The sequence below is a fragment of the Dioscorea cayenensis genome, chromosome 11 (assembly GCF_009730915.1).
Source record: "Dioscorea cayenensis subsp. rotundata cultivar TDr96_F1 chromosome 11, TDr96_F1_v2_PseudoChromosome.rev07_lg8_w22 25.fasta, whole genome shotgun sequence".
Taxonomy (NCBI): Eukaryota; Viridiplantae; Streptophyta; class Magnoliopsida; order Dioscoreales; family Dioscoreaceae; genus Dioscorea; species Dioscorea cayenensis.
Window position 1 is genome coordinate 14,654,489 of NC_052481.1, and position 72,089 is coordinate 14,726,577.

At 37.6% G+C, this 72,089-nt stretch overlaps 1 protein-coding gene and 2 non-coding genes across 3 annotated transcripts; 2 read left to right on the forward strand and 1 right to left on the reverse strand.

Annotated features, from left to right (window-relative positions):
• The first annotated feature begins 2,421 nt into the window (after nt 1–2,421).
• Nucleotides 2,422–2,528, forward strand: LOC120272861. Its single transcript, XR_005540395.1, has one exon. It is a non-coding gene; the product is annotated as a small nucleolar RNA R71 (small nucleolar RNA).
• Nucleotides 2,529–7,740: 5,212 nt separating this feature from the next.
• Nucleotides 7,741–7,847, forward strand: LOC120272869. Its single transcript, XR_005540403.1, has one exon. It is a non-coding gene; the product is annotated as a small nucleolar RNA R71 (small nucleolar RNA).
• Nucleotides 7,848–42,483: 34,636 nt separating this feature from the next.
• LOC120272651 (protein SAWADEE HOMEODOMAIN HOMOLOG 2-like) lies at nt 42,484–47,234 on the reverse strand. The gene is made up of 9 exons (XM_039279525.1): nt 47,155–47,234; nt 46,876–46,961; nt 46,758–46,803; nt 46,529–46,685; nt 44,524–44,587; nt 44,259–44,310; nt 43,678–43,821; nt 43,189–43,308; nt 42,484–43,063 (listed from the first exon to the last, which is right to left on the reverse strand). Exons 1-9 carry the CDS (start codon nt 47,206–47,208, stop codon nt 42,737–42,739), a joined length of 1,050 nt encoding a protein of 349 aa, XP_039135459.1. The 5' UTR covers nt 47,209–47,234; the 3' UTR covers nt 42,484–42,736.
• Between the last annotated feature and the right edge of the window lie 24,855 nt (nt 47,235–72,089).

Here is a 72,089-nt window from a genome sequence, read left to right on the forward strand (position 1 = left end):
TTTCTAAGTCTCTGCAGGAAGACATACGCCCATGCGGAAATTACCCACGGGCGTGCGGGTATCACAAGGTCATTCATAGGCGCGCGTCCACGCCCCTGTGTCTTCTCTGGATGAGCTCGCAATGTAAATCCATGGGCGTGCGGAATTTTCACAGGCCCGTGTGTTTTCCCTGGTTTCCTTAGAAAACTGTGGAGGCTCTGCAGAAATTTTTTGAACATGTATACACACTCAGAGCCTGCCTTATTATGCAATATACGCCAGCGAAAAACATGAGAAACTAGCTCAAGCGACCAAAACTTCACCAAATCCACATGAAAACAAACGATGACATTAAGAGTGCACAATAAAATCACAGCAAAAGCAACTAAAAATCTAGACACCAACACTCAACACTTTATTCATGCAACCACTATACTAACAACTAAGAAAACAGTAAACACTTGGGTTGCCTCAAAAGAAGTGCTTGTTTAACGTCACTAAGCTTGACGTACCTTGCCTTACCTCACGAGGGTTCATAGATGAAGGTTGCCCTCTTACCTATAGCTTGAAAGCATGATGAGCAAAATCTCTTGAAGGTAGAGGGGGAATTATCGGGCTTGGTACCACCTACCAGAGGTTTATCCAACTTGTTCAGTTCACGCACCTCCCCAATAGCCTTAGGGCATTTCCGGTGGTGTCTCCTTGCCCTCTTTATCTTTCAGAGCACCCTCTTTATGATCCCCTGAGTAGATGGCATTTCTTCCGTTGGACCAAGCATCATTACTTCTTCATTGTCTACCTCTTGATCGAACAAACCTTCATATGGGTCCTGGTTGAACATTTCCTACATGTATTCATCAACAATCTCATCAGTACTGTCAAGAAAGTAAAGAGTATCATCAAAGTCAAGAGAATGTTGCATGGCTTCGGCGAGGCGGTATGTAAGCTTATCATCTCCAACCCTCAGTGTCCACTCCCCGCCGTCCATGTCAATCAATGCCTTGGAAGTGCGCAAGAATGGCCTCTCAAGTATCAAGGGTACATACCCATCCTCATCGACGTCCAACACTACAAAGTCTACAGAAAATATGTACTTGTCCACCTTGACAAGCACGTCTTCAATGATGCCCCTCAGATGTCTCACTGTTCGGTCTGCCAATTGCAATGTCATCCGAATAAGCCTAGGCTCTCCCAAGACTAGCTTTTGAAAGAAAGAATATGGCATGACGTTGATACTGACCCCTGAGTCTGCCAATGCCATTTCTTCACCCAAATTGCCAATGTTGCACGAAATGATGAAACTTCCCGGGTCTTTCTTCTTGTTCGGGATAATCTTTTGCAAGATCGCCGAGCAAGAAGCATCTAGAATCACAGAGGCACTCTCTCCCAATTTCCTTTTGTTGGTCAACAAGTCTTTCAAGAACTTTGCATACTTAGGCATTTGGGATAATGCCTCAACAAAGGGAATGTTGATGTGGAGTTGCTTGAACAAACTCAGGAACATTTTGTATTGTTCATCCGCTTGGTCATTCTTCAATCTAGAGGGATAAGGGATTTTTGGCTTGAAAGGTGGGGATGCCACCTCCTTCTCTTTGCTTGCTCCATCCTCAACCTCTATGACCTCGGGTGCTTCTACATTGGGCTTCTCACTCGGAAGCTTACCCTTAACCTCACGACCACTTCTCAAAGTGATCTCCTTCACATGCTCTATAGCATTAGTCTCGGTATTACTCAGCAAGCTTCCTTGTGGTCTCTCCGATAGAGACTTCACAATTTGTCACACTTGATTCTCAAGATTGTGCAAAGAAGCAGTGTGGTTTCGAAGTATAGTCTCGACTGATTGAAACCTTGTATCTGACGATTGTACAAATCTAATCAAGGCCTTCTCTAAATCGGTCATTTAGGTTTCCAAGCCTGAAACTCGATTCTCCATGTTTGGGGCTTGTTGTTGTTGGAAACCCATTGGTGCCATGGCTTTTGTAGTCATTGGTTGCTCCATAAAAAATTGGGATGACTCTTCCAACTTAGATTGTAGGTGTTGCTATATGGATTCCTTGGTTCCTCATTTCATTACCCACAAAATCGACTTTCTCCACTGAACATGCTTCACGAATAGAGATCGGGCAATAGGAGGGAGCATGTCCTCCACCACACCCAGTGCAAGTAGTCATGGTCGCCACTCTATTAGAAGTTAGAATGTCTAACTTCTTACTCAATGATTCCACTTGAGCTGCCAATGAAGTTACTGTATCTATTCCATGGAGCCTGGCCACATCTTTCCTTTATCGTGCATTCCACTCATAACTATTCATGGACATGTCTTCCACTAACTGTCAGGATTCTTCTGGGGTTTTACTCCCCATTGTACCTCTGGCATCTAACAACTGCCTTGTACTCGAATTCAACCCATTGTAGAAATTCTGAATAATCATCCATTCGGGAAATCTGTGCTATGGGCACCTCCGCAAAAGATCCTTGAAGCACTCCCATGTCTCAAATAATGACTCTAACTCCATCTGCACAAACAATGATATCTCATTGCGAAGCTTAGCCGACTTCCCCAGAGGAAAGTATCTAGTAAGAAAAGCTTTGACCATCTCATTGCAAGTCATGATGGAGGTCTTGGGCAACAAATGTAGCCACTGCTTGGCTCTTCCCTTGAGAGAGAATGGGAAAGCCCTCAATCTAATAGCATCATCCGATACACCGTTAATCTTTAGCATATCACAAACTTCCAAGAAGTTCTCTATATGGTTGTTTTGATCCTCATCAGCCAAACGAGTGAACTGCACTGATTGCTGAATCATTTAGATGACTTCAACTCGAAATTCGGAGCTATAATCGGGAGTCGCACAATACTCGATTGTGTTTCCAAAACTGAGGGTCTAGCATAATCAGAAAGTGTCCTCTGCTGCTCATTCTATTATGCCATATTATCTGGCCCTTCAACTTCTATTTCAGCTTGATTGGATAGTTCTTGTGCAGGTTCTTATCCCTTCTTCTGAGTGTATATTCAAGTTCAGGGTCTTCCTTCTATTAATATCGAAAGGTTCCCTCGGGTTATAACCTGGAGCAGCACAAAAGAAAGAAAAACAAATCAGAATGATGATAGAAAAAAAGATGTGAAGTAGAATGAATGAATAAATAGCTAAGAAAACAAAGTGCAAAGTATCTATAAATGGCCACACCCCGGCAACGGCGCCAAAAACTTGACAACATCGCTTGCGTATGTCCCGCTAGTGCACAGGTTTGTCGAAGTAAAAAATCCCAGATAACTAGGTATCATATCTACAGGGAGTAAAGAATAAAAACATTTAAATTGTTTCTTAAATAAGCAAAAAGTGAATAATAGTTGCGAGACAAGATGTAATGTAACAAAAGTAAAAGAGACAAGAAAAAGAGCACAAGTAAAGAGGAGGTAAGGCATCGATGTAAATGGGGTGCCCAGATATTGTTCTGCCTGGGACAATCTTTTCAAGTGCTAAACCCTCTATTATGCTTTCTAACTAATGCATTAATGAGTCATGGAGATCCTTTCATACATGGTCCCAAATCTAAGGTCAACCATGCCTAACTCTATACATGTCCCGGAGGAGAAATTCAACAATCTCTCAACATCGCACTCGTATATAATCGCAATGAGTTCTAAGGATTCCAAGTAATAAATCCTCTTCCTAAATGTAGACCTAACCTTTTGGTCCAGGTGGAAGGTCCCTACTCACAATTAAGCCCTAGGTGCTAAAATCACTTCAACACCTCACTCCATTGCCTCTGTAACTAAGCCAAAGTGGAAGGTCATCCCTTAGCCCATTCACTCTACTATGACTGCAAAGAACTCAAGGAAATGGAGATAGGATAGATCATCCTAGAGGGGAAAGGGGACACTCCGCTACCTATTGACTCACCCTCTCAACCCTCTCCAATCTAGCTTTGTCTAACTCTCATGGTGAGTCACTCACTCACTCACAAGGGTTACCAAGGTAAACTCTCAACCCTAGTGTCACTCTAGGGAGCATTCAATCAATCAAGCACTCAAAATTGGAACTCAAATAAAACATCAATTAATAAAACCATAATAACAAGGTTTAATGAAACAAATACATCCTAGGGTTCACAAATCAAAGTACCTACTATGGGGTTTAGCTCTCCATGGAGCTAGTTAAAATCAATGAAATCAAATGTAAAAACAAGTAATCCATAGAAAACCCCCTCGATAGTCGTGATGATGGTCTTGTAGAGAAGACTCTACTCTTCTAAGGGTTCCTTTGTTCGGCCTAGGATACACCTCACCGGATCGGTGCCGACAAAAGCTCTCCCACTAACCTTCTTCCAAACGGAGCGTGATGTCGGAGCCGTAGAACCTCTCCCAATCCCTAGATGATACCTATCAAAACCCTAGACGCCGCCCTCTCTCAAGTTGAGGAAAAGATGGAGAAAAGAATGCTGAAATGGGGGCTGAAATCGGCCTTAAATAGAGCTGGAATCAGGAATCCACATGTCCCTGTAGATTCACCACACGGGCCTGTGGAATTAACGCACTGGCGTGTGGAATTTCTACACGCCAGTGTGGATTCTTTGGAAATCACTTTTCTCGGCCGGTTGTGAACAATACATGCTACAATGAATTGCTACAATATTTGCTGCAGTACCAGCCCAAAATACTCCCGTATCCATATTCTCATCGAGGTAACGTAAACAGGCACATGTTTACTTCATAAATCACTTTGCTTCATCAACAAATGGCTACATTGGTGGAGATCTTGCTATACATGCACAAGCCAGAATACTTGAATGAGATTGCCTTTGTGCCTCTCCAAATCATTGTGCTAACGTGAATACGAGGAGGTTGGCACACATTCTCGCATCTTGAACCTGACTTATGTCTTCGTGTTTGATCATTCTCAAGATTTCCTGCAAATGGTGCATTCACGATCTACATTGGCTTCTTTCTCTAACATTCGGCTTCACAACCCTATGTGCATGAAAGTAAGATAAATACACACATATTAGTGCTCAAACCTGATAAAAGTAATGCTCATCATAAGGAAAGAACACTTCGCATTTTTATCAAACAAGCACTTCTCAGTGGCTCCACAGGGGAGCTCACAGGGGTATCCCCATGCACCTGTGTGCTCTCAGTATGGCCACTTTGGCCTCTGAACACATTCACATGGGCGTGTGGAAATTACCCATGCCCGTGTGCCCAACCTAGCCAAGAACAAGGCTAGCTAGAGGGGCACCCACATGCTCCTATGGCTTTTGTAACTTCCTCAAAAAATTTCCTTAGTGTTCCACACGCCCCTGTTGAAATTCCACACACTCGTGCGGATTCACATGGGAACTCAGAAGGGCAGCCACATGCCCCTGTGTCTTCTCGGGATGGAAAATTTTCTGTCTGCAGGATTCACACACCCCTGTGGAAATTCCATAAGGGCGTGTGGAGTCACAAGGTTGCTCACAAGGGTACTCACACGCCCCTGTGTCTTCTTAGGATGGAGAAGATGAACTCTGAATGGAAACACACACCCTTGTGAAAATTCCACACGGTCATGTGTCTTCTTTGGATTGCTCAAAAAATTTACAGTTTCTGCAGAAGAATACTGCAACGCTAATACACTATATAGAAACTATGATTACAGTGAATAACTGACCTGAGACTTGTGGAAACATACTCAAATAACCTAAAACTTTACCAATCACATTAAAGCACGATAGAACACCAATGATACATGAGAAAAACACAGCAATAGCAAATTAAAATAAAAAATTCAACACTAAAGCTCTTATCATGCAAATACTAAACTAAGACCTAGAAAAGCAATTAAAACCTGGGTTACCTCCCAAGGAGTGTTTGTTTAATGTCAATAAGCTTGACGTATCAGCACTTACCTCATAGGGGTACATGAAGAAAAGTTTCCCTCTTACCTGCAACTGGAAAGCATGATGAGCACAATTTTTGCAACTTATAGGGGGAATGATAAAGTTTGTTACCACACAAGGGTTTATCACCCTTACTTCATGAACGTTATCCCCACTAGCTTTGGGGCACTTTTTGTCGTGTCTCCTTGTCCCCTTGAACTTTTGGATCATTCTCTTCATTATTCCCGGAGTTGGTTGCACTTTGTCCACTAAACCAAGTGATGAAATTTCTTCATTCTATGCTTCTTGATCTAGCCACCCATCTAATGGGTCTAGACATAGCATTTCCTGCACATAGTCATCAATCAACTCATCAGTGGTGTGAAGGAAATATAGAGTATCATCAAAATCAAGAGAATGTCGCCTGGCTTTGGCGAGGCAATATGTCAACTTGTCATCTCCAAGTCTTAGTGTCAATTCCCCACCGTCTATGCCAATGAGAGTTTTGGAAGTAAGCAAGAACGACCTCCCAAGTATCAACGGAACCTCAATATCCTCATCCATATCTACCACCACAAAGTCTGCAGGAAAGATATACTTGTCAACTTTCACAAGTACATCCTCAAAGATGCCCCTTGGACGTCTAACTGATCGGTCAGCCAATTGAAGTGTCATTCGAGTGGATCTTGGTTCTCCCAAACCTAGCTTTTGGAAAAAAGTGTAAGGCATGACATTGATGCTAGCTCATGAATCTGCCAATGCCTTCTCTTCACCCAAATTGCCAATGTTGCATGGAATGATGAAGCTACCAGGGTCTTTCTTCTTATTTGGCATATTCTTTTGCAACACCGCAGAGAATGAAGCATCTAGGATCATAGCTGCACTCTCCTCCAACTTCCTCTTGTTGGTCAAAAGGTCTTTAAGGAACTTTGGATAGCGAAGCATTTGTCACAACGCCTCCATAAATGGGATGTTGATGTGCAATTGCTTGAATAGACCCAGAAATTTCTTATACTGCTCATCATTTTGGTCGTTTTTCAACCTTGAAGGATGAGGAATTCTTGGTTTGTAAGGTGGGGGTGCCACCTCCTTCTTCTTAGCTTTTTCCTCAACCTCCACTTCTTTGGGCGACCACTCCTCAAAGTGATTGCCTTCAACTATTCTCTTGGGTTTGTCTTTGTGGTGCTCCGTAAAGTCCCTTGAGGTCTTTCTGAAAGTGACTTCGTAATCTATCCCACTTGGTTCTCCAAGTTATGCAAAGATGCAGTGTGTTTGCGAAGTGTAGCCTCTACTAACTGAAATCTTATGTCTAGAGATTTAATAAACTTTGTTAAAGCTTTCTCCAGATTGGTCATCTGGTTTTCCTACCCTGAAACTCTATTTTCCACATTTGGGGCTTGTTGTTGGAAACCTGGTAGTGTAGAAGTCTTTTATTATCCCTGAATGACCCAAGAATGGTTTGTGTGCTTACTCAAACCCAGATTGTAGCTATTGTTATACAAATTTCCTTGACTTCGCATTACATCTCCTATAAAATCCATCTGTTCCACTGAAGTTGTACCACCAATAGAAATCGGGCAATTAGATGAAGAATTTCCACCCCCACACCCACTTCAACTCCTCACTGCTACCACTCTAGAAGAAGCTAGAGTGTCTAACTTCTTACTCAGAGACTCCACCTGGGATGCTAATGATGCAACTACATCAATCTCATGAAGTCCGACTATCTTCTTCTGATCTCGGGTATTCTATTGATAACTGTTCATAGCCATCTCCTTAATGAGCTTTGAAGCTTCCTCTAGGGTTTTACTACCTAAGGTACCTCCTGCTGTAGCATCAAGTAACTGTTTCATGATTTTGCTCAAACCATTATAGAAAGTATGGATAATCATCCACTCAAGGAACCTGTGCTGAGGACATTTCCACAGGAGATCCTTGAACGTATTCCATGTCTCAAAAAAAGACACCAATTTTACTTGCACAAAAGAGGATATTTCATTCATGAGCTTCGCAGATTTTCCAGGAGGGAAATATCGAGCCAGGAATGCTTCTACCATCTCCTACCAAGTAGTGATTGATGCTTGAGGCAATGAATGTATCTGACACACCCCTTGCGAGTACATACCGCAAATGCATGGGTTGCCGAAATAATAAAATACCCTGGTGAGTGGGTAGTCGTATCCACAAGGAATAGTGATAAAAAACACAAGGATTGCTATTTAAGTATGATGAAGATGATTCAAAAGTGCTGTGAACAATATCAATGCAAACAAAAAAAAAGAAAATAAGAAAGAGACGCAAGAGAATAATAAGAGAAGCAATCGATAGAAAGTGTGGCGCCCGATATTGCTCTCTCTAGAACTATTGTTTCAAGTGCAAGACCAATCATTATGTCTCCTAACTAATGTTTAATAAGTTGTGGAAATCCTATAACACACGGTCCCAAACCTACGGTCAACCGTGACTAACCCTGCACTATGCCTTGGCGGAAAGGAGTACTCTCGACGTCTCACTCTGTGTGGGGTTACAAGAAGCTCAAGGGACTCCAAGTGATAAACCCTATTCCCTAGTATAGATCCAACAATTTGGTTCAGGCAAAAAACCAATAGTTACAATTAAGCCCCAGCAAGAAGGATTACTTCAACGCTTTACTCTATTGCTTGCGCAACTAAGCCCCAGCGGAGTTCATCGCTTAGTACTTCACTCTATTATAACCGCAAAGAACCCTTGGAAGGCGAACATAAGATAAATCACATCGGAAGGGAAAAGGGATATTCCACTACCTGTCAACTCATCCAAGAGATTACCAAGATGGATTCTCAACCCTAATGTCACTCCAAGGGAAAATCAACTCAACAAGTATTCAAGATTGGAACTCAATTAAAAACATTATTTAAAGAAACATAATAAAAAGTCAATGAAACATTATCATCCTAGGGTTTACAAGTCCAAGTACCCAATAGGGGTTTAGCTCTCCATGGAGAAAGATACAATGAATAATGAAATCGAAGGTAAAACCATGCAATCCATAAGTAAAACCCAATTGAAGTCCGTATCGATGGTCTTGTGAAGTAGCCTCGTCTTCTACAAAGGTTCCGTCATTAAGCCTAGGGCACATCTCGCTGAATCTACGCAGACGAAAGCTCCACTAATAACTATCTTCTGAAGGAAAGCAATGTTGAAGGCCGTAGAACCACTCTAAAAACCTAGCCAAAGCCTCACCAAACCCTAGCCGCAAGCGCATTCAAAATTGGGAGAAAGATGGGAAAAAGATTCTTCAAAACGTTTTAAGTCGCGGCTTAAATAGGGCTGGAATCGGGCATCCACATTGGGGGTGCTTAATTTCCACACACCTGTGTGAATCTCCAGGAATTGAATTTCTACGATGTGTGGACAGTAACTGCTACAGTAATTTGCTGCAGTGGCCTGCTACAGTGCTTTGCCAAAAATGCTCCCGAATCCACACTTTTCATCGAGGCCACATAAACGGGCACACATCCATGCGGTAGATCATGTTACATCTTCAATAAAATTACATTAACAAAGATCTTGCTAGCATTGCACAAGTTAAAACACATGAGTGTGACTGCCTTTGTGCCGCTCTAAACTATGTATTCGCTTGAGCCCAATGGAGGTTGGCACACACTCACATGTCTTTGAACACAACTTGTGTCTTATCGTTTGTTCACTTCAAGATTTCATCAACAAAAATGCATCCACGATCTACTTTTGGTTCCTTTCTTCTATGCTTGTCTCCACAACCCTAGATGCACAAAAGAACACAAATATACATGCATAAGTGATAAAATTTGAGAAAATTAATGCTCAATTTAAGGAAAAAATACTTCATATTACTAATACACAATCACTTATCGGTAACCACTGTTTTACTAATGAAATTGAAAGTAAAAACATGTAATCCATAAGAAAACCCCATCGGTATTCGTGTCGATGGTCTTGTGTAGTAGCCTCGTCCTCTCCAAAGGTCCCCTTGTCAAGCCTAGGGCACACCTCGCCGGATCGGTGCCGACGAAAGCTCCCCCAATAAATATCTTCAAACAGAAATGTGGTGTCGAAGCCATAGAACCACTCCAAAAGCCTTGCCAAAGCCCCCTCTAAACCCTAGCTGCAAGCCACCCAAAAGATGAAAAAAAGATGGAAAGAAACATCCTGAAATCGGGCTGAACCGCGGCGTAAATAGGGCTAGAATCGAGCATCCACACTGGCGTGGGTAATTTCCACACACCCGTGTGGATTTCTGGAAATTTGGTTTTTTGTGGGCTGTGAACAGTAACTACTACAATAAATTACTAGAGTGATTTGCTACATCAATCTACTACAGTACTCCGCTAAAAATACTCCTGAATCCACATTTTTCGTCGGGGCAACATAAACGGGCACACGTCTATGCCGTAGATCACATCGCTTCTTCAATAAAAGGCCTCATTGGTGAAGATCTTGCTATCATTATACAAGTTGGAATACGCAAGTGTGACTGCCTTTGTGCCCCTCCAAATCATTGTAATTTCTTGAACGCATGGAGGTTGGCACGAATTCACATATCTTCGAGCACAACTTGTGTCTTCACATTTGTTCATTCCAAGATTTCATCAAATAGTGCATCCATGATCTCTTTTGCCTTCTTTCTTTCATATTTGGCTTCATAACCCTACATGCATGAAAGTAACACAAATACACATGTATTAGCGCTAAAATTTGATAAAAGTAATTCTCATCATAAGGAGAGAATACTTCGCATTCTTAACACACAAGCACTTATCAGTAATCAAAGAAAGAAACACAAATAAGAACGATGGAAGAATAAGAAAATGTGAAATAGACTAAGTAACGAATAGCTAAAATAGCAAAGTATAAGTGTTTCTACAACGCCTATTCCCCGGCAACGGCACCAAAAACTTGACACACTCCTTGCATTGTGTTTCACAAGTGCACGGGTTATCGAAGTAATAAAGCACCCAACTGGTATGTAGTCAAATCCACAGGGAATAGATGTCTAGAAACAAGAAGTATTGCTATTACCTAGAGTGAAAATTGATTGGTGATTGTGATTCAAACAATTAATGAAAATAAAATGAAAGCCAAGGAAAAAGAGAGCAAACAAGAGTAATTGGAGAGAGTAACAAATGATAAAATGGGGTACTCGGACAATGCTCACCCTAGGACTATTATTTCAAGTGGAAGAACAATATTATGCCTAGTACTTGAAGTTTAAAAAGTCATGGAAATCAAAACATACACGGTCCCAAACCTAAGGTTAATCGTCACTAACCCTCTACACTATGCCCCAGCAGAAAGGGAAACTCTCAACACCTTACACTGTGTCGGACTACTTGAAGCTCTAGGGATTCCAAGTGATGAACCCTATTCCTTAATGTAGATCAAACCCTTTGTTCCAGGCGAAAGATCCCTAATCACAATTAAGCCCCAGTGGAAAAGATCTAATAGCACTTCACTCTATCATGATTGCAAAAAGCCCTTGGAATATGGGAGTTAGGATAAATCACGTTAGAGGGGAAAGGGGCATTCCACTACCGCTCCACTCATCCTCTCAACTCTCTTAAATCTTGCTAAGTCTGACCTAATGAAGTATCACTCATTCACAAGATTACCTAGATGGATTCTCAATCCTAATGTCACTCTAAGGAAAACTCATAACAACAAGCACACAAGATTGAAACTCAATTTAAACACCAATTAAAGAAACATAATAGAAATCAATGAGACAAAATCATCCTAGGGTTTACAAGTCCAAGCACCCACTAGGGGTTTAGCTCTCCATGGAGCAACACAAAAGCAAAGATGAAATCAAAAGTGAATGCAAAAACTTGATAAAGATAACCCCCTTGCTTTCCGTGGTGATGGTCTTGAGGAGCCGCTTCTTCTTCTCCAAAGATTCCTTCATCGAGCATAGGGCATACCCCACCTAATAAAAGTCGTCGGAAGCTCCCCCAATAACTCTCCTCCGAAGGAAATCAATATCGAATGCCGTAGAAACACTCCAAAATACCAACAAAAACCTCTCCAAGCCTTAGCTGCACTCTCCCAAAAGATAGGTAAAAGATCCCCAAAACGATACTTTGAAGCGGTATTTAAAGGGCTGAAATCGAGATTTCACATGAACTGTGGAAATTCCACACGGGCATGTGAATTTTCAGGCTCTTAATTTTCTATGCGCTATGAAGAGTAACTGCTACAATATTTTGCTATAGTACTCCTAAAATCATCGAGGCCACATGGTTGGGCACACATCTATGCGATAAATCATGTCACATTTTCACTTTCAAACATATTGACGAAGCTCTTGACAATATTACATAAGTTGGAGCATATGTGTGTGACTGTCTTTGTGCCCCTCCAATTTGTAAATTCACTTACACATTTTTGAAGATTGGCACACACCCACATGCCTATAATCACAACATGTGCCTTGTTCCTTGTTCGGTACAAGAAATTCCTCAAAAATCGCGTTCATGATCTATCTTTACTTCCTTTCTTCCAAACTTATCTTGACAACCCTAAATGTACAAAATAACACAAATAACATGAATTAGCCATGAAATTTGATAAAAGTGATGCTCAATGTAAGAAAAGTATTCTTAGTAATAATTATACACAACACTTATCATCAATCATCGACTTACTAGAGATTAGAAGATTAATTAGTACTAGAAATCCAGTCCCTCTAGTTCGACAACCCTGCCCCTCATGGGGTATCACTTTATTACTTGTTACGATCCATACATTGCGGAGAGTACATCACTTCACCCAGTAGCGAAGGAAAGTTTAAAATGTCAATAAATAGATAAAAAAGTCAAAGCTTTCTTTGTAATGATTGCACACTTTTCATGTGTATATATCACAAGTATATAGGTCATCAAGTAATACATTGTCTATCAGCATAGTGTCATATTCCTCATTGAACGATAAAAGGCTCCTATTTCTTCCTTTTCACTTAATCAATAGCCTGGAGTCTATGTTGGTTCTTAAATATATTCCTACAAACTAGTTACTAAAATACAATTGAGGATCGTAAAGTGCAATAGGAAGGAGTTGGGTAAACGTATGATGATCCCCTCAACAATTACATGTGAAATAATACTAAGAGATGACAATTTGATCTAGTATTAGATCGAGGGAATTCAACGGCCTACTGATCTCAATCCCTTGGTAACCAGGTCTAAAACACTAGGAACTTAAGATGTAATCTCTTCTACCCCAGCCTCCTACGTTTGCCTTATGTTGAAGAACTTCACTAGAAAGGCTAATCAAACCATAATCCAGAAACCTAGTTATGCCTAATCCCTTCGTGCGCTCTCTACTATTAATGCATGATGAATCCTTCTTGAGAAAATCATCAGAATCTATTAAATTGATGATGAAACTTGTCTCTAGCCACTCAAGTTTGCAGAAATCTGGCCATCTTTAATAAATTCGGCAAAAGAATCCTCCCCTTATTGTAAAACCTAGGGGTGTTTATAACTTGAGTCTGCCATGGCCTCACTATGCCTATTGTAAAGGTCGTGGTGAATAAGTTTTGTTGCTTGGGCCACAAGTCACATACTGGCATGGGTTGTCTCAACATTATGTGGATTGGCAACGTGTATTATGATTTATAATGACTGTTGTGGAGGTCTTTGTGACTTTTGTGCTATTTGCTGTGGCTCCATACGGGCATGGCTGGGTCATGGCTATAATGGAAGTGTACAATGGCCGTGGTCAGGTGTTACCACGCCCGTTGTGAGCTGTGATGGTGCTATAATTTAGCAAGTTTATCTATTTTGCTTCAAAATGCCTCCATATTCACTTCTTTAGCCCTAAGAAGGAATAAAAGCCCATGGTGAACAAAAAAAATAAAATTCTATACTAGTTTGGTATTAAGAATGTCCAATCTCATGCTAAATATAGTATAAATGATGTATAAAGTACATGTTTTCAAGCATTTATGTGTGGCTAATAAGTGCTTTAGTAAACATATTTTTCTATATGTTTTACACGCGTTGAGCATCATTTTTGTCATGGTTTATGTCTCATATATTGTATTTGGTGTTCCTTTGTGCAAATAGGTTGTGAATGCCTTAGAGGAAGAAAATGAAGCAAATATAGGTTATGAAAGGATGTTTTGGGAGTTTTTGTACAACATAAGGATCAAGACACAAGAGGAGCTCATGGTACATGGGGGTGTGTGCCAACTTCCAAAAAAATTCAAGCTAAATTGTGAGTTGGAAGGGCAAAAAGACAGTTACACTCCCATGTCCCTATTTGTGTGAAGAATGCAAGAACTTCCCAATGATGATTCGATGATGAGAAGCCTCATAACCTACCACGTGAACATGTGTTTGACCATGTGGCCTCAAGAGAATAGTTTGTGAGCCGTGTTTATGAAGAGTACTATAGCTAAATAATGCAGCAAATCACTTTAGCAGTGTTGTAGTAAAAATACTATTAAACACGATCGCGTGAAAATTCCATGCGGTCACGTGGGAATTTCTGAAGCTCATGCGAGTGCGTGAAAACTCACACGGTCGCATGGAGGCACGTGACAGATAAATTTTTCGACTATAAATAGCACTTTTGCCCTATTCTTTAGAGACTTTTTGCTAGCGTTTGAAGGGCGAAGCAGATAATGTTTGAAGAGGAGGTCTTTGTCGAATTTGGGTTCTTCACTAACTTTGATAGATCTATCCTCCTTCATATCATCAAAGGAACCTTCAGCAACCTAGCTTCAGACTGAGATCCTTCAAGACATTGAGCGACCCATCAAGACCATCATCAACAATTCAAGGGAATTTTATTCCATGGTTTTCATTGTTTTTCATTGCACTATTATTTGCTTTGCAATTTGCTCCATGGAGGGCTAAACCCTAGTAGGTATTTGGGTATGTGAACCCTAGGATCATACTTTTTGTATTGATTTACTTTATGTTTTCTATTGAATCGGAGTCTATTTGAGTTTCAATCTTGTTTTTTCATTGCTTGTGTGTTGTATTAATCCTTGTGATTGATTTGTATTGCATGATTCACAGCCTTGGTGAGAGAAAGATGTCTCCATTAGGGTTTGAACTCCAAGATTAAAGAGGGTTGAGAGGGTGAGTCATGAGATAGTGGAGTGCCCCATTTCCCCTCCGATGAGTGCTTCCTATCTCTGTATTCCCTAGGCTTTATGCAACCAGATATGGTGTGAGGCGTGAGATTGAGAGATTTCTCCGCTGGGACCTTATAGCGGGTTAGGGATCTTTCACTTAGAAGCATAGTTAGATTGTCTTTAGGAATCAGTTATACTTTTAGGTATCCCTAGAGTTTATTGCGGTCATATGTGGTGTGAGGGGTTGAGATTGAGCGATTTCTCCACCGGGACCTCGTAAGGGACTAGTATCGGTGGCTCGGAGGTAGGGACCGATTGTTCTTGGATTACCTTGACTTATTTAACTCGATTTAGAAACATTTAGTAAGTCTTACGCTTCATTTTAGATCCTAAGGGAGCATTGCCCGGGTACCTCATCCTTATTGATTGAGACTTCCCTTATCTTTATTTTTTTCCTTGCTTGCTGACACATCCTAATATGCGTGTAAACCGCAAGTGCACGGGTGTCGAAGTAATAATTACCCCTGTGAGTGGGTAGTCGAATCCACAAGGAACGGAAGAATTAGTATTAACCAAATCTTAGTTATCTAGTCAAAATTAATGGGTGTAATGAAATGAACTAATTACAAGAGAATTAGTAAGAAAGCAAACGGGCAAGAAAACAAGTAAAGGAGATCTCAATCAGTAAAGATGAGGTACCCGGATAATGCTCCCCCTAGGATCTAACATGAAGCTCACGATTCACTAAATGCTTCTAAACCGAGTCTAATGAGTCGAGGTAATCCAAGAACAACCGGCCTTGCTTCCAAGCCACCGGTACTAGTCCCCTACAAGGTCCCGGTGGAGAAATCGCTCAATCTCAACACCTCACACCCCATATGACCGCAAGACGCTCTAGGGACACCTAAGAGTGAAACCAATTCCTAAAGATAGATCCAACCCTAATTCCCGGCGAAGGATCTCTAACCCCCTACAAGGTCCCGGCGGAGAAATCTTTCAATCTCACGCCTCACACCAAATATGGTTGCATAGAGTTTAGGGAATACAGAGATAGAAAACACTCAATCGAAAGGGAAAGGGGACACTCCACTATCTCATGACTCACCCTCTCAACCCTCTTTAACCTTGAAGTTCTAACTCTAATGGAGACCTCTCTCTCTCTCATCAAAGTAACAAATCATGTGAATCCAATCAACCACAAGGATTAATTAAACAAGCAAGCAATGGGAATACAAGATTAAAACTCAAATCAACTCAGATTTAAAAGAAACATAAAGCAAATCATTACAAAAACATAAATCCTAGGGTTCACATGCCCGAATACCTACTAAGGTTTAGCCCTCCATGGAGCAAGGTACAAAACAATGATTATTACAATGAAAAGCAATGAAAACCATGAAGTAAAACCCCCTTAAATTCGTGATGATGGCCTTGATGGGTCGCCCAACGTTTTGAAGAATCCTTCTCCGAAGCTAGGTCGCCGAAGGCTCCCTCTTTGCTATCACGGAGAGAAGATCGATCAAAGTTGGTGATGGACGCCCCCCAATACCGCCAAAGACCTCTTCCAAAACCCCTAGCAGCCTTGCTTTCAAAGTGCTCGACAAAACCCTCGCCAAAAGTCTCCCAAAAATAGGGCAAACGGCCTATTTAAAGCCCAAAACCGCGCCTGTCACGTGCCCTCACGCGCCCGTGTGGATTTTCCACGCGGCCGCCTGGGCTGCAGGAATTTCAATGCGGGCACATGAACAGTAATTTTGCTACATGTACTTTTCACAAAACGCGATCCGAACAATTTTCTCTTGAGGCCACATGTCCGGGCACACGTCCATTTGGTAGGCTATAGAACTTTTCTTCATCGACATATCTTTGAGAGGTCTTGCAATCCTCACAAAGAGAAAGAACATGAAGATGTGGCTGCCTTTGTGAACTTCCAACTAGTGAATTGACTTGAATCTTCTTGGAAGTTGGCACACATCTCCATGTTTATGAACTCCTCTTGTGTCTTGGTCCTGGAATTGAACAAGAACTCCCAACATTGTGTCTTTATAGCCTATCTTTGCTTCCTTTTTACTCTTCAAGGCATTCACAACCTATATGCATAAAAGAACACCAAATACACAATTTGAGACATAAACCATGGTAAAAATGATGCTCAATGTATGTAAAACATATATAAAAATATGTCTACTCAAGCACTTATCACTTGCTTGCAATATTCATACTCTTGCAATTGAGTTCATTTCACCATAATCTTGATTCTGACTACATAACTGAGAAGTGGTTATTACTAATACTTCCATTCCCTATGCATTCGACTACCCGACTCATCACATATCCACTCAGAGGAAAGTCTTTTCGTAATGGATGACCCTCGAAAAAATGGATCTGTTGAAACACACATGCACTTGGGGTACATGCACGCAAATTGGTGTGTCAACCGCCATTGCCATATAATTAGTTGAAAAGTCTAGGAGGATGGGAGGTTTTAGTTGATATTAGGCTTACAGAGATTTGGGCAGAGATCTTTACTGACATGAGGTTTGTGGGAGGATAAGAAGAAAGTAGGAATTGAGGAGATAAGAGGTGGAGAGAAGGAGAGAGGAGCTATGTATGATGAGGGAGGTGGTTGCTACAAGGGTTCAATTGAGGTGTCTAATTTAAGATCTAGGGTTTATCTCAAGATCAATACTGTTCAATGATACCCGCTTGAGTTTTTTCTTTTTTCACAATGAATCTTGTTTATACTTGTTGAAATTTACTGTTTATAAATACAAATGAATTATTTATAGTTATATTGGAAGATATTTTGAATTGAAATATCAAATTTAAATAACAAATTTTATAATTATAATTATATTTACTATCATATTTTATTATTATTTATCTCTATAATTTATTATCAATACCAATCTGTAATCAAGTTGACTATGGTTGTACAATAGAGCCTTAACGTTCAGGCTTTGCAGGATTAATACCCAAACTAGCTCTGACTACCTTGATTTGGGACCTAGGAAAACCATCGCTTTGTTTTAAATATTTATTTTAATTTTCTACCATAATATTTTATCATAATTTTTCAAGTTTGATGATGAGTCCGCAAGCGCATGGGTCGTCAAGTAATAAACCTCATGCACAAGTGACAAGTTCCCATTGCGTATATCCCGCAAGTGCACCGGTTTGTCGAAGTAATAATCCTGGGTGAGAGGGTCGAATCCACAGGTAGTAGGGAGTAAAGACACTTAATTCGATTTTTAGCTATGTGGAGTATCAACAATGATAAGTGTGATAATGATTCAATTCTCAACAATTAAAAGCAACAAGTAAGAGAGCAAAAATAAGGAGGAGGCAAGGCAATCGATAAAGATGGGGTACTCAGATGATGCTTCACCTAGGAAAATCGCTTCAAGTGCAAGAACTCTCTATTATGCTTCCTGATCAATGCAATGGTGAGTCGTGGAAATCGTTACATACATAGTCCCAAATTTAAAGTCAACTATGCCTAACTCTATTCATGTCCCGAAAGAGAGATAAAATAACCTCTCAACCTCGCAATCGAATTAACTTAAACGGGCACATGTTTCATGCACAAGTGACAAGTTCCCCTTGCTTATATCCCGCAAGTGCACGGGTTTGTCGAAGTAATAATCCCGGATGAGCGGGGTCGAATCCACAGGGAGTAGGGAGTTAAGACACTTAATTCGATTTTTAGCTATGTGGAATATCAACAATGATAAGTGTGGTAATGATTCAATTCTCAGAAATTAAAAGCAACAAGTAAGAGAGCAAAAGTAAGGAGGAGGCAAGGCAATCGATAAAGATAGGGTACTCGGATGATGCTTCACCTAGGATAATCGCTTCAAGTGCAAGAACTCTCTATTATGCTTCCTAATCAATGCAATGGTGAGTCGTGGAAATCCTTACATACATAGTCCCAAATCTAAGGTCAACTATGCCTAACTCTATACATGTCCCAGAGGAGAAATCGAACAATCTCAACACCTCGCACTCGCATAGAGTTGCAATGAGCTCTAGGGATTCCAAGTGATAAATCTCTTCCTAGATTTGGACCTAACCCTTTGGTCCAGGCGGAAGGTCCCTAGCCACAATTAAGCCCTAGATACTAAGATCACCTCAACGCTTCACTCCATTGCACGCGCAACTAGGCCCCAGCGGAGGTTCATCCCTTAGACCATTCACTCTATTTTGGCAGCAAAGAACTCAAGGAACGGAGGTAGAATCTATCACGTCGGAGGAGAAAGGGGACGCTCCTGTACCTCTCTACTCACCCTCTCAACCCTCTCCAACCTAGCTTTGTCTAACGCTCGTGGTGTGTCACTCACTCACAAGGTTACCGACAAGAACTCTAAACCCTAGTGTCACTCTAGGGGAAATGTTCATACAATCAAGCATTCAAGGTTGGAACTCACAATAAACATCAATTTATTGAAAGCATAATAAAGAAGTTCAAAGAAACGAATACATCCTAGGGTTCACAATCACCCAAGTACCCACTAGGGGTTTAGCTCTCCATGTAGCTAAGTACAGTCAAAGAAATTGAATGTAAAAGTAATGAATCCATAAAGAAACCCCCTCGATGGTCGTGTCAATGGTCTTGCGGAGAGTCCTCTACTCGTCGTCCAATGATTCCCTCATCCGGTATAGGATACGCCTCGATGGAAGCTCCCCTACCAACCTTCTTCCTAATGGAATCACGATGTCGGAGCCGTAGAACCTCTCCAAAACCTTGGCGAATACCCCTTGAAACCCTAGCCGAAGCCCTCTCACAAGTTGGGGAAAAGATGGAGAAAAGAATACCAAAATCGGGGCTGAATCGGCTTTAAATAGGGCTGGAATCGGGCGACTACATGGGCGTGTATGATGTCACACACCCCTGTGGAATTTCCACACGGGTGTGGATAATTTCCACACGCCCGTGTGGATTCTCTGTTTCTAGGGTTTCTCGGCTGGCTGTGAACAAGGCTGCTATAGTACTTGCTACAGTGCTCTGCTACAGTCTTCCACCTGAATAACTTCCCAATTCCATACGTTCATCAGGGTAACGCAAACGGGCACACGTTCACGTCGTGAATCACTTGCTTCTTCAATGATATATATGTTGGTGGAGCTCCTGTTCTTGTATGCATAAGACGGAATGCTCGAGTGTGACTGCCTTTGTGCCCCTCCAAATGGATGTGCTCACTCGAATGCGAGGAGGTTGGCACACACTCTAGCATCTCACACCTGTCCTATGTCTTCGCGTTTGAACTTTAGCAAGATCTCCTCCAAAATCAGTGCATTATGATCCACATTGGGCTATTTCCTTCATACTCGGCTTCACAGCCCGACCTACGTAAAAGTAACATAAAAACACACATATTAATGTAAAAACCTGAGAAAAGTAATACTCAAGATAAGGAATGAATGCTTCGCATTCATATCGCACAAGCACTTATCATAGGTTTACCCCGATGGTCATGGTGGTTAACTCCTAATCCCATACAATATTGGCTCGGAATCTCTTCTAGGAAAATCCTCCTAAGGTTGCATTAAGCCTAAGGAAATCTCTAATTAGGGTCAAACACAATATCTAGGTTTTCCCTAATGGTTAGAGGGTACAAAATACCCGATGGTGATGGTTTATTCGTACATAAATCAGTTTCAAGATAAGTGAGTCTAGTACAAGGGCGTAGGTCACACAACCAAGTACAACCTCAAAGTTGAACCACAGAGTTCTCATGCAATCCAACACATCAAAAAATACAAAGCTTGAACCACAAATCAAACCAAATGCACTAAAAATAAATCACAACAACCAGACAAGCAAGTTCATCCTATGGTTCATCAGATGCCCGGTAACCTTGGGAGTCTAGTTCAACATGAATAAGAGAGAGATCTCAAAATCAAAGACAAACTCTTTTAGATGTGTTAACTAAAAGGTGGTGATTGGAATCTGGCGAATTAGCACTGACGAACTCCTAGATGATCTCCTTAATAGCAACCTTCTTCTCTCCTTTAATCTTGCTCCTCAGATCTATCTCCTCCATCCCCTTGAAGCCCTAGAGAATGATGGTGGAGAAGGGTGGCCAAAGACCCCTTCAATGATGCCCGCAAGGTCCTCATGGCCCCTTCAAAGACCCCTTCAATGATGGTGGAGAAAGGATGCCCGCAAGGCCCTTGGGATTCTGCCAGGATTTTTCCGAAAGTTCAGTAAACTACTACAGTATCTGCTATAGTAGCTTTGCTACAGTTATCTGCTGCAGTACATGTATGCAATTTCATAAGGCCACAAGGTTGCCCGCAAGCAAAACCTGAGGCTTTGCCATTTCTTTAGTCATCAGTGCTATAGTGATTGCTGCAATGTCTGGAGCTCTAAAACGTCGTTTTTATTCCCAATTTCTTCCTAAATTGCGTTGTTGAGCTCACCTAGGTTTTTTGGAGACCTGTACCACAAATGGAACCAATTAAACCACAAAGGGTATTAATTTATCAAAATATACATGAATAGTGCAAAATGTATACATATAAAATATATACATTTAGGCGTTTATTATTTAATTTAGTTAAAATATGAGAAGTTTAAAATAAATATTCTTAAATAATTAACACAAATCCACAAAACCGTTGAAAAAAAATTGTGGTCAAAAAATACTTTTCATTTTAAGATTAAAATTAACTTTAGTAAAATTCATGATCAATTATGAACTACTTTACTTTTTGGATCCGTTGTTTGATAATTAACTGTAGCCTCATAATTAGTTTGATTTTTCTATCTAGATATTTTGTCATAATTTTTTGAAATTTAATTCAATTAAAGTATGAGAGGTTTAAAATAAACATATAAAAATATTTATAAGAAACATACACACAGTGAAAATAAATTTATTTCAACTATAATTCAGCATTATTGGTGAATCACCTTTCTAATTGGACCAATATTTACTAGCTACAGGGCCTTTTCTTTTCAATCAGAATATCTTATCATGATTTTTTAAAATATAGTTTTATTAAAATTTGAGAGGTTTAAAATAAACATATTAAACTATATAATGCACATGCAGACACAATAAAAAAAAAAACATAAACACTGATTTTTTTTTTTTTATTTCAGTTATAATTCAGGATTAGTGATGGATTGCCTTTCTAGTTAAGCCATTATTTGCTGGCTATAGAGCTTTTTTTTTATAAATCCGGATATTATATCATGATTTTTAAAATTTTAATTTAATCAAAATATGAGAGGCTAAAAATAGACATATTTAAACATTGAACACATACACACACAATGAAAATAAAACTGATTTTTTATTTCAACTATAATTTTAGGATTAGTGGTGGGTTGCCATGCTAGTTGGGCCATTTTTAGTTGGCTATAGGCCCGTGTTTTTTTATTTATTTTAGGACTAAAATAAACCTTTGGTACAATTCAAAATTAATTGTGAACTACCTAACTATTTTAATAATGAAAGTGAAAAAGAAAATGCATTTCGATAGCCAATAACCAGACAGGGATATTTCACCAAAGAGCATGTTCGCCTCAAAATTTTAGTGAGATCTCATATTGGGACATGATTTGGCTTTAGGTCCTATTTAGAGTCAAACTTCCTTTAACCTATACTTATTAGATTCATTCTAGATATTATATTTTTTGTAATGTGTATACAATAAATAATTTCCTTTAGAATGATAATTATAAATTTTAATAAATTTCTTTTAAAACAAATTATATATACAATAATATATCAAAACATCGTACAATAAATGAATTGTTTAAAAACCTTATTTCTATATATATACACATATACACACAACATAATATATATATATATATATATATATATATATATATATATATATATATAAAGAGAGAGAAAGAGAAAGAGAGGTCTAGTCTTCTAAGAGCATATATATATATATAGTTAACCATCGGAATTTGAATCCAACGATTGCACATCATCCGATGGTGTAAATAATATTCATCAACAGTGTTATAAACAATGCAAAGTGAGATGCATAGTTCTTGCATCACAACCGCTCGATCAACATCTCAATAGTTACCCTTCAATCATGACCGTCCAACCTAATTTCTATCCCCCCCTTTGCCCTGTTTGAAATTTATTTTTAAAACCAACACACACACACCCTTTAACAACCCAGTACAACTGAGACACACCTGAATATGCGTGTAAACCGCAAGTGCACTGGTGTCGAATTAATAATTACCCCTGTGAGTGGGTAGTCGAATCCACAAGGAACGGAAGAATTAGTATTAACCAAATCTTAGTTATCTAGTCAAAATTAATGGGTGTAATGAAATGAACTAATTACAAGAGAATTAGTAAGAAAGCAAACGGGCAAGAAAACAAGTAAAGGAGATCTCAATCAGTAAAGATGAGGTACCCGGATAATGCTCCCCCTAGGATCTAACATGAAGCTCACGATTCACTAAATGCTTCTAAACCGAGTCTAATGAGTCGAGGGTAATCCAAGAACAACCGGCCTTGCTTCCAAGCCACGGTACTAGTCCCCTACAAGGTCCCGGTGGAGAAATCGCTCAATCTCAACACCTCACACCCCATATGACCGCAAGACGCTCTAGGGATACCTAAGAGTGAAACCAATTCCTAAAGATAGATCCAACCCTAATTCCCAGCGAAGGATCTCTAACCCCCTACAAGGTCCCGGCGGAGAAATCTTTCAATCTCATGCCTCACACCAAATATGGTTGCATAGAGTTTAGGGAATACAGAGATAGGAAACACTCAATCGGAAGGGAAAGGGGACACTCCACTATCTCATGACTCACCCTCTCAACCCTCTTTAACCTTGAAGTTCTAACTCTAATGGAGACCTCTCTCTCTCATCAAAGTAACAAATTATGTGAATCCAATCAACCACAAGGATTAATTAAACAAGCAAGCAATGGGAATACAAGATTAAAACTTAAATCAACTCGGATTTAAAAGAAACATAAAGCAAATCATTACAAAAACATAAATCCTAGGGTTCACATGCCCAAATACCTACGAAGATTTAGCCCTCCATGGAGCAAGTTACAAAACAATGATTATTACAATGAAAAGCAATGAAAACCATGAAGTAAAACCCCCTTAAATTCGTGATGATGGCCTTGATGGGTCGCCCAACATCTTGAAGAATCCTTCTCCGAAGCTAGGTCGCCGAAGGCTCCCTCTTTGCTATCACGGAGAGAAGATCGATCAAAGTTGGTGATGGGCGCCCCCCAATATCGCCAAAGACCTCCTCCAAAACCCTAGCCGCCTTGCCTTCAAAGTGCTCGCCAAAACCCTCGCCAAAAGTCCCTCAAAAATAGGGCAAACGACCTATTTAAAGCCCAAAACCGCGCTTGTCACGTGCCCTCACGCGCCCGTGTGGATTTTCCAAGCGGCCTCGTGGGCTGCACGAATTTCCACGCGGGCGCGTGAATAGTGATTTGCTACAGTACTTATACAGTAAAATTGCTACATTACTTTTCACGAAACGCGAACCGAACACTCTTCTCTTGAGGCCACATGTCCGGGCACTCGTCCATGTGGTAGGCTATAGAACTTTTCTTCATCAACATATCTTTGAGAAGTCTTGCAATCCTCACAAAGAGAAAGAACATGAAGATGTGGCTGCCTTTGTGCCCTTCCAACAAGTGAATTGACTTGAATCTTCTTGGAAGTTGGCACACATCTCCATGTTTATGAACTCCTCTCGTGTCTTGTTCCTTGAATTGAACAAGAACTCCCAACATTGTGTCTTTATAGCCTATCTTTGCTTCTTTTTTACTCTTCAAGGTATTCACAACCTATATGCATAAAAGAACACCAAATACACAATATGAGACATAAACCATGGTAAAATTGATGCTCAATGTATGTAAAACATATATAAAAATATGTCTACTCAACGTACTTATCAACAACCCTCAGGTATTGTTCCTTGCCATTGTTTGCTGCCCTATCTCCTTACTCCTATCTCTATCACTCTTCCTTTTCTCTCTCTTACTTTTCGTTCTCTACATACATATTGACTGACATATATATATATATATATATATTGTTTTTAATGTGTATCCTAAAATTTTGAATGACTTCTAAATCCAAAGTTTTAAGTGGAAATATTGGTTCATGCTGAAGTGGTAACATTCCTAATGATGCTGCACTTTTTGATAGTCAAGATGATAATAATAACATACCTTTGTGGAAATATGTAATGAAGTTACCAAAAACAAATGAAGGAGGGAGCATAAGTTTCAAATGTAATGATAAGTGCTTAAGTAAACATGTTTTTATGCATGTTTTACATACATTGAGCATCATATCTTATATGGTTTATATCTCATTTCTTGTATTGGGTGTTCTTTCATGCATATAGGTTGTGAAGCCATTGGGAATTCAAAAGGAAGCGAAGATAGGCTAGCAAGGGACAATGTTGAGAGTTCTTGTGGGAATAAAGGAGGAAGACACAAGAGGAGTTCTTGTATGAGCAGATGTGTGCCAACTTCCACGGTTATGCAAGCCAATTTATTAGTGGAAGGGCACAAAGGTAGCCATGTCTCCACATTCCTTCTCTTTGTAAAGATTTCAAGACTTTTCAAGATGCATAGGTGAAGGAAAAGCCTTATAGCCAACTACATGATCGTGTGCCCGATTGTGTGGCCTTAAGAGGAGAATGGTGGTCATCGTGTTTTTGTGAAATCACTGTAGCAAAGTACTATAGTGATTTTACTGTAGTAGTAATGTAGCAGAAATTACTATTCACTTGCCAGCGTGGAAATTCCTACAGTCCACGCGGGAGCATGGAAAATCCACACGGGTGCGTGGGAGCACGTGACAGGCGCGATCTGAAGCTATAAATACACCGTTTGGCCGATTCTAAAGGGACTTTTTGCTAAGCTTTGAGCATAGACTTGGAGAGAAAGGCGGTTAGAGTTTGAGGAGAAGGTCTTCGCTGATTGAGAGGGAGTTCTTCACCAACTTTGATAGGTTCCTTCGACGTCATAGCATTGGGGAGCCATTGGCGACCTAGCTTCGGAGAGGAACCCTTCAAGACGTGGAACTACAAATCAAGGCCAATCCGCACGATTTCAAGGGGGTTTTCCCTATGGGTTTTATTGCTTTTCATTGTATCCATTATTGTTTTGTAACTAGGCCCATGGAAGGCTAAACCGTAGTAAGTATTTGGGCATGTGAACCCTAAGATCTATACTTTGTATTGATTCTCTTAATGCTTCTAGTTAATCCGAGTTGTTTTGAGTTTTAATCTTGTGATTTAATTTCTTTCTAGTGTTGTTAATCCTTGTGGTTGATTTACATTGCATGATTTAATACTTTGATGTGAGACGTCTCCATTAGAGTTAGATTGCCAAGATTAAAGATTATTGAGAGGGTGAGCCTTGGGATAGAGGAATGTCCCCTTTCCCCTTTGATTGAGTGTTTCCTATCTCTGTATTCCTTTTTCTGTTTGTAACCATATTTGGTGTGAGGCGTGAGATTGATCGATTTCTCCGCCGGGACCTTGTAGGGGGTTAGGATCCTTTGCCGGGAATTAGGGTTGGATCTACATTTTGGAATCGGTTTCACTCTTACGTTTCCTTAGAGCGTATTGCGGTCATATGGGGTGTGAGGTGTTTAGATTGGTTGATTTCTCAATCGGGACCTTGTAGGGGACTAGTGCCTTTTGCTTGGAGACAAGGATTGGTTATCATTGGAATACCTCAACTCATTAGACTCGATTCTAGAGCATTTAGTGAATCTTGAGCTTCATAGAAGATCTTAGGGGGATCATTGCCCGAGTACCCCCATCTTTTGTGATTGAGACTCTTCTACTTTATTTCTTGCATACTTGTTTACTTTGCTTGCAATTAAGTTCACTCCATCATATTCATTGATTCTGACTAGATAATTGAAAAGTGGTTATTACTAATACTTCTGTTCCCTGTGGATTCAACTACCCGATTCACAGGGTAATTATTACTTCGACACCCGTGCACTTGCGGTTTATAGTCATATTTGGACGTGTCATGTAACCATTGCAATATCACTTTTAAAGGTTCATATTTTAGGGTCATAGCCTATTTGTTGAAGCTTAGTGATCATGGGATTCAGGTATGTGCCAAAGTAACACTACATCATCATAATAGAAGAAGCTGAATTCAAATCAATACCAAAAACAAGTCTATTACCACCTTCCTCTCAATCACATGTTTCTTTTGCCACAAATCTTATGAAGGATAGATCTTTGGGTCTAGAAAAAAGAAAGAGAGCTTTGGAAAAAGCATTTAACCTAATAGTTCAAGAGAATTTGGATTCTAGAATTGCTCAAATGTTTTATTCCAGAGGATTGCCTTTCACCTTTCAAGAAATCCTTATTTTGTGAGTACACTAACATATGCTGCCAATAATATGGTTTTTGGCTATATACCTCCAAGGTTTAATTCTTTGCATGCTTCACTGTTGCAAAAAGAAATGGCACATATAGAGAGTTTGCTGCAACCTATAAAGGGAACATGGAAGGAAAAAGAAGTTAGTCTTTTATTTGCTGGATGCACTAATATACAAAGAAGGCCATTAATAAGTTTTATGGCCTCTTCTAAAGGTGGGGCTATTTTTTAAAAAAAGTGTTTATTGTAAAAGGAAGAACACTAAAATTGGAGCTCATAATGTTGTTCAAGTAATAACCCACAATGCACCAAGTTGTAAAGTGGCGGATCATTTGTGGAAACACCTTGTGTAGTGCATACATTCAAACTTGCTCTCAAAAATATTTGTGCCACTAAAAATACTGAGAAAATGCAATCACTTATTATGCTTTGCAGTAGATAACTCAAGATGGTGATGATGCTATTTTTGTAAGGAATTTCATAATGAATCATTCAATAAGGTTGGCAATATTCAATGTGTGTAGAAACTCATTTTTCATCTGTTGTTATCATCATAAAATGACTCAAACTTATTAGATAGAGTTTTAAAGTATGGTAATTAGTGAAGAATGGTCCTCTTTTTTTTAAATAAAAAATAATAATGTTTCTAAAGCTACAAATGTGAAGGAAATAATTTTGAATAATTCATGATGGGACCAAGTGGTGCAATCTTTTACTACACTTATCTATGATATACTTTGGGTTATGGACGCTAATAGACCTACACTTCACTTGGTGAATAAGATGTGGGATACAATGATTGAAAAGGTGAAGATAAGTATCTATAAGTATGAACTTAGACAAATAGAGGAAAAATCAACCTTATATAAAGTTATATATGCTATACTTCTTGATCGATGGACCAAGAATAGTATGCCACTTCATTGCGTGGCCCATTCTTTAAATCCAAGGTAATCATCTTGACTTTTGTATTTCTTTTAATACATATTATAATAAGTTAAATGAATAAAATCTTAACTGATAAACATCTAAATTTATTTTCAATATATAGGTCCTATTATAATGAGTGGCTTAATGAGGTCCCAGATCGTCTTCTTCCACATTGAGATTCAGAAATATAAATAAGAGAAAAGAAATAAATGTTTAAGAAGATATTTTCCTTTTAATGAGGAATCAAGATTATACTAGATTTAAGGGAGCTTTGGGTGCTTTTGGATCTTTTGATTCATTACAAGATTGATGGAATTTCGAGTGCAAGTCTTGGTGGTTGGTTCATGGGTCATCTACACCTTCACTTCAAGATCTCTCTTTCAAGCTCCTCAGGCAACTTTCCTCATCATCATGTTATTAAAGAAATTGGAGCACATATTTTTTTTATTCACTCACTTAAGAGAGACAAGATGAATTCTCAACACATGGACGATTTAGGTTTTATACATACTAATCTTCAACTATTTTCAAGAGGACAACAAAGAAGAATTATTCCCCAATTGCCTTTCTTCCCTTTTGTCCCTTCCTCTTCTCTCTCTTCCTTTTCTTACATTCTCTGACCCTGTTCTCTACATTTTTCTTCCCTGTTATTTTGTGTTGAGATATCCCTTCCAACATAATGGTGAATCAAATTATATATAGGCCAACACTAAAGATCCCTAATCTAGCATTATTGTCTATGAAGCATGGGCACGGATACAAGGACACGACACAACACAACACAGAAACGACAGCATGACAATTTTCGAAAATTAAGGATATGGGTACAATAGGACACGACAAAAATATATATATATATATATATTATATATGTATTTTTTTTGTAAAATAATCATTATAAGTGCCAATAATTATATTTTCTATTAAAATATAAGTAACTTTATAGTAAATATATTGCAATTTGTTATAGCATATGCTAAAAAAAGAGTCTTTAGCATTGAAGTAACAATAGCAAATATACTAACTCCCAAAAAACACTTCATTCATGTTCAATTTAAAGATAAAATATGCGAAACAAAACAAAGATAAAACATGAGAAACAAAACAAAGATAAAACATGCAAAACAAAACAAAATTTCAAGTTCAACTCATAAAAATAGAATTAATTTTCCATATCTTCTTCATTGCTAAAAAGTATTTTCTTCATCTCCAGCTCATCAAGAGACAAGTTAGAAACTTCAAGAACACCAACACCTTCAAATGAGTCAAAGACATCACTACCAATGCCCTAATTCTTGGATTCCTCTTCATTGTATTGAGGAGACCTTCTTGAAAGTAGTCAGATTGTTAGGCTAGATAACAAAAAAGGTATTATTAGTAGTACTCTTATTCCCTGCAGAATACTATAACCCCACTCATCACTTTATTACTTGTACAACCCATGCAGTTATGGACACAACCACTCAGTCAGAGCATGTCTCCAATGTCCAGCCCAATGCTATCCTTATCAACCTATGCTGGTTAAATATTCAAGATGACAAAAGCTATCCACAAATTCACAATTTAAACTGATCACTAAAGCCTTCATTAGCTCCTCAATTAAACAATTAAGATTCCACAACAATAGAAGTGGCTCACCAAGCGCCTCGGATATGATTTGCATATTGTCTATAAACTAAGGGCCAAGAATGATCTAGTAGATGCTTTTTCTCAAATTATGTATTGCTATAATTTTATAAAGGATAAACCTCTCCAGCCACACTCTTTGCTTTAGTACAAAATTGCCTTTCAGACCACCATGACTACTCAATCAAGGATGGCCTTCTTCTAAACAAAGGATGGATTTTCATTCCACTAGAATCTATTTTTCAGCAAATCCATCTCACAAAGATCACAATTCAACCATTAGAAGCCATGCCGGAATACAACACACTCTCATTCGTGTGCTAATACCTTCGATTGGGTTGGGCTTTGAAGGATAGTCTATCATTTTGTCGCTCATTCCTTCTAGTGTTAAACAATAAGGCCCTTTAATAGAGCTCCTCAAGGGCTAGTGCAACCACTACCACTTCCTAGTAAAATTTGGGAGCTCTATCTCTCTTGACTTCATTACTAACCTTCCTCCACCTTTTGGAAAGACTACAATGATGTTTGTTGTAGACCTATTATTCAAGCATGCACATTTTTCATAGTTGGACTCCCATTTTACTGTTTCTTAAGTTGTTAATGTGTTTGTTAAAGATATTGTTTATCAACATAGCATTCCTTCTAGCATAATATCTGACAATGATCCCATCTGTGTGAGTGTCTTTTGGCAAGAATTGTTTAAATTGTAGGGAATTTCTTTAGTAATGAGTAGTGCATATCACCCATTGAAGAATGGAAAACTTAAGACTTGAACTACTGCCTAGAGGAATATATTCACTGTTTGTGGTTGATCGCCTCGTCAGTGGCCCTAATATCTTTCATGGGTGGAATGGCATTACAGTACTCTTTGGCACTCTACTATACAAATGACTCCTTATGACATTGTCTTCACTAAGCCTCCTTTTTCCCATCTAAACTATAAAAGACCCTTCATCAGTTGCTTCGGTTAATGAGTTGCTAACTACTTGCATCACTAACCTTTCCATTATACATGAGAATCTGCTTGCTTCATGCTCAAAATCACATACAAAATCAAGCTAACTCATGTTGCATTGATGCTTCTTTGAAGTGTGTGATTGGAATGTTCTCAAACTCCAATTTTATTACCAATCTTCTCTAACTCATCTGTAATCCAATAAGCTTCCTGTAGATTTTATGGGCCCTTCTTAATCAATGAAAAATTTGTTGCTTTTCTTTTTCCCCTCATTGTACAACTATATAATGTTTTGCATGTTTTAAAAGTCAAGAAGTGTATGAATCCCTTCTCATAGCTAGCCCCTCTCCCCTTGATTTTGTCCACCAACCCCTAAACAAACCAGCAACTATCTTATATGGATCCTCCAACATTGGTCCATAATCCCTCAAGTCCTCATTCAATAGGAAAATCAACCTCATTTAGATGCTACCAGAGAATTAGTCCGGGGTTGCTCTAAGACTTTTTAGATTTCAACCTTAAGGATAAGACCAATGTTAATAGGGCTAGCAATATTGCAAGAATAACACCAAATTCATCCGTCCTTATTTGTAGGAATGATCATCAAGTAAAGCAACCTACTAGGTTTAGTAATTTTATGTTATGGTAAGTTCGTCATTGATATCTAGGGATTGTTATCAAACTTGACAAATTTGTTATTCCTAATATTGATAGCTAGAGAGTTGTTATTGAGGTGGAAAATTTGTCACAAGAAAAAAATTGTATGATTTGGTTATGTATGTGGTCCATGGAATAAGAGGTCAATGAAGAAGAATTATTCCCCAATTGCCTTTCTTCCCTTTTTTCTATTCTTCTTCGTGAAATGAGGTTAAACCAAAGATTACTAAACCTAAGAATGATGTAAATAAAGATGAGGAGTCAATTTGTAGGAGAAATCAATCGATGAGGGGATGAATTGGAACCTGGATCCACCTATGACTACCCTTGTAATTGGAGAACTATATTAGATTGAAGGTTAAAATTGTAGGACTTCTAAAATTCCAAAGACATACCAATAACCCTCTTGAGTCTAATGACAACTAATCCCCCATAAAATTCTGGCAAGATTCTCTTTCTAGCCTAAGTTTCATATGATTACAATACACTCAACTAATCTCTCAAGATCAGGGCAAGATTCTCTTTCTAACCCAACTTAAGTTAGGGAGAGTTTCTTGCTCTAGCCCCAAACAAAATAATTGTAACACCCTATCTCCAGGAATGTCATGATTCTCTTCACTTGTGCTATATCCTCAAAGTCGGGGTTTCTCACCTCACCAAGCACATGACAAAATAATTAGATTCGAGCTCTCACTACAATGAAGCCAATACCATAATAAATAGACAAGCAAATCACAACCAAATCAACATAATCCAATATAAAATGAGATCCAACTACAAGTTCATCAAGGTTTCACAAAACTTCTAATGCCAAATGGCGCTTAAACTACCATAATGAAGATGTTCAAAATGCAAGTCATGGATAAAACTCAAGACAATAAAACAAGATAAAAGCTTTCTCAATGATGTGGTGTGGTTGTGGAACACCTCTTCTTCTTCTCCCTGAGCTATTGGCAAGGAAGTACCGATTAAGGCATTCTCCTTCAAAAGATTAGGGGAAAACCCCATTTTCAGTCTACAATCACTAAGGAGAACCACCATCTTAAGCCTTGGCAAGGTCATCCAAAAGATGGAGAAAATTCATTAAAGAAATCCATCGTAAATCAGCTCCTTGCCTTTTATACCCTAACCCTAGAATGATGCCCCACGGGGTACCCACATCCATTAGAATGGTCATGAGTTGCTCTGTCTTTTAAAAAAATATATGAGAACAAGATATTGGTGACCCACGACTAACCCACAATTGTGAAATGGTGATCTTTGTTGTGGGCTAGGACATGGGTTGTTGACCAATGGCCATGGATCAAACCATGGGTTCAAACAATGCCTCTGGAGCTTACCCACGCCCATGGGTTTGTGGTACGTAAGAGTGTGGATCTCTAGGTAAATCTATAAATTCTTGGTAGAGTGTCTCCATGAACCTCTGAATGGTCCACGGTCATTGTTAGGGCTATGATCTTGTAAGGAAAAAGCATTTTCTACTCAAAATCACTCCAAAAAGCCCTACTTCCATTCCTCTTGCTCCATAAAGGTTTAATTGGTCTCGAAAGGATGAAAAAGTAGTTAAATACCAAAATTGGCTAAAATCAACATAAAATGCATGTCGAGTGTTACAAATATAATATGGATAATATACATATTAACCACTCATCAATTTGTTTACTAAAAGAAGCAATAGGATGACCTTGTTGGGAAAGGACAGCTCCCTCTCTTATTCCACATACATCTATTTGAACAACAAAGAGATGTCCAAAATTGGGAAGTGCTAGTATAGGTGTGTCAATCATTGCCTCTTTTAGTTGGTTAAAGTTGTAGTATCTCTAAGTAACCAAACAAAAACATATTTGCTCAAGAGATCAGTTAAAAAGCAATAATGGTTGAGTAATTAATGACAAATCATCGGTATTAGCCAGTCAAATCAAGGAATCAACTCAGTCTCTTAGGGAAATTAGGTACGTAGGCTACTAGATCGCTTCAATTTTAAGAGAGTAGATTGAGAAGATGACTATAAATGGGTCAAGTGGTCCTCTCATGAGGAACTGTTGATAAGAATGTCATATAAGAACACAAGGACAAACAACACATTATTTTCAGAAAAATTAAGTTCATAATAGCTTGGAATGTGGAGGGTGCATTCAACAAACCAGAGGGCCTAACTAAACATTCGTAATGGCCCTTGAGAATGTGGAATGAGGTCTTTTTAGTATTAAGAGAATGGATGCAAATTTGGTGGTACCCGGCACTAAGATCCAATTTTGATAAAACTCATGCTCTCGCAATTTCATCCAAAAGCTCATCAACTATAGGAATAGGAAATCTGTCTTTGATTGTGACCGCATTCAACACTTGGTAGTCAACACAAAAATTCCATGGTCCATCTTTTTTTCACCAAGAGAATAAGGGAAGAGAAAGGACTTGTGCTGCAAATGATTTCATCAGCAAGTATTTTCCCAACAGGCATTTTCACAACAAACTTCTCAATCTCAAACTTCTAGAAATCAGGCACCTATGAGGCTTATTATTAATTGGTAGGATGGTTGGGATGAGAGTGATGTGATGTTCTGATTGAGATAGTGGCAGAAGCCTTGTGACCCACACAAACCACATGAATGGTCTAATTAGTTTAACTCCGCAAGTATATGGGTTGTCAAGTAATACCCTGTGGGTAAGCACGGGGGGTCGTATTCCTCAGGGAATGGCAAGAGGCTCCTATTACTTTTTTTTGCCTAATAAATACCCTAATGTCTATGGTGATTCATCTAGTAAAATAAATCCACTTTTACAAATTAACTACTAAAATACAATCGAGAAACTTGAGGTGCAATTAAAATGAGTGGGTACCCGTGTGGGGAGTCCCTTAACATTTAATTGTGATATGAAATAGAATATAACAATTTTATCTAGTGATAGACCTAAGAAATTCAGAGGCCTAATGTTCCAAATCTCTTGACAACTAGGTATAATGTAATAGGAACTTAAGATGGAATCTCTTCCAACCCATCATCCTATGTCCGCCTTAAGATAAAAAATTCCACCAAAAGGATAATCAAATCCTAAACAGAAAATCTAGCTATACCTAATCTCTTAGCGCATGGATAGATCTAACAAAGCATGGATGTTCTAAAGAGTGAAAATCTCTTCCTCATAGAATTAGCACAATTATCAATAAGTAAAAATGCAATGAACCACAATCAACTAGAAAGAATATCATATAGCCAATGAAAGTTAATATTTACAAGAAAAAGACTAGACACATTGGCATACAATTCCCCTTGAATTGGGTCCTCTTATGGATAAAGAATAATAATCAAAGAATAATAATAATCCACAAAGAAAACTATTAAGAATCCTAAAACTAACTCCCTCCAATAGATCTCCAATGGTTGAGATTGAGAAGATCCCAAGGACATCGAGATGGCGCCGAATCTCTTCTCTCACCCTCCACTATCAATATGCGTTGACTCCCTCTTGAGAAATTCACCAAAATCCGTTGAAATTAGGTCTCCAGCTGCACTGCACTCCAGAAATCTAGTTGCCTAAAGCCAAATATGGCAAAAGAATCCCCCCCCCCCCACAACAAAAAAAACCTAGGGTTATTTATAGCCTGTCTGGCATGGGATAACAATGGCCGTTGTTCGAGTCGTTGTGATCTCAAATCTTTTCTTAGGCCATAAGTCGCGTTCTAACTCAGTTTAGCTCAAGGCGTTGTGCACTATAACCAAAGGTGTTTTCTATATAATGGCCATTGTTAAGCCCGTTGTGACTCCTGTAATGTTGTCATGTGGGTTCTACACATGGGCTTGATTGGACCACAGCCATGATGAGCCCATGGTGATGTTCTGGAACTTGTGTGTTGGTCTAATCTGCCTTAAATTGCCTACATATTCCCTCATTTTTGCCCTGAAATGCAATTAAAGTCTCTAGCGATCAAAAGAATGCAATTTTGTACAACTTTGGTGCTAAATATATAAAATTACATGCTTGATGTAGTGCAAATTATATATAAAATATGCATGTTTAAGCACCTATCACCTTGTTGGAGCAAGAAGATTGTGGCAATTTGGGCAAAATAACTAAGTGGAAATATTGGGCAAGAGCTTGTGTATGTAGCCAACGTTTTAAGGACAAGGTTGAGATATAATTGAGAATGGTTTGTTGTAACCCTAGGAGACAGACTTTGCAAGCCATTATGTGTGAATTCCATCCATAAATTTTATAGTCGAATAAAATGGCACCTACCTCTGAAAACTACTAGACCCCTAACACTAAGTAAGTCTACAGTATATATAGGAAAAAAGTAAAAATTTCATAGAAAAAAAGGTCTAACCTAGTTGTAAAGGAACTTGATGAAGGTGCCTTTGCATCCAAATAACTCTCTATTTCCAACCATAACCCATAGGTGAGGTGAAGGTTGAACCATAAGGCAAGATGAGTTGCTAATCGGGTTTGGATAAAATTATTGGTAGATCCACCATTAAGCACGACTACTACCTTGTGCATATTAACAGAACATGAAAGTTTCAATGTAGAGAACCATCTATTTCTTAAAAGTATGAAAAGAGATTCTAGCAATGTCTTTAATGGCGGCATTGAGATTTCTGTTGTATCATTGGTGAATTCCTCATCACTGTCCTTCAGGATGAATAAAAATTGTAGCCATTTATAGTGATGTATTGGCATAAATTAGGTATCACAATTAAAGTACAATCCCTTCTCACAGTGAATGCACATCTTTGCAAAGGTAAAGCATTTGATGTGCACATGTAGGGGTTGACATTTGGTTTAGTTAGGGAGAGGGTTCAAATTATTTAGTAGAGGCTTAGTAAATAAGGTGGGGTGATTATTGGGGCTTTGATCAAGGTGGATTGAGGGATTATGTGTCTGGCAATGTTACACTTGTCTTCTACCAATGTCACCATGCCCATGGCATCCTAAAAGGTCTGGGGTTTAAGGAAGTAAATTTCCTTTTAGATATCTTCACATAACCCTAGATGGAACAATTGAATAGCCATTATGGTTAAGGCATGTTATTCGAGTGGATAGAAACTCAAATTTACCAAAATAACCACAGATAGTGGTCTATTGTTTCAACTTGTACAAGTGAACTCCATGGTTGAAGAAAAGTGAGTCACCGAACCTTCATTCAAGCTGCCGAGCAAAATTTTCCCAAATTTTGAGTCGGGAGATTAAGTACATGCAATGGTACCATTGGAATGATGGATTGGATATACATAAAGTGGCAATCTTGAGCTTCCGATTTGAAGATGTGCTATGGTAAGTAAAAACATGTTTAATTTGGAAAAGCCAACCTAGACATTTTCACCAGTGAACAGAGGGATTTCATATTTTGGAAGTCGAGGAGTGAGAGTGTTGGAGATTGTAGCAAGGAAGAAGAGTGAGATATTAAAGGTGGTAGTGAGGGGCAAAATAGATTGATGAGATTGGGAGATGGAAGGAAAGGTTGTGGCAAGGAAGAAGATGATGAAGTAGTGTTTTGTGTGTGAATAAAGACAATAAGAGGGCTGAATAGGCTACTTCTCTAACTTAGCTAGCATTACTATCATGTTTTCCATCACCATTTGTTGAGAGTACAAGGATTCTTGGATCATGTCAAATGTATTAGGGTGATACTAGATAATAGAGCAGAGGAAGTCCAACTTGCATAGGATGGAATCATGGTTGGACAACTAGTCGGCTATTTTGGAGAGTTGCTCATCTAAGGCTTTGGAACAAGTAGTCATTCCATCAATCATGGTGGGTCCCTCTTAACGAACCACCAAATGATACACCTCTTTTGTTGGAAAGAAGATCTCAACACAAATTAAGAGGGAAGAGGGTTGTAGAAAAGAGGAGCAAAGAAAGACAAGAAGAGGGAGGAAGACAAGAAGAGGGGAAAAAAAGAAAGAAAGGCACTTGGGGAATAATTCTTCTTTGTTGTCTTGTTATTCCATAAACTATATATATAACCAAATAATACAATTCTTTTTTTTCTAATAACAAATCCGCTAACTCAATAAGAACTCTCTAGCTATCAATATAAGCAATAACAAATCTGCCAAGTTTGGTAATAATCCCCTAGATAACAATAACAAACTTGGCATTACACAAAATTAAATCACTAAACTTGGCTAGTTGTTTTACTTAATGACCATTCCTACAGATCATAGGGCATTGTGGATTTGGTGTTGGGCTTGCAACATAATTATTTTTATCAAAAAATTAACTCCACTTCAACTTTTAAAATAGGTTATTATCTAAAATATCATTCAAGATTAACATAAAATTTAAATGGTAATGTAATATAACATTATAATTATTTATATCTATTTAATTTTTATTATCATGGCAATAATTAAATTTGAATTAGATTTAAACTAAAATTGTGAAGTATTTTAAGATTACAAAAACTAAAAATTAGGTCGTACTTTAATGATCTTTGTTATTAACTTGATTTTTATACAATGCAACACAAAAAATTAAATGTGCCATCAAATATAAATAACACCCATAATTATTTATGCAATGGAAACTATGTAATTATGAAAAAGAATAATAACCAAATTTGACTTTGTATCATACTAGTTTTCCAATTGCTATATTGCTATTAACAAAACATTGTTTTTACATGATTATAAATTCTTTTCTATTCTTATATATATATATATATATATATATATATATATGAATGTAGCGAGGGGTGGAACCAAGGGGGCTAGCAGGGGTTAAAGCCCCTTCTCGTCGCAGAGACACTACTTTCCAAGAAATATAAGATTTGATGGTATCGGTTTTTCTATACTTAAATTAATTTAAAATAAAATATTTTGATATATAAAAGTGTTTAACATAGTTGTGCTTTAGTGGTTAGTATGTCAAGTCATAAAGCATGTGATTTTTTAACTCACCCAAGTTCAAATCCTCCTTGTGCATATGTTTTTTTTCACATTTTATTTTTTAATTTAAAAATTACTAGGATTTCAAAATTTTAATAAAAATTTATAAAAATTACAAACTCTCGTATAAAAGTTTTAGTAATTTTAAAAATGTTTAAATTGATCATAAAGCCTAGCAAATATATTGTAACATATATGCACATATACTTTTAAAATTACAATATTTTTTATTAGCTAAATTATTGAAAATCTTATATATTTACTATAGATAATAACAAAAATTTAAATTATACTATATGTTTTGTCATGTGCATTTAAATTTTCGTTATATTATATGTTAGCCTTCATTAAAAATAATTATTTGGTTGTATTATTTTTTTATTATTATTATTTTATGTTTTGCATTTAGGCTTAAACCCCCTACCCATGGAGTCCTGGTTCTGTCACTAAATGTAGCAATAAAAGTATTCTCACAAAAGCCTTCTAAATTTCTAAAATTCACATGAACAGTTATATAATAAATAAGTATAAAAATATTTTTTTCAAATATCAAAAAATCATTTTATTTTATAATGTATACTCCTTAAATTAAAAATATTTTTGGCTCCATTTTTATTTCCAATTTTATTCGAAAGGGTTGACAATATTAACAATATTACCATCAATATAATATTTTATTACATGAACGGGATTTTCACCTTACCATAATCGTTGGTATATTTATTAAATTTTGCAAACATCCCAAATACTCAAACAATAGAAATATTTTGGATAACAATAATATTTTAGTAATGAGGCTGAGAATAGTGATAACCTACTACAGAAATAATATAATGGTGAGATTAACAATTAGGTAATATTGTAATGAGAAATAAAAATAATGAATGATTACATCCTTTTTCCGATTTTTTTTTAAAAAATTTGGATAAACCAAGTATTGTAATACAGGATAGACACATCCACCAGTAGTGGAGAGAAGTATACATTATTAAGGTTGCAAATGAAAACAAAAATTTGCTCATAATTTTCCAGTTATCTTTCTTATATATGAAATTTTACGAAAAAAAAATTTACTATTTATCCTTAAAACTTTAAATTCTAACAAGTTAAGTAAAATAGATATATTAAATTAGTGTTATTAGTTTCATTATTATAATCATAATAATAATAATGAAAACAACAATAACAATAATAAAAATAATAAGAGAAATGATAATAACAAAATCAGGTTTAAAAAACTTTAACATGCTTTAATTTAAGTTATATATATATATATATATATATATAAGTGGCATATATATATATATATATATATATATATATTTATATATCCTTTTGATATAAAGATGATTAATTTTAAGTTTTGTAAAGCAATGGACTTTAGTTAAAATTTTGATAAGGGTACAAATAACTCAATTTTTCCATTTGTAGTCTTATAATTTATTAATTTCCATATTATCTTTTATCTTTTAAAATGTCTAGAATAACAACATGTTTGACAAGCAATTTATCACAATATGGAATGTATTTTGCAATTATATATATATATATATATATATATATCACTATCGTCTCAACAAGTGAATGGTTAAAGTATTTAGCTCCCAAACAGAAGATCGATGATTTGACATAATTACAATGCATGACTGGCTAGTAAATATGGTGCATATTTATAGTTGCTTGTCCACATTAGTTCAAAAATAAATATATAGATATATATATATATATATATTATCAAAACTATTTTAGTAATTATTTACTAACTCAAGTAAATGATTAACTGGAAATACCAATTCCAAAATTATGGTTAACATTTATTTCAAATAATACTTTTTATTGATAGTATAAAAATACTTCAAATATACTTAATATATCTAAAGGGATAATAAATATGTAAATAAATTACAGTGGTTGTTTGAAATTATTTCTCAGGGACAAACTAGATTAAACTTTTAAATTAATTAATATTAATTAAAATAGTTGATAAAAATTAAAAATATACATTTTTTAATAATAATAAACTTTAATTATATTAAACTTCTACTTATTAGCTCTGTAAAATAGTAATTTCCACACTTTCAAATATGACTGGCCACTACTTGTGTAAGTTTTGATGTTTCAATTTTTTTTTCCTCTTCTAATGAATAAATATTAAATTATTATTTATTTTCAAATATAAATTATGGATGCTATTAAGTACAAAAGAAAATCTAATTAAGTTTCATAAAAAAAACTTATGAGTTATTTTATTAAAAAGAAAATATTATTCTTATATTTTATATCTAATATTTAATCCATTAAAAATAGTTGTTATATGATCATACACAAACAAATAACTACCTTAAGTTAAAATAGTTTCAGAAAATAATAAGTAAAACTATATATAAAATAAAAAGTTAGCGAATAAATTTGATAATTGAAGGGATGGCAAGTAACACCTTTGTTGTTATTATTATTATTATTATTATTATTATTATTATTATTATAAAATAATCAGTGAATACTTGTATTTACATAATTAAATTATGCAAATTAAAGTTGATTGAATACCACTGTGTCAATGTATAAGAAGGTGTTTGGATGGATGACACTACTTATCCCAACCAAACTCACCCTACAAAATATTCGAATAAATTTCTTTTAATTATATATTTTTTTAACCTTTTTTTTATTAAATATTTATCATAAAAGACTCAGAGCAATTTTATTCATCTAACACCGCCTGTGAGCCATCATGTGAAATGCTCGGTAAATACAAAGTATGATTGGGCGCAAATAAAAATAAATAAATTAATTAATAAAACTTATTTTGAAATTTTGATTTGTCTTAAATCTATTTTATTTCTTTAAAAAAGTATTATATAGATTTTTTTTAAAAGCTATTATATTTTAAATTTTTAAAAAGCTATTAGTTTTCATATTATTATTATTATTGGCAAGTATTCTTGCTCATTTCCTGAAATCAATTTGTGGTTTTAATTGTTTAAAACATATTTGTTTTTTAAATAAATTATTTTCTTAAATATATTCAGAAATTATTTTAAAAGTTTCAGAAAAAGGCTAAAAATATTTATTTCACACAAAATAATTCATAGATATGTTTTTAACCTATGTACCGCTGCATCCAAATATTTTATATACCCACAAAAATTTTAATATACAAACATCATTACAATAGATAAATATATGTATGTATATATATATATATATTAAAGTAAAAAAATTAATTTTATAAATGATTAAAATCTAAAACGTAAAAATAAAATAATTATTAAATAATCCGTTAAATGTCATATTAAGAGAATTATGCAATACTGACGGTTTAGGCACTTAATTTGGATTATAAAATTATGACATAATATGGGTTTTAATTTTATGACATAAAAAATATTTTAGAAGTAGAATATTTTTTTATTGTAAGTGTGTGACGATCTTACTACCATCCGATCGGCTTCCTGCGACTTGTCGGCGGTCCACTGGTGGTACACTGGCAGTCCGACCGACCTCTAGCCATCGGCCATCAGTCCTCCGACGGTCCGGCCACCGTCCGAGACGGCCTCCGGTGACTAGCCATCATTAACCACCAATCCACCAGTGGTCCAATGGCGGACCGGCCCGTCTCCGGTGACTAATTCGTCAGTTACAATTTTTTTATTTTATTAAATAAAACAATCATTCTCTAAAAATAAAATATGCTACAATTTCTGTAATAATCACTTACATTTCTTGCATAATAAAATTATACCATATTATTTTATTTTGTACCCAAACAATATATTTACAATAAAATACTATATTCTCTATCTAATAATAATAATAATAATAATAATATTATTATTATTATTAAACAAATAAATACAACATAAAAAAAAGTTTTGAAAAATGTGAAGAAATACTAACCATTTTTTAAAATAATAATAATAATTTCTAAAAACAAAATAGTGTAATAGGGTTTTTAAAAAAAATCAGTAATATTTCAAAAAAAAAAAAATAAAGGGTTAAATAACCAAAAGCTTTAAAATAAAATAATAAACAAAAAATGGAATAAGATCGACTTGAAAATCATTTTGCCATTATGGTTAATATATAAAATTAAAAATTAAATTAAAAAGGAGACCCAGGGCCTCTGATGCAGACTTGAATAAAGAAACATTTGGCGGCGCCACCACAGAGCACATCATTGTACTGTCCCCGAAGCATTGCATGGATCCTTACAGAGAAACCCTATTCATTCAGTCCGTGCTATAAAAGCATTTCCCAGATCAACCAAGCTACAACTAAACCCAAATTATATACATACATCACTGAGCTGAGCTAAATCAGTTCAATAAAGATTTTCACCTATATCCTATTCAGCCACTTGCAGTGCTCTTCCCCTCTTTTGGTTCATCAGCACCATTCTTGCCAGCATCATTTCCCAGGTCTTCTGGAGCTGAATTGATCCCCGCTGCAGTAGATGTCGAAGGAACCGCTACCACCTCCTCTGTGTTAACATTCATCAGTTTCGGCTGTTTCAGGGGCTTCTCAGGAACGATGTTCACAGCATTTGATGGCCCTGCATGAGAGGGATCTCTAGCCATATCATTCCGTTTATGATCTTCAGCCATTCTTTCATGAAATACTTTCAGACGATAATCAGTTTCCGGCCGCCTGCACACTTTCCTCAGAGGGACTATTTCCTGCCAATGAGGAGAGATACCAAATATAAAACATCCTTGGCAACTCATTAATGGTTTATAAAGCATAATCACTTTAGGTTGTTTTAAGCTGAATAGGATTAATGCTAGATATAGAAATTTAATACCTCAGACCCATCATGGTCATAGCGGACAAGGAACCGGCAGCGACATCCACGTGAATCATGTCTCCGTCTCTGTGCATCAAGGACATGGGCGTCGAAATAAAGAGATTGTTCCTTGCCCTCCTGTAATTTTTGAGCCACACAACAGTGAGCATAGTAATGCATTTTGAAATGCTCTTGACCTATGTTTAAATCAAATAAATTATGACACGAGTGATGATTTACTAATCAGGTGCTTGTATTTAATTATGTCATCATTTCACAGCATAGAGTGCCATTAGACAATTGATAGGAACCATAGTGTTTATATTGATGCAAAGATACACATGATTGTTTTCTCAATTTATGGGCAACAAGAATATCCTATGATTTATAATGATGCAACTCACACGAATATTTTCAAGGTTTTTACAACTCCAGGTTCTGATGAAATAATTGCCGTCTTAAGTTGCACGGAATTGAACCTACAGTTTAACAGGAGATCTAGCGTACCTGAAAACAGAGTATGAGGTCTCCAGGTAGTACCACTGCACATTCTGTCGGTTCACAAGGAACTGACCGTTGTCTCACACTCTCAAGCACATTAACCCACTCATCCTCTTCTTCCCCCATGCCAAGAAACCGAACCCATACTTCCTGAAATGAAAAGCAAATAGCAATAGCAATGGAGCAAAATCAAGAAATTATTGCACACCCATCCGTTAGATAATCAATTTTTTCCTCACAACTATTTCAAAATGTCTGAAACAAATAGATCGCACACCATTCTAGGATGAAGGGCTTGTTAATAGTCCAAATGCTTCAACCAAAAATGTGTATTACACTTGCATCCACCAATATCAACTTTCTAAATAGAAGGACAAAAATTATTTCAGAACAAACAAGAATCCAAAATACAGCATATAGAACTGCATAGCCAGCCATATTGCAGGATTACAGCTTTAGGTATGGAAAAAATCATTGCAACTTGCAAGTACAGATTTTAGACCCACGTTATATAAAGTATCCAAAAGTATTTCACACCATAATTAGATCATTTGCCAAATGTATAAACCACAAGTATAAATTCTTACCGCCTCACCCGCTTCAGACTTTCTGTAGGAGATGAATGCTAGAATGTCATACCTTCAAAAATATGCAAACAACAGTTCAACAAAAGAACTGAAGCTGGACAATAGTGTTTGTACAAGACTATAATCCAAATTTTAACCTCATGATGAATTATATTATATTTTGAAAAAAGCAACACATCAAAGTATTCTCTCTGGAGCAACACATTGTGTTTAATTATTTTAGCAACATTTACTGATATTCAATAATACTACACTTAATACCTACCACGCTCCATCCCTAGATGACTTTGCCTCAAACTCCACTTGACTTTCATCTGAAGAATTTTTCCCTGCATTATAGTCACAAAATATCATGTAGTGGTTCAAAACATTCTAAAGCAATGACTTTTATAGCAAGCAAAGTTACTAGTCTAAAAGTCAACTTCTACACACTATTAATCTGTGTTAAAATTCAAGTGCAAGTTTCATTTTTACAGTGAACTAAATAAATCTGAACCATATCAGGAAAGAATCCAAGGTACCCATGTTTCTTGATTAGGAAGTTCATCCAAGGACATCAAATTATCCTGATAAACATATTGCCGAAAGGTATGTTCAAGCACCATTGAGATATTTACAAGTGAAGAGTAGAAAATAAAGGTGCCAATACTTTCATCATATATCTTTGATTAAACGACACCGATAAAATGGAGACATTTATTAACACTGCTACATAGATATACACAAACAAGCCAGACACTGCATTTTATCTTATCTATGCATAAAATGCTCTACTATTTACAACTTCAAAAAAATTCTGCTTGGATTGCCCTGGCAATGTATGACGCATCAATCTGAGGTTTGACCACCACACATACAGAACTCATGAGGCCAAGCATACACTATGTCATCAATGACCAGCTACTTAAGATAAAAAGACAAAAAAAAGTAACAATGAACAATGCTCTTGCTATTTTTAAAGTCAATGAAGAGTTACACATATCAAATGGAAAGCTTCAATAGAAAAAAAGTTACAATTGAATGAACCAGAGAAATAAGAATGGGCACACTAAGCGACAAGACACAAATACAACATAATGTTGAAACTATATTGATAGGCCTTATCTAATTGGTAAGATATTATAGACTGTCGAGCAACACGTATCCACTTAATATTCCAACCAATAAACCATGTGGCCGTTTTACCAACCAACAAACAAGAAAACGGTAGCTTTGTCGAATAAAACTGGCAAATGCACTCTCATCTCTCAATTAAAAAAATAAAAAATAAAAAATAAATAAAAATAAAAAAATAACATATACGACAAACAAAATGATGCCTTCGAAGATTTAAAGCTTTCTAAGAAGATCATATAGGTAGTTCATCTTAATATGGTATTGTTGCATGAATCTGGTCATCACAAAGCCCAAAAAGCATGGCATGATTGCTATCTACAAGCCAGAGTCATAGTAGAGATGAAATATAGCATAATGCACAAACAAAGAAGCTAGAAGTTATAAATATCAGAAGAAATATTACTCCAGCCAATAAACCACATGGCGGTTTTACCAACCAACAAACAAGAAAACGGTAGCTTGTAGCTTTGTTAAATAAAACTGGCAAATGCACTCTCTTGTCTCAATTAGAAAAACAGCATCACATATACGACCAACAAAATGATGCCTTTGAAGATTTAGAAGCTTTCCAAGAAGATCATATAGGTAGTTCTTAATATGGTATTGTTCCATGAATCTGGTCATCACAAAGCCCAAAAAACATGGCACAATTGCCATTTGACTAGCCAGAGTCATGTTAGAGATGAAATCTAGCATAATGCACATACTAAGAAGCTTGAAGTTATAAATATCAGATGAAATATTACTGTAACCAATAAACTACATGGCCATTTTACCAACCAACAAACAAGAAAACAGTAGTTTTGTTGAATAAAACTGGTAAATGCACTCTCTTCTCTCAATTAAAAAAAAACAGCATCACATAAACGACAAACAAAATGATGCCTTTGAAGATTTAAAAGCTTTCTAGGAAGATCATATAGGTAGCTCTTCTTAATATGGTATTGTAGCATAAATCTGGTCATCACAAAGCCCAAAAAACATGGCACAATTGCCATTTACTAGCCAGAGTCATGGTAAAGATGAAATCTAGCATAATGCACATACAAAGAAGCTTGAAGTTATAAATATCAGATGAAATATAAGAGGAAGCTGTACATGGAAACAAACAAGCAAGAAATCATCAAGTGACAGTATATAGCTTGATAAACCACCTGAAGGAGCAGAAGCTGAAGGAGCAGAAGCTGAAGGAGCAGCATTTCCAGTTGAAACTGAATCATCATGAGGCATGACCGAGTAGCTTGTCATTTCGGAACCCTTTGATGATCTCGCCTTCCTAGCATATCTCCTATTTTGGAACCAATTCCACACCTGCAAGAACTTATAAAGCAAACAAATCATTAACTGTGCCACAAAGGAACCAAAAAGCCACGAAGTTCATGCCTGCTTCGGTTGCACAGCGACTTTGCCAGCTCGATCAGCAGAAGCACTGAAATGGGAAACAAAAAGGAACTCAATTTCTTTATCAATATAACAGGAACACTAAAGCTCACACTTTTACCTAAACTTCTCAGCGAGAAACATCATAATCTCACGAGCAGGCAACAAGTTGTTCGATTCTTGCAAGTATTTTTCCATCTCAGAAACCTTCCAAAAGAAAAACTTGGATCAATAAAATAGATTCTACTCGAAATGCAAAAACCCAACAAATCAAAGCAAAAAAATTCAAGCTTGAATAGCAAATTTTATACCAAACTGAATTATTTTTCCAAATTTCAAGCTCCAAAGCGTAAAACGATGAACAGATTAAGGAAGAACGTCACGAGAGATCGTTGATTACCTCTTTCGGAGTGAAGCGGAAGACGGGGCCTCCGCCGAGCGGTGGCCGACCCATCGCGAGCACCGAGACAGAGAATAGGAGAAAAGATCCCAAATTTGGGTTTTTTCTATCCTTTTATACTGTCTGTAGGGCATTTTTTTTTAACAAATAGACCCTCCCTAAACCATGAAATTACACCATGAAACTCCCAAGCAAACTAGTCAAGTGCTCCACCGAAATAGTCCTAGTGCCCACCCCATTGAAAGGAAACTAAAGTCAAGTGCTCATTTTGATATAGATTGAAATAAAGTGCTAAAAATGAAACATGGGCATAATAAAGTACCCACCCAAAAAAATAACCCCCAAAGTGGTTTATGAATAACCAAGGCATATGCATAACCAACATAGTAACCTAGTAATATACATGAATCTTATGTGAGAGATTAGGAGATTAAATCCCTTGTAACACACGGTGAATAATATAAATAGTGACTTGTATACTTTATCAATATAATAAATATATATATATGCAGAATAAAAAGTATAGCTTAACAAATATATATATGTATGCAGAATAAAAAGTATAGCTTAACAAATATATATATATATATATATATATATATATATATATATATATATATATATATATATATTTATGAATAATTGAGTAAATTTAAAGATGTTATTCGTGAATGTGTGAAATGTTATTTTGCATGTTTGAGTTTGTAACTTGTAAGGACTTAAAAAAAAAATTTACAATTTGACCCTTTTTTCTCCTCCTTCACTCGCAATCTTGGCGTATGTTTATCAATAGTGTTAGACAGCTTGTTGGAGATAGGTGAACTTACCTTCACCCCTACAAGCTATGTGCAAGCACAACCCACTTTGGGTGCGTTTGGTTAGACGTAATTATAAATACAGGGGATTTTCAATTACAATGTAACTGAAAATACATGGATTTGAAAATACAGTAATAACAAATTTGGTGTTTGGTTTGATATAATTGGAAATACTGTATTACAGAATTACAGATTTGGTGTTTGTTAGGAGGGATTTGTGAATCAGTATCACCTTAATAACATTTTTTTATTTTATTTTTTTATGACAATGGAAATTATTTTAATACATGTAATTATTATATTTTAATACAGAATTTGGTGTTCCAAATGTATTGTGACATGTTAATAAGCTAAATAATATTTCCATCAGTGACTTATTCACCACTAAAATGTAAGAACATAACAAAACCATATTCCTCTTCAATTATTAGACTCATCCAAACACAACACACAATAAAACATTAATTGCAAAGTCAATGTAAACTAATTACAAAGAAATCAAATCACAAAATTTCAATCCTTTCCACTTTCCATTTGATCAAACCAATGATCTCACGGGCTATGCTGTAGTGGCAATGCACGGAAACCCAAATCTCATCACATAACTGCACCTCTATTACGCTCTCCTCCTTGGCCTCATCCGTCTTCTGCTCCACCGAACTAGACCCTGATCTCTCCAGCCTCTGATCTCCATTCATTGAGAGCTTCAGAACCAACAAGGGATTGATCGACTTGGTCACAGAAGTGGAGCACGGGGATTGAGACCCAGGTGGCGAAGTGCTGATGGTGGACGGTTGAATCGGGATGGCATTGAAAGAAGAGAGTTGTGGCCGTGAGGGTGGGTTTCAAACACCAAGAGCTTCTTGCGAGGTTCGGTGAGTAGTAGGCGACATCGGCGCTCTTGCTGCCATAGCAGGGACAAGGGTCGGAGAAGTTGATCGCAACCCAGGAGCTCTCCAGCTGGAGAACTGAGAGGCGCGTTGGGGAGCTTTTCTTCAACTCCTCGTGTGAAGCCAACACTCGTTCCCTGATATTAATTTTCAGGGATTTGGTTTTACGCCCGGTTTAGGCGTAAAACCAAATACACCAAAATGGACACTGTAGTGTAAATTCAATTACACCAAGGTTTACAAATACACCTAAACAAACAAAGGATTTCTTGTAGTAAAGTATTTGGTTTTACATGTAAAATCAAATACCTCCAAACAAACAGCCCCTTAGTAAGAATTCTTTATAGTGAAGAGTACTTGTGAGGTTTAACAAGCTCTTTTGACCGTAATGAGTTATATGAGAGCTTAATGAGCTGAGGAAGGTTGACTCACCTATAGGATGCTTACTCATGTCTAAAGTGAGCTCGTCTAGGCTCAATGAGCCCTATCTCGGTGACTGTGCATGGCTGGGTTTCGGCCGACCTCACATTAGCTAGCAAAGGTAAGGTGGTTTTGCCTTGCATATCTTGACCTAGATCCGCTTAAGTTCCCTATATCCAAGCAATCTTGTCCAGCTCCAACACTCTACCTCTATCACTTAGAGCCTGAGAGAAGAAGAAAAAAAAAGGGAAATAAAATAAATAAAAATGGTGGTAAAATAGTAATTAGAAAGAAGTAATTTTTTTATTTCAAACCTAGGGACTTATCAAGTAGAGGTATCCTGGTATACTTGTATGACTCAGATGTTCTTTTGATATTTGCTTATTTTAAAATTTTGTTGTTTATTGAAAGAATAAATTATTATTTTTTTTAATTTTGTGGATGTAGTAATATAAATTATTTTTAGGCTATATGTTAAGTAAATATTTAATAGATCTTAACATATTTTTCACAAAATATAAAATTAAATTATTCCTAATTTAGACAACTTGTTAAATTGAGAAAAACCCCTCAATAAAAAAACTTACTAATAGAATTTTTTAATTATAAAATTTTTTTCACCACACAACCTTTGCACACCGCTAAGAACATATTATAATATCATGCTTCGCATGTTAATTATGTGGGTTAATTTATTCCTAATTTGTCAAAGATTTGTCAGTTTATAGTATTTAATTTGATAGTTCATTCTTGTGAAATATATATATTATTTCTTGCATGAAACTTATAACATCCCTATGTTGGAAAAAGTCAGGTCAACTCGTTCAATACTCCGCATATGTTTTAAGCTTTGATTATTACCTATACATTATTTACATTGACATCCGGAGAAAGGCCGGGTCAATGTTTTTGTTTTAAATTTTTATTTTAGTGGAAATTGCCAAAAAAACTCCCTAAGTTTGACATATTGCCAAAAAAAACCCACCTAAGTTTGCAATCCCCAAAACCCCTTTCCTTTTACATTCCATGATTTTGAAACCCCCAAAGTAAGTAACGGTGGTTAACAGAGTGATTTTTAAATTTTATGGATGAAAATGCCCTTACACTGAAAGTCGTGGCTGTAGCCATTTCGGCGGTGCGAGAGGAAGTGGGAGGGGGGGGGGTTCTTAAGGCTACAACCATTTGAGCTGTTTGCTTGTCTTCTCTCAACTCGCGTCTCCAGCCATTTTTGCGGCACATCCTCTGTAAAATTCAGCTTTTCCCTTTTCACCGGTGTCTCGAAGGAGAAGTCCCTTGCAAGTATTCGGCATTTCATCAGTTTGCAATCTAAGGTATTGATTATGGTTTTATGTTAACTATTCTATTACAAAGAAACATTTTTTGGTTTTGTTTTGTGATTTTGTTTTTATTGGAAGACATTGAAGCATGCAGGGGAATTTATCGCCTGGGGTTTTGTTAGTATGCAGGGAGATTTCTCGGCTAGAGTTTTGTTTTGTTTTACATTTTCGTCTGTGTACACGATCGAAATAGTTTTTCGATTGTTGTGATTTGTGTAATGTTTATAATATACGTGTACGTTTCCCCTTTCAATTGATATGGTTGTAGTTGTACAAATGAGGTCTCCGTTTAAATAATGAGCTTTTACCGTTTAAGTTTTGTCGTCTCCGTTTAAATATTGGTATCCATGTTTAATAATATAGGTCTCTATTTAACAAGTGATATCACTGTTTAAGAATTGAGAGTTTAGCGTTTAACAACTTATATTTCCGCTTAACAATTTGTGAATACGGTTGGCTGAATGTGCTGTTATTAGGGATGTAAGTGGGGCGGGGCAGGTGGCTGAATGAGATCCCCGTCCCCATCCCCGGTTCTCACGAGACGGGGATTCCCCGCCTCCAAAATCCCATGTGGGAAAAATTCTCCCCACTCACTCCCCCGCGGGGATCCCCACCGGGTTGGGGAATCTCCGCCCCCACCAATTTTTTTATTACATAAAATTCTAATAATACTATTTATCAATATTTATATATATATATTAAAGTAGAAGACCTATTTGACACTTGTCTATTTCTCATAAAACTTTTACCAATATTATTTTAATAATATTAAAATATTTATAACATAATACCAATTTATATTATTTTAAACTAATTTTTATTATTATTTTATCTCATAATATATAATAAAATTAAATTTTTAAAAATATTATATCTTTAAAGTTGATAAATAGCTTATTTTTATCTAATCTTAATTTCATCTTAATTTTTATAGAAAATAAAAAAAAATTATTAAATTTTTTAAAATATTTTTCATATAATTATATTCTTATATTACACGGGAGTAACACTAGTATTACTAAAAGTCTAAAATATTACTAATAAATACTAAAAATATATATTTTTTTAAAATCCAAATATTTGGTCCTTATAATCTTATATTCATATTGATTTTTTTTTTAAAAAAATAGAGAAATAATCATATAAGTTATTTTCAATATATATATATATATTATTATTAAAAATCGGGGAATCCCCGCGGGGAGTGGAGCGGGGAATACCCTCCCTACCCCCGCCCCGCCCCACGGGGCGGGGAGGGATTTTTCCCCGTTCCACGCCCCGCGGGGGAGTTATTTTGGGGAATCCCTGCCCCACCGGAGCGGGTCCCTGTGGGGAATGGGGATTCTCCGCCCCATTTACATCCCTAGCTGTTATTGTCGCAGGCTTGTGATTATGGCGGTCAATCTAGTTAATGGGCGATGCTACTTGACACCGATAGTGGAGACCGTGGCTGAATTGAAAGTTCACATGATCCCTCGACACTGGGAGATCATCCGAAGGACACCGTTTGCAGCATTTATTGAGTTGGAAGCTGTATTCCAAGAGCGGGCCCTTCTTGACTCTCTGTTGCAAAGGTACGATAGCCGCACCAATAAATTCAGGATCGGGGAAAGCATGCTGACTTTCAGGCTTGACGATGTGGCCCTCGTTTTTGGTCTGCGTTGTGATGGAGACGCAATCATGTTTTAGAAGAAGAAAACACGCTCAGCTTTCGAAGAGAGGCATTTATCCAAAACCTACGAGAGATACAGAGACTCCATCAGGAGCACTCTTCAGCAACTCGTTGGACAGAGAGGAGAAGAAGAAAATTTTGCGAAACTACTGATGGTGTACCTCATGGGTACAATCCTCTTCCCAAATACCTCCTGCTTGGTTCCTAACTAGATCGTTGATTATGTCGATGATCTACCTTGCATGGGGCGATACGCATGGGCGCAGGCAACGCACAAGTGGCTTATGGAGGACATTCCACAAGCAGCCGCTCGAGTGCAAGCTAGATACGCGAGGAAGAAGACCAACACAGGGTATATTAAGGGTTGCACGGTTGCGTTTAACATCTGATTTTACGAGCTGACCGGAACTAGAAGGAAAGTACATTTCTGCAAGATCCCAAAGATGCTGTGCTATTGTGAAAATACTTACCGGAAGCAAGCGATGATAGAAACCAGTTTGTCATCTCTCGAAGAAAAAGAGGTAATAAATCATGAACAATGTGTTTAACAGTAGACGTTAATGTTTAAACATATTATTTACCGTTTAACTTTGTTCATTTAGCGTTTAAAAAGTATTCTTCAATGTTTAAGACTTTTGTTCAGTGTTTACGTTTATGCTATAATGTTTAAATATATAAGTTCAATGTTTAACTATAGTTTTTATTGTTTAAACTGAATAATTTCGCTAAAATTGTTTGGTTTAAACATGTTAGTTTCCTGAGCTGGTTCTGGCGAATGTTGATGAAGATATATTTGTTCGGGCCAATCGTCGGTTGGATGCTATTGCTCCGGAACCACTTGCTCGAAGGCAAGATGAGAGGGCAACATCTTCCGTGCGCGCTCGACGTCGTTCTCCTACTTCCAGCCTAAAACGCCCACGCATTCCTCGACACCGGAGAAGCCCTCTCCTACCCCGCCCGATTGTAACACCCCCACCTACGATGACATCGACAGTCCCCTGAATGTGGCAGTCCCCCGACCGTGGCAGCGCCCCCGACGGCACTAGGCGAGGATGTCACTGCAACTCTTCTACAGGCTTACCAGATATTGATGACCGAGTTCCCTCGGCTTGTCGCTCGGGTTGAGGCATTGGAAGGCCGGTCACAATCGACTGTACCATCAGAATTCGACAACGACGACATCATCGGGGCCATTTGAAAACGGGCTCATTCGAAGAGGCTTGCGAAAAAGAGGAAAACAATAATACCTCCATCTCCACCGCCGGCTGATGATAAAACAATAGTAGCACCATTGGCGGCTGATGGTGTTACCGTTGATAACATGGCCGTTACGGTGGTGGAGATCGCAGATGATTTTACCATTACCATGGTTGATAAGATCTTTGACTCTGTTGTTAACGAAATCATGAACCCGATGGAGCGTGCGGCTGATAGTGCGGCATCAAAGATGGACACAATCCCTGAAGAGTAAGAACCAGCTAACATTGTGTCTCCCATTGATGCTGTTGCCATGGCCACGGTTGAGAAGATCGTTGACTCTATTGTCAACGAAATCATAGTCACGGTGGAACCAACGGCAGACATTGCCGCATCGAAGCCAGACACAATCCCACAACAACAAGAAGTATGTAAGGATATGTCTCCTCTTGATGCTGCCCTCGTGGCCGCATCGAAGGAAGATAATGCTGGTGCTAAACATCGACAATCGTCAACAACAGTGCTGCATGATGATCCCAAAACAGCTGTTGACGAGTGTCAAGGTAATGTCGCCGAAATGGCGACGAGAGAGAAGATTAATGCCAATAAAAAATTAGAAGAAGTTCGGAAAGTCTTTATTCCGAAGAAGGAAAAAAATACATTGGCTAATCGCGCCTCAATAAGTATGAACAGGAGTTGATAAGGATCTTCCTCAACTGCCCTATGGACAAGTACGTTTGAAGTTTTTATGGTACTGTTTAAACTATTATATGTTACCCTTTAAGTTATATATTTAACGTTTAAATATTCCAGATAGAATTTAAACTATTATATGTTACCATTTAATTTATATAGTTAACATTTAAATATTCCACATAGAATTTAAAGGGTTGATGTATCAGTTAAATATTTACAATATTGTTTACGTATCTCTTTTACCGTTTAACCGCAGCACTGTCATGTGGAAGAATGACTCTGTTAGCACCACACGGTCCAGTCTATTCAATCTGCTTGAGGGGAAGGAGATGGTCGTAGATGATGTGATGGACGCTTTCGTATGTATAATCCAAAAGTCGCTGAGTATAGTGCCATATCGTTATAAGAAGTGCGCCTCCATCACACGACCACTGGCGCTGTTTATATCAATGTAGGGCAACACACATGATACCACAATGGCTATGATCGGAGATGCCGTGCGCAACTTGCATGATGTTAAAATTGTCATCCTCCCAATAATTATGAATAGCCACTTCCATGTCGTCGTCCTTGACAATGACAAACAAGAATACATGCATTATTCTTCATGCCAAAACGAGGAATACGATAAAGACGCTCTAGAAATGGTAAGTGCTTTAATAATTTGTGTTTGAGTGATAGTGTTTGGTAAATAACCGGTATTCTAATATCAACTTGTATACCTCCACAACGGAACCTATTCGACCTTTGTATCGACATGGAGTTCGGTGAGTCAGCGACCGCAAAGTACCCACTTGTTCACGACATTGAAATTCCACGACAAAAACAAGGAAGTGTTGACTGCGCTATCTACGTGATGCGGTTTATCGAGCAGTTACTTGCCGATGAGAAGCTACGGCTACCGCAGATGGACGTCCCTTATCGGCGATTAAAGTATGTTTCTGGCATACTTAAGAAGGGGAGGGCAGCCAGTATCACTGACAAAGGGGAGTGTTCGAAAGCGGGTTCATAGAATACGTTGTCTTAGTTTGAAATGTAAACCAGTTTAAATTCAATTCATTGTTTTCGAAGAACATGACAAATTTTGTCAATGTAAATTTACATGTATCTATATTTATATACTTGACTCTTTTTTAACCTTCCAGTTTCATTGTTTAACTTGCACTTTCATTGTTTAACTGTCAATGTCATTGTTTAAATATCCATGTTACAGTTTAAGACGAACTATTCACTTGTGAAAATAACTATTTACCGTTTAAAATAACAATGTCTATTTAAATACATGTGTTAATTGTAAGAATAAGGTTTTCTCTGTTTAAAAATGAAAAGTTGGCACACAATTAAGTTTGTTTCTTTTTAAAAATCAGTTGTTTTACAATGGTTAGTCGGCGACAGTTTCATTGCAATATCTGCGATTGTGACCGGACCCGTGGCAGCTGCTACAATATAACTCGCGAACCTCAAAGGCTTGTGACTCGATCCTCTTTCGCCTAGGATGCCAAGGTTGCCTTCTCGTCACAGGCGGTCGCAGACGCAGTCACGATTTCTATCCGTAGGCTTGTCATCGTCAAGTATGGGGAATATAGTTTCTTTATACGCCAGTTTGTAATTGTCGACGGTGAAGTAGCCGCAAATAAATCGATGAACATTGGTATCTATCTGCATTATTACAGTGCAAGTGTGTTTGTACGGGATACCATAAACTTGCCATCTGTGACATGAGCATGTTCTGATGGCAAGATATACAGAGTAACTGCACTGGTCAATCACTTCATAACAATCATCGACACAACTACTAACACGAAGATTTCGGCTATCCTCAACAAGTATCTCCACTTTCGAATGTATATCCGGGAATAAGTAGGTCTCCCATTTGTTCGCTTGCTCATGGCAGCTGCATAACATGCGCAGCAACTTGAACCTGTACAGCGTAAAACACAAATCTCAGACAAGGTTAAGCAAAGACATTGATAGTTAAACATAAACACACTTTCTTAAACAATATTATCATAAATTAAACAATGATATAGATGGTTAAACACAGAAAATGATATTTGAATTTGTAAACTATTTTAAAGGATAATACGAATTCTTAAGTGAAAATGAACATTCGAATACCTTATTGAGTCGACCATCTTCGTTACCGGCAAATGCAGACCTTCTTTGATCCAAGCATTGAATGAATCCACGACATTTGAATACATCTCACCCCAATATTCGCCTCTGAATAGATAATTCGATCAATGTGCCATATCCAATTTATTAATCAACCAGTGATAGGCTTCGGGTGATGTGGCCTGTAGTTCATTCACAGTATCATCGAAATCTTTAGCTGTGGATGCCCACACAATACAAAAGTATATAGACCAGCACTCCTCTCTCAATGCCTTCCCTAGTCTGACATTGGCTTTCATGAAATTGGTCTCCAAGTGTCAAAGATAGTATGCATGTGGGGAAAAAGGGATGACTCTCACAATAGCGTTCACAAGGCCCTTGGACCTGTCCAAGACGAATGTAATTATCTCATGATAATCTCCTTCCTCGTATAAAGCATCACCTAACTTGGATATGAACCAAGTTCAATTGGTATCGGTCTCGTTGTCGACAATACCGAAGGCGACGTGGAAGAAACCATTGTTTCCATCTTTGCCTATAGCACCCAGTAGAGTACCCTGATACTTTCCAAGGAGGTAAGTACCATCGACAAACAGCAGCGGCCTGCAAGCCTTCTTAAATCTGACAATACACGCTATGAAAGAAAAGAATGCACATTTAAACCGCTCACCGTCTCTTTCCACAATTACAATGCTGCCGGGGTTTGTCTCTGCCACCTTATCCACGTACCAAAGTAACAAATCATAGCTGGAGATGTCGCTGTCGTCGAGCACAACCCGGGCATGCTCTTTTCCTAACCAAGCCTTCTTGTATAGAATGTGGACACCATATTACCGCAACATGTCCTTCTGAATGTCGATGGCTTTGTACAAGGGCCGGTCTTTGAGTTTCTGAATCACCCGTGCGCTTACCCATTTTTTGGAAGCTTTTGGGTGTGAGACCTATCCCACTCCAACATCGCAAGTGTGTGATGGGTTGATTGTCTTTATTCTGAAAGTATTTTTATTATATTCTTTTGAAGCATGAAGGCGCCATTCACAACCAACGGCAGCTCATTCCACAGTCACCCGGTGTTTCTCGTTTTTTGAATTTGAAGTCAAAATTCTGTTTGATTACAAAATTTCGAAATGCGTCCCTGAAATGTTCAACGCATTCAAAACGTTGTCCAATATCCAACGACAACACTTCAGAATGATCTGACAAGGAAGGAAGGCATCCCATACCATCAGGTTTGCCATAGGGTTAACTGTGAGCGCTCACAGAATCTAATTACTGCCAACACTTCAGTTTAAATGAAACCATCCATAAGTTAAATAGAGACATAATGTGCTTAAATCATAAAATCATAATTTAAATGTTAAGTCAAATAGTTACACGATGAAGATAAAATTTAAATGAAAACAGAATATATTTAAACATAGACTATCAAAGTTAAACCGTAATGAACTTATACAACTAGATAAACATAAAAGAGAATAATCTTACCACGAGAAAAACTCATTTTTAGTAGGATTCGACAATGCCACATCATCTTTCTCCACAACAAGATCGACTACAGAGAATTTGAAGATTGAGTGAACGTGACATATCCGCTGGAAGTCGACATCATTTTCTATTGGACAAGTCATTTTACACCCGTCGGGTGTGATAAACTTCATCCTCACATGGGAAACATCGAGACCCCATCGCTCACATATCTCAGCTAACATCGACTACCAAGAAGTCAGTGCCATGAACATTAGCATTCTTCCTTCCCCGTTGTATCTAGCAATACCATAAAAACTATCCATAATATAACTACTGAACTCAAATCGAACAAACCAAATGAGAAGAAGAAGAAGAAGAAGAAGAAGAAGAAGAAGAAAAAGAAGAAGATGATGTAAAGAGCCTTCTAAAATGTGTTTCACAAAAAAGTACACAACTGTATGTATAAAGTCAGACATGATGTGATTGGGCGGTATTTTTCCCACCATTTGAAAGGGCAAAAAAGGTATTTCATTACATGGACCCACTTGAAGTGACCGACAAGGGTTAATCCCTAGAGACAATCATTACTAGCTCCTTGGCTCGTAGTTCTTCTTCGTTGTCCACCATTGTCGCTTTCCACCATTGTTTCTATATTATTCTTCGATTGTAAGGAAGATGCTGTAATGTGAAGTCCTTGCAAGCGACCGGTCGACTGCAAGCAAGAAGCTGCGGGAAGAAAGCAAGGGATGATAGAAGCCAGCCTGTCATCGCTCGAAGAAAAGTACTCCACTTATTATGACTCTCTCTGTTTAAATATCAATCTTTAATGTTTAACAAATATGATTCAGTGTTTAACATATTGGTTTACTATTTAAAACCTTTTTATATAGTTTAAATAAATATGTAAACCGTTTAAATATTATCATTTGACTGTTTAACAATATATGTTATTGTTTAAATTGAATGTTTTACTGACATTGAGTTTACTGACAGAGCCTCCATGAAGAAAACACTTGAGCAGCTTGCTTGTTCACTATTTAAATTGAATGTTGTTACTGACATTATGTCATTTAAACCAATATGTAAACCGTTTAAATATTTTGATTTAACTGTTTTAAAATATATTTGATTGTTTAAATTGAATGCTTTCTGCGACATCGTGTTGAAGATGGATATTTTTCCAAAACATCCTGTTACAGACATTCCATTAATCGTCTTGGGTCTTTGTTTAAACGTCAACCTTTTTACATTTAAACAATTATATATATTCTTTAAACTATCGGTTCACTGTTTAAATAATTTGTATATTTTTGTTTAAACATATTTATATTTTTGTTTAAACATATTTATTTTTTTGTTTAAACACCGTTGTCACTGTTTAAATAGTAAGGTGATTTTGTTTAACATTTTGTTTGTTTATAATGCCCTTTTTTGTTTCTAAAAATCTTTAAATATCAAAAGTTGACACTCAAATAAGTTTGTTCCATTTAAAATATTTAAACATTTATAATGGCCTCTAATTAAATATCAAAAGTTCACACTCAGATATGTTTGTTTCATTTCAAATAAAATATTTACAACATTTACAACATCCACAACATTTACAATGTCTTCAAGGACCTCGGACACTTGCTAGTCGATCCTAGTTCATTTATGAAGATTTTGGCTTTCCTCAACAAGTATCTCTACCTTCGAATGCTCACGGTGGTTGCATAACATGCGCATTAACTTAAACCTATACAACGTAGAACACGAACAATTAAAAACGATAGTTAAACAGTTTAAATATAATCAATGTGTCATGGTCATCCTCCTCAGGAGAATCATCTGCAATCAAGCAATAAGTAAAAAGATAGTTAAACTTTTTTTTCTTGACCAAGTCAAAATGCCCATCCTCCTCCGTTGGAGAATCCACGCATTAAGGCAATTACATGGGCATTTCGAGCTAGTCAAGAATAGATAGTTTAACTTGTGGTCTGAATGAAGTGAAGATCTTATGAGTTAAACACAAAAAATAATATTTACACACTAAGGAACATTTTTTAAATGATGAGAACAATTCTCAAGTGATAAATATCAATTTCGTTTTAAAGTATGTGTCATGGTCAACCTCTTCGGAGAATCTTCCGCAATCAAGCAATGCGTGAAAACTTTCTTGTCCTGATCAAGTCAAAATGCCCGCTTAATTTCTTTCCGTCATCCTACGTATTCAGGTAATTACGCGGGCTTTCGAACTTGAATAGGAAAAGAAAGTTTAACTTGTTGCGTGATTGATTCTCCAGAAGAAGATGATCATGACACATCCTTTAAATGAATATCCTTGACACATGAAGATGAAACTCATCCGAGAAGAAGCAGAGGACGAGGAGGAGGGGGTGTCCACGGGAAGTGGTCTTCCTTCTCATTTATGGTGTGAAGTCCGTAAGCTGGTTGACGCTTCAGATACGAGAAAAAAAAGGGAAATGCATGGGAGACTGACCTTTTCTCATTAACAAGAAAGAGAAAAGGGTCTTCCGATATATATGTTAAATTTTAGAAAATTTAATGCCGTCATTATTTCTTGTGCACGGGATACCATAAATTTGACATTGGCCACCTGACAACACTTCAGTTTAAACGAAAAAGATAAATATTTTAAACAGAGACATAAAATGTTTAAATGATACATTACAATATTAAACGGTAATGTAAATAGTTAAATAATGACAAATAAATTAAACGAAGAAGACAATTGTTAAATATAAAAATAATGTATTTAAACAGAGACAAGCGACATTAAACGGTAATCAACTTATACAACTAGATAAACATGAAAGAGAAGAATCTTACAACAAGAAAAACTCATTTTTAGTAGGATTCGACAATGGCACAACATCTGTCTCGACAAGATCGACAACATCCGCTGGAAGTCAACCTCATTTTCTATTAGACAAACCGTTTTATATCCATCGAGTGTGATAAACTTCACCCTGACACGGGGAACATCAAGACCCAATCGCTCACGTGTCTCAGCTAAACTAACACTAATATTCAAGAAGTCAACGCCGTGAATAATAGCCCTCCAATTGAAGAAATTCTCACCTTATCAAGAAACTGACAGAATTTAAATATAACAAACCAAATGAGGAGAATAATAAAAAGAAGAAGAAGAAGAAGAAGATGTGATGAGCCTTCTAAACTTTGTTTGATAAAAGACAACAAAAAAATGCAAAATTGTATGTATAAAGGTTGGACATGATGTGAGTGGCTGTTTTTTCCCACCATTTCCATGGGCAAAAATGGAATTTCATTACATGGTCGCATTTCAAGTGAACGGTAGGGGGTAAAAGGGAAGTTGAACAATAACGGAAGCATTGTCCGGGGTTTACCAAAATTGGAGGGACTGTTTGGGAATTTTTAAAATTCACGAGGGTTAAACAGTAATTCTCCCTTCATTTTATTTTATTTTTATTTTTTTCATATATTCTAAGCATTATTTAAATATGATAAACTGAAATTTTTATTATATTTATTACATAAAAAAAATATAACATGACTTATATTGCGATGTAGCACTTTGGTCAACCTTTGTTAAATCATAGAAATATTTTTAAAACATATTTATTTTATTTAATATTAAGATTTTATTTTATAAAAAATACGTGCATTAATTCTAAATTATATATAATTGAAAATATCTTTTTTTAGAAATATAATAGAAAATTTTGGGCAAAATTCTTTGAAAATTGCTTATATAAAAAAAGGGGAGTTTTAATTTGAATAAAAAATTATTATTATCTCTACTCGGGTAAAAATTAAATTTGAGTTTAAATAAAATTTGATGGATAATGATCCATGTTTAGACATAAACAAATTTTAGAATTTATCCATACTCGGAGAAATTTTTTAAGTTTCAAATAAAATTTGATTGGATAATAATAAAAAAATAATAAAAATAATAAAATATAAAATATATGGAAAAAGGGATGTGCACCAGATGACCGGTAAAATTAAATAATTCAAAATTTAAAAATCAAAATTCAAATTTTAAATCTCGGATATTGGGAACAACAAAACCAAAAAAAATCAAGGAAAATAAAGAGAAGAAATAAAAAAGGGAAGAAGAAGGTTCATGGGGGGACCATCTCTTTTGATGGTGGGACCCAGGGGAAGGGAATTGGTTCTGATGCACCGTAGCCATGCATGAAAGGAAAGCACGTTTTCATTCTTTCTTTTATCATATCAAGCCGGTCTCTCTCTTTTTCTCTCTTTTCTTCAAGTTCCATCCATAGACGACTCATCAAATCTGGATGACAAGGATGGCAACGCTAAACCCTCCATTGCCCGGATTTGTACCCAACCATAAGCATCCACATCACAACTTTGGATAGCCTAGTCAACGTTAACTCCCGCTTCATGATTGTTGTCTCCATTGGGCTCTCCCTTACCACACCGAGCAGCGAAGCACTCTCTGATCCCACAATACCATGTTCAACCATCCATGTGCATCTTTCCCATAGTGGGACCTGCACTTGGCTTTTACTTAATGAATTATGCATGGACGTAGGGAAAGAGGGATGAATGCTCTCCATCATTTTCTTTCTTTCCATCCTCTCTTTCTCATCGTATTCTCTCTGTCTCTATCTCTGAGAATCCATGAAGAGAACCGGTGTGGTGATGATCGTTGAGTTGTCGGTGACCTTGCTTGCTACCTCAACATGCTCCTCCTCGTCACCGCCCTTTGCATGCATGTAGGTTATCACATATGTATGCGATTCATTCACTCTCCCGCTTTCTCTTTCTTTCTCTGTGAATGCCATCATGAAAAAAAGTGAAACAAAGCTAAGGATACAGCGTGGTGGTGATGATATATGGCTTTTGTCGCCATCGCCACCAAGGCAGAACCTAAGAAGTCAAGCAAGCATCGTTAGAGTCCGGTAATACCTCCTTCGGCTCCGATTGCTTCACCCATGGCAAGCAAGATGATGTTCATAACTCTAGCACAAATCTCGAGGCATGCCTTAAGAGGTTAGTCAAGTGCCTATAGCTTCAAAGAGGTAGATATGCTTATGAAATTCCATGCAAGAAAATAAGTTCTAATTGTATCCATGCAAAGTGTTTGGATTTTATTTTTACAAAAAACAAAAATCCTCATAACCCATGATTTTATTTTATTTATTCATTTATTCCCATGTCAATCTTTGTGCATGGTGGAACCCGCCCCTTGGATTGCTTTATAAACCATGCACTTCTTAAACAAACTAGTAATGAATTGTATATGATGGTAGCATGCCTTTGTGTATTACATGCCAGCATGCTTTCCCAATCAAAACCTCCAAGGAGAGGCTTTGATTGACATGGCCGGACAAAGGGACCCTTGGATGAGTAGAGGCTTCTCCACAAGACCATCGTCATGACTATTGAGGGGTTTTCTATGGATTACTTGTTTTTACATTCGATTTAATTGATTGTAACTAGCTCGAAGGAGAGCTAAACCCCCTAGTTGGTAGTTGGATTTGTGAACCCTATGATGTATTTGTTTCATTAAACCTTTCATTATGCTTTCATTAATTGTTGTTTTAATTGAGTTCTAATCTTGAATGCTTGATTATGTGAATACTCCCTTAGAGTGACACTGGGGTTGAGAATTCTTATTGGTAACCCTTGTGAGTGAGTGACACGCCACAAGAGTTAGACAAAGCTAGATTGGAGAGGGTTGAGAGGGTGAGTCAAGAGGTAGCAGAGTGTCCCCTTTCCCCTCCGATATGATTTATCCTACCTCTATTTCCTCAAGTTTTTTGCGGTCATAGTAGAGTGAATGGGCTAAGGGATGACCTTCCGTTGGGGCTTAGTTGCAGAGGCAACGGAGTGAAGCGTTGAAGTGATTTTAGCAGCTAGGACTTAATTGTAACTAGGGACCTTCCACCTGGACCAAAGGGTTAGGTCTACATTTAGAAAGAGGATTTATCATTTGGAATGCCTAGAACTCATTGCGATTCTATACGAGTGCGAGGTTGAGAGATTGCTCAATTTTTTCTCCGGGACATGTATAGAGTTAGGCATAGTTGATCTTAGATTTGGGACCATGTATTGCAGGATCTCCAGGACTCGTTAATGCATTAGTTAGAAAGCATAATGAGGGTTTTGCACTTTAAATGTTTGCCCTAAGCGGAACAATATCCAAGTACCCCATTTTTATTGATTGCTTAACTCCACTTTATGTGTGCTCTCTTTCTTGTCTCTTTTACTTTTGTTACGTTATATATTATCACACAACTATTATTCACTTTACACTTAGTTAAGAAAAAATTTAAGCGGTTTAATTCCCTACTCCCTGTGGATACGATACCTACTCAACTGGAATTTATTACTTCAACAAACCCATGCGAGACGTTTGTCACAAATCAAAAACTGAGACGTTTGTCACAAATCAAAAACTGAGTGACACTCAAGCTATGGTACAGTCCAAGGGCTCGAAACTTTATAGCTCCTATACTGTTAAAACTAGAATACGAGCGTTCGAACTTGAATGATGCTAAAACCTCGAGTGTCAATGTGCAGATGACAGGCTCTCTGATCAACAATAAACGACCCCAACTGCCAACTGCAAGCATATTCTCAATCTTCTCCACCATATCACCTACCGTCTGGATCTCTCTCAAAGTGTCTATGTCAGGAAAATACAACTGTCCAAATCATAACTTTGACAATCTCTCAAAGCGAGCTTGGTGCTCAGGGATGGTAAAATCCATGCGTTCTGCCTCAGGCGATGACTCTCAGGGTCGCTTGCCATCATGCTTCTTTAATCTAGGGGACATATCAACAGCTAAAGATGAAAACATTCGAATTTGGCCAAAAATTCATGTAAAACACATCTAGATCAATGCTGCAAGATCAAGAGAGTAGTGGAGAGTGTTCTCTGAGTGATTGGGAGTGTAAGAATGAATAAAATCAAAGGGCTTTTAAAGAAATCATGCGCCTTTTGCATTTCTATATATTCACACAGGCCTATGGAAATTACCCACGTCTGTGTGACTCCACAAGAGAGACCCACATGGGCAGATGAACGCCCCTGTACGTTCTCAGGAAAACACTCTTTGCCTCTTCACGCAACTACACGGGTATGTGGAAATTCCCCACGCCCGTGCACCTGACCCACATGGGCATCTCCATGCCCCTGTGGCTCCTCTGTCTAACCGAGAAAATTCTCTAAGTGTTTCCCATGCCCGTGCGGAATTTCCACATGAGTGTGGAACTTCACAGGGCCTGTTCACAGGGGCAGATGCATGCCCCTGTATATTCTCGGGATGGAGAGGAGCTCATCTGCAAAGATCCACACGGGCGTGCGGAAATTATCCACGCTTGTGTGTTTATCACAGGATCATCCACAAAGGCGAGTCCACGTCCCCGTGTCTTCTTGAGAAAAATGCCAAGTCTTTGCAGGATGACACACACCCATGTGGAAATTACCCACGAATATGTGAAATTCACAAGGTCATTCACAGGGGCGAGTCCATGCCCCTATGTCTTCTCTGGATAAGCTAACGGTAAAGACCCACGGGGGTGTGGAAATTCCACACGCCCGTATATTTTCTCTAGCTGCTTTGACAACTTTGCAAGCTCTGCAGAAAATTCATAAACATGTAAATACACTCAGAGCCTGCCCTATTATGCAAAATAGACCAACGAAAACAAGAGAAACTAGCTCACACGACCAAAATATTCGCCAAACACATTTAAGCACATGATAACAGTGCATAATCCATAAGAAAATCACAATAACGTCATAAAAAAGATATAGACACCAACACTCAAAATCTTATTCATGCATACACTGACATAACAACTAGAAAAACAATAAATGCTTGGGTTACCTCCCAAGAAGCGCTTGTTTGACGTCACTTAGCTTGACGTGCCTTGTCTTACCTCACGGGGGCTTATGAAGAAAGAACACTTCCTTGTCATCATTACCAACCTTTCCCCCATAGTATGGTTTTAGCTGGTGTCCCTTCACCTTAAATGTATCCTTCTTCAGATGGGTAATTTCTACGGCACAATGAGGTGAAACTTCGGTTATTGTGTAAGGCCCAAACCATCTAGACTTGAGATTTCTCAGAAATAGCCGTAGATGAGAATTGAATAATAACAATTGATCGCCAACCTTGAACTCATTCGGATTCTTGATATGATTTTCATGCCACTTCCGAATTCTTCCTTATAGATCCCCGCATTCTTGTATGCTTTCATCCTCCACTCATCTAACTCATTGAGATGAAGCAGTCTTTATTTTCCTGCCTTTTTCAAGTCAAAATTCATAGCGTTGATGGCCGAGTATACTGTATGCTCTAGCTCCACTCACAAATGGCAAGATTTCCCATACACCAAGTTATAGGGAGTGGTCCATATTGGAGTCTTGTACGCTGTTTTGTAGGCCCAAAGCGTGTCATCCAAATGTTCTGATCAATCTTGTTTCCCTTGTTCCACTGATTTTGTCAAGATTCTCTTAAGCTCTCTGTTCGTGACTTTCACTTGACCACTCATTTGTGGGTGGTAGGGGGTAGCAAGGTGATGATGCACTCCATAGCGCTTCAACACTTTCGCAAGTTGTGTATTGCAAAAATGGGTCCCTCTATCACTGATGATTATCTGTGGAGTCCCAAATCGAGTAAACAACCTCTTCAAAAATTTTACCATGGTTCTAGCATCATTAGTTGGAATAGCTTGAGCTTCCACCCATTTAGAGACATAATCCACCGCCACTAGGATATATTGGTTACCATAAGACTTCGGAAATGGTCCCATGAAGTCAATGTCCCACACATCAAACACCTCATAAAATTGTATCAGATTCTGAGGCATTTCATCCCTTCACAATAGATTTCCGGTCCTCTAACAACTGTCACATCGAAGAACAAACTGATGGACATCCTGGAAAAGAGTAGGCCAATAGAAACTGGCAGCCAAAACTTTCTCAGCAGTTCTACTTGAAGCATAGTGCCCCCCAACTGGCCCCTAGTGATAGTGAGCAATAATACTCCAACCTTCCTTCCTAGATACACATCTTTAAACCACCTTATCTGCACAAATATGGAACAAGTTTGGGTCATCCAAAAAATAGTTCTTCAAGTTACCGAAAAACTTTTTCTTCTGTTGAAAATTAAGGCCTTCCTTCAATACTTTCCCCGTCAAATAATTCATAAAATCTGCAAACCACAAAGTATCCTCTGACTCTAACTCATGCACTACATACAAATTCTCTTCAGGAAAGAAGTCATTAATTTCCTTGCTTGCCGGTTCTTGTCCTTTACAGCCTTTTAACCTCGAAAGATAATCCGCAGCTACATTTTCAGTCCCTGTCTTATCTTTTATCTCCATATCAAATTCTTACAATAGCAGGATCCAATGAATCAATCTCAGTTTTACATTAGCCTTGTTCATGAGATACGGAGTGCCGAGTGATCTGTAAATACCGTCACCCTAGATAAGATGAGGTATGGCTTGAACATGTCAAAAGAAAACACCACTGCTAACAACTCTTTTTCTGTGGTTGTATAATTCTCTTGAGCACTCGTGAGAGTCTTAGTAGTATAATAAATCGATCAGAACTGCTTATCTTTCCTCTGACCTAGAACCGCTACAACAGTATAATCAGTTACGTCACACATGAGCTCAAAAGGTTCATTCCAATCCGGTATCTTTAAAATAGGTGCTTGCACTAATCTCTCCTTCAACAAGTTGAACTCGATCAGACAGTCATTCCTAAAATCAAAACGAGCATCTTTTTCAAGAAGTTTGGTCAACGGTGTGTGATCTTCGAAAAATCCTTGATGAACCTTTTGTAAAAGCCCACGTGTCCCAAGAAACTATGAACCCCTTTTACATTTGTGGGTGAAAGAAGCTTCTCTATGACTTCAAGCTTCACCTTATTGATAATGCCCCTTGCGTGTGACCCGTAAGTACACGGGTTTATCATGTAATAAATCCTAGGTGAATGGGGTATCGTATCCACAAGGAGTAGGGAGTAAAAATACTTAAATTGCTACTTAACCACATGAAAGTAAAAAATGATAGTGTTGATAAAATGAAATGAAAACAAAGATAAGAAGAAACAAGAATGAAAGGTAAAAGTAAGTGAGAGGTATGGCAATCGATCGAAGTGGGGTACTCGGGCAATGGTCCCCCTAGGATTAATATTTCAAGTGCAAGACCAACTATTATACTTCCTAATCAATGCTCAATGAGTCGTGGAAATCCTTAAGCACATGGTCCCAAATGTAAGGTCAACTGTAACTAACTCTACACTACGTCCTGGCGGAGAAATCGCACAGTCTCAACATCTCACACTGTGTAAAGTTGCATAGAGTTCTAGGGAATTCAAGTGATAAACCCTCTTCCTATGTATAGACCCAACCCTTTGGTCCAGGGGAAAAGCGCCTAGTCACATCTAAGCCCCAGATAGTAGAGTCCCTTCAACACTTCATTTTGTTGCTCGCGTAACTACATCCCAGCGGAGTTCATCCTCTAGAACTCCACTCTATTGTGACTGCCAAGAACTCAAGAAAATGGATGTAGGATAAATCACACTGGAGGGAAAAGGGGACGCTCTGCTACCTCTCGACTCACCCTCTCAACCCTCTCCAATCGAACAATGTCTAACAATCATAATGTGTCACTCATCTACAATGGTTACCAAGATGGACTCTCAACCCTAGTGTTACTCTAGGGAAGAAATCATTCCACAAACACTCAAGATTGGAACTTAATTGAAACATCAATTATGGAAAGCATAATAAAAGATCAATGAAACAATAACATCCTAGGGTTTACAAAATCCAAGTACCCACTAGGGGGTTTAGCTCTCCATGGAGCACAATACAATAAACAATGAAATCAAAAGTAAAAACAAGTGTTCCATAAGAAAACCCCCCTCCGTAGTCATGTCGATGGTCATGTGGAGTAGCCAAGTTTTCTCCAAAGGTCCCATGTCCGGCCTAGGGTACACCTCGCTGGATGTATGCCGACGAAAGCTCCCCTAATAACCTTCTTCCAAGTGAATCACAGTGTCAAAACCATCAAACCACTCCAAAGACTTGCCAAAAGCCTTTCCAAACCCTAGCCGACGGCTTCCCAAATGATGGAGAAAAATGGAAGAGATGAGGGGAAAAAAATTCCCAAAATCAGGGCTGAATCATGGGTTAAATAGGGCTAGAATCGGGCATCCACACACCCCTATGGATCTGCCACACGGGCATGTGGATAAGGCTTAATTAGATTGACCAAAACATGCAAGGAGAGCATTCTTCAAGTGTGATAAGGCTTAATTAGGGCTGGAATAGGGCATCCACACGCCCCTGTGGATTTTCCACATAGGCCAGTGGAATTTCCACACCGGCATGGATAATTTCCACATGCCCTTGTGGATTCTCTGAAAATCTGATTTTTTTGGCCGGCTGTGAACAGTCATTCCTACAATAATTTGCAACATTACTCTGCCGAAACACTCCCAATTCCACACTTTTCATCGAGGCAACATAAACAGGCACACGTTTATGCCATAGATCGCAACTCTTATTTAATAAAAGGCCTCAATAGTGAAGATCTTTCTATCAATTCACAAGCTGGGATGCGCAAATTTAACTACCTTCGTACCCCTCCAACTCATTGTAATGACTTGTATACATGGAGGTTCCTTTCAAGATTCTACCCAATAGTGCGTACATCAGAGCCCCACTTGTGACTTTGTGTTTGTTCCTTCCAAGATTCTACCCAATAGGGCATTTACAATCTATTTTTGCCTTCTTTTCTCAAAACAAAGCTTCACAACCCTACATGCGCAAAAGAACACAAATACACATGTATTAGCGCTTAAACCTGATAAAAATAATGCTCACTATGAGGAAAGAACACTTCGCATTCTTAACACACAATCACTTATCAGGGAGCGAGTGGATATTAAAGGAAAATCAGTCCTTTTGGTGTTCTGTACATCCACACAAGTATGTGGAAATTACCCATGCCCGTGTGACTCCAAAGGGACAGTCAACCGCCCACATGTGCTCTCAGTATGGCACAGCTTGCCTCTGAACGCATCCACATGGGCATGTGGAAATTCCCCATGCCCGTGTGACAGATCCACAGGGGCAGCCACATGCCCTTGTGGCCTCTCTGTCCACCCGAAAAATTTTCTAAGTGTTCCACACGCCCCTATAGAAATCCCACACGGGTGTGTGGATGTTCACAGGGGTACTTACAGGGGTACTCACACGCCCCTGTGTCTTCTCGAGATAGAGGAGAACTCTCTATAGAGTTTTACACCATCGCTAGAAAATTACCCACACCTGTATGCCATTCACAGGGTCATCTACAGGGCAGGCACACGCCCCTGTGTTTTCTTGGGATAGAGCTCTGAACTCTGCAAAGAAACACATGCCCATGCGGAAAGTTTCAACCGACGTGTGTGATAAGTGTTTGTGTGTTAAGAATGTGAAGTATTCTTTCCTTACGAGTAGCATTACTTATATCAGGTTTAACCGCTAATACGTGTGTATTTGTGTTCTTTTGCGCATGTAGGGTTGTGAAGCTAAGTATTAAGAAAAGAAGAGAAAAGTATATCATGAGCGCACTATTGGGTGGAATCTTGGAAGAAACAAACGCAAAGACACAAGTGGGGCTTTGATATACGTGAATGTGTGCCAACCTCCATGTATGCAAGTCATTACAATGAGTTGGAGGGCCATGAAGGCAGTCACATTTGCGTATCCCAACTTGTGCATTGATAGCAAAATCTTCACTAATGAGGCCTTTGATTGAGGAAGAGTTGCGATCTACGGCATAAACGTGCGCCCGTTTATATTGCCTCGATGAAAAGCGAGGAATTGGGAATGGCTTAGCGGAGTACTATAGCAAATCACTGTAGCAATATACTGTAGAAGTTACTGTTTACAGCAGGTCAAAAATCAAGTTTCAAGAGAATCGACACGGGTGTAAGAACTGTGTGGAAATTCCACAGGCCCGTGTGGAGAATCCACAGGGGCATGTGGATGCCCGATTCTAACCCAATTTAAGCCGCTATTCAGCCCGATTTTTGGGGATTCTTTTCACCATTCTCTCCAACTTTTCTCTGTCTTTTGCGAGGCTATTAGCTAGGGTTTTGAGAGGCTTTTAGCAAGTCTTTGGAGTGGTTCTATGGATTTGACACTGCGCTCCACTTGAAAGAAGGTTATTGGGGGAGCATTTGTTGGCATCGATCCGGCGAGGTGTGCCCTAGGCTGGACAATGGGACCTTTAGAGAAGACGAGGTTACTCCACAAGACCATTGACACAAATACCGAGGTGGTTTTTCTATGGATTACTTGTTTTTACATTTGATTTCATTGTTGATTGTAACTAGCTCCATGGATAGCTAAACCCCTAGTGGGTACTTGGATTTGTGAACCCTAGGATGTATTTGTTTCATTAATCTTCTATTATGTTTTCCTTAATTGATGGCTTTAATTGAGTTTTAATCTTGAATACTTGTTGCATGATTTCTCCCTTAGAGTGACACTAGGGTTAAGAGTCTACATTGGTAACCTTTGTGAGTGTGTGACACACCATGAGAGTTAGATATTGCAAGATTAGAGAGGATCAAGAGGGTGAGTCGAGTGGTAGCGGAGCATCCCTTTCCCCTCCGATGTGATTTATCCTACCTCCATGTTCCAAGAGTTCTTTGCGGTTATAATAGAGTGAATGCACTAAGGGATGACCTCCGCTGGGGCATAGTTGCACATGCAACGGAGTGAAGTATTGAAGTGACTTTAGCATCTAGGGCTCAATTGTGACAAGGGGTCTTTCGCCAGGACCAAACGGTTAGATCTATAAATTGGAATAGGGTTTATCACTTGGAATCTCTACAGTGTCTTGCAACTCTACACAGTGTGAGTTATTGAGATTGATCAATTTCTCCATCGGGACATACCGTAGAGATTGTCATGGTTGACTTTATGTTTGGGACAATGTTTAAGGATTTCCATAACTCATTAAGCATCAATTAGGAGATATAATAGTTGATTTTGGACTCAAAGCAATTGTCCTAGGTGGAACAATATCCGAGCACCCCACTTCTATTGATTACCTTACCTCTCATCTATTTGTGCTTCTCTCTTTCTTGTTTCTTTTATTCATGCTTTCATTACATTTTATAAACAAAATCATTATTCCATCGTTGCTTAGTTACATAGCAATCTTTGTATTTTTATTCCCTACTCCCTGTGGATACGATACCCACTCACCTGGGATTTATTATTTCGACAAACCCGTGCACTTGCAGGTCACACGCAAGGGGCGTTATTAGTGTGCCCATCAC

Coding starts and splice junctions, on each gene's coding strand:
- LOC120272651 (XM_039279525.1), bottom strand. CDS start 47,208: ATGGGTCGGCCACCGCTCGGCGGAGGCCCCGTCTTCCGCTTCACTCCG. Junction 44,588..46,528: donor TTCAGCTTCTGCTCCTTCAG/GTGGTTTATCAA, acceptor ACTATAATGCAG/GGAAAAATTCTTCAGATGAA. Junction 43,309..43,677: donor ACCTCATACTCTGTTTTCAG/GTACGCTAGATC, acceptor CAAAAATTACAG/GAGGGCAAGGAACAATCTCT.